Below are 72089 nucleotides of genomic sequence, written 5' to 3'. Positions count from 1 at the left end.
CACTTTATCTTCATTATGAACATGCAGTCCCTGTCCATGTCCATACCCCACAAGGATGGCCTGCAGCCCCTCCACTTCTTCCTCTCCAACAGACCCATCCAGTCCCTCTCTACTAATACCCTCCTCCGCCTTGCCGAATTGGTCTTCACCCTCAAGAACTTTTCCCTTAACTCCTCCCATTTCCCCTAAAATCAAGGGGGTGGCCATTGAGACACAGATGGGCACCAGCTGTACCTGCCTTTTTGTTTGCTGGCACTGTGCTTCAACTCTTCCACTGTTACAGTGATGACTACGTCAGTGCAGCAGCCTACACCCAGGCTGAACTGGAGCAGTTCATCAATTTGGCCCACAACTTTCACCCTGCCCTCAAATTCACTTGGTCCATCGCGAACACCTCCCTCCCTTTTTTTAAACTTCACCATTTCCATTTCTGGCAATAGTCTACAGACGGACGTTCACTACAAACCCACAGACTCCCATAACAACCTGGACGACACTTCCTCCCACCTAATATCCTGCAAGAACTCCGCCCCATTCTCCCAATTCCTCCATCTCCACTGCATCTGCTCAAATGAGGAGACATTCCACTCGCGAGCATCCCAGATGTCCACCTATTTTGAATAACGTGCTTTTCCCTCCTCTGACATCCAGACAGCCCTTTGCCGCACCACCTCCATTCCCCGTTCCACTGCTCTAAACCCTGCCCTTCCCAACACAATAAAGACGGAGACCCCTTGTCCTCACCTACCACCCCACTGGTCTCCACATCCAATGCATCATTCTTAAACACATGCCAACTCCAACTAGATCCCACCACCAAGAACATCTTCCCCTCCCCATCCCTCTCTGCCTTCTGCAAGGACCATTCTCTTTGACAGTCTTTGGTTTGTACCACTCTCCCCAACAACCCCTCTTGAACCCCCACGTACCTACCCCTTCAACTGGAAAAGATGCAAAACCTGCCAGTATGCCACATCCCTCACCTCCATCCAGGGCCTCAAATAGTCCTTCCAGGTGAGACAGAGGTTCTCTTCACTTCCTACCTAGTTTACTGCATCAGGTGCAGTCTTCTCCACATCAGGGAGATTGATTGTAAACTTATGGTTCACCGAGCATCGCAGCTGGGCCCGCAGGAGCCGACCTGACCTCTCAGTTACTGTCCATTTCAATTGCCCTTCCCACTCCCTTTCCGATATGACCACCCTTAGCCTCCTCCACTGCCACAGTGAATCAGACCACAAATTGGAGAATCAACACCTCACCTTCCGTCTGGGCAGCCCACAGCAGGAAGGACTCAACATTGAGTTCTCCAATTTCAAATAACCGTCCTTCCCATCGCCTGACTTCCTTCCCAGCCTCTGCCCCTCCCTTCCACTCCTCCCCGTCACCAACCATTCCTCCCATTGACCAACCAGGTCATACCCTCAACCTGTCATCACCTATCCCCACTTCACCACCCTGCCCCCACTAACCCCTTTTCCTACAGCTCCCCCTACAACCACCCCCAGTCCTGAAGGGTTATACCCAAAACATCAACTTCTCCACCTCCTGATGCTGCCAGGCTTACTGTGTTCTTCCAGCCTCTTGCCAGTCTATTTTGGATTCCAGCATCAACAGCTTTCTTCTCTCTCCCAGTCAACACAACAAAATGAAAAATCTAAAATATGAAACTAACATTCTTTAGGATACCTAGTCCAATAGATAGAGGTTTCATCTTGTAGACACCTTATGAAGTCAAATAGATTTTAAAAATGTATGGGTGTGAATGAAATCATGTGCGTGGGGCTTGCTACCTTTGATCTGAAATGTGTCAACAGAGGATAAGGCTTCCTTGGAGACTTAGGGTTGTGAATGGGAATATGCAAGGGATATGATAGCATTGGAGAGAGTGCAAAGATTTACCTGGATGTTACCTGCTTTGGAGTTTCAGTTACGAAAAGAGATTGTACAAATGGAGGCTTTCCTCAGAGCAGAGCAGATTGACAGGGGACATGATTGAGATGCTTAAAATTATGAGGGGCACAGATAGAAAAGGCAGGAAGAGCTTTTCTGCTCGATTGAGGGATCAATGCCAATGGACATAGATTTAAGATAAGTGGCAGAAAATTTGTAGATGTGAGAAAAGAGAGTGGTGAGAATCTAGAACACTGCTTGTAAAAAGGTGGTAGAGGAGAAACTTTCATAATATTTAAGTGATATGTAGATATGCACTTCCGATTGAAAAGCATACAAAGCTAAGGACCAAGTGCTGGAAAATGGGATTAGAATAGTTTTGGATGATCATGGATGTAATGGGCAAAGAACCTTTTTGTCTGTGTTGATCTTTGACTCTGTACCAGAGTCCTGTTTTTGAGCCAACAGCCTTAATCCTTGTAACTATGGTGCTCCTATGTGTTCTTAAACAGGGAACATCAGGATATTGGCTCAAAGAAATAACGCATTTTGTTGTGTATGGGTCTGGCAATAGTTAAGACTAAGCAGTGCCATAAACACCACCCATCATGACGTTGTCATGATGGATCTTCAGGCAGAACAGCTGAGTATCTTGAAGGTTCTAGGTTTTAGTGAGTTTTGAGAAGATTTGTAGCTCAGGTCGAGGTTCTGCATCTAGGTTTGCTTCCAGCATAATATAGTTGCTTGATAAGTTCTAAGACAGCAGCTCTAATTGAATTCAGAATCACTGGACTGTTCTCTCTTCACATTGCCTCTGGAAAGAGGGGCTTATAAGTTTATTTGGAAAGAACACCCTCTAGAGTCAAAGAGTCTTCAATATTGAACAAAGATGACCTGGATGAGATACCAGAGCCTACCAGCAGCTGTGCAACTAGACTCAGTAAGAGCCAATGCCCTGAAATTGTTGGAGAGACAACAAGAAAGAAGTTGGGCCATGGAGAGAAAGACTAAAAAAAAACTAGAAACATTATCAAAAACAAAATTATTCAGATCCCTTTGAAATTACATGCAATTCATGACTTCCTTGGGTTTCACTGTGTGATGGAAGAGAAAGGGAGGACTGCAAATGCTGGAGATCAGAGCTGAAAATGTGTTGCTGGAAAAGCGCAGCAGGTCAGGCAGCATCCAAGGAACAGGAGAACCGACGTTTCGGGTATAAGCCCTTCTTCAGGAATGAGGAAAGTGGACACACTTTCCTCTTTCCCTGTGTGATGCAATCATAAGGCCCAGTCAGATATAACACATCCCTCTGTTGACAGAGCAAGCAATATGACCTTTACTCCTGGCCTACTGCCGGCAGCAAATCTTAAATAGCAACATCATTTAATAAGACAGAAACCGGAGACTCAAACCCACCAGTTTAGAGGATGAACAAGAGCGTGCATTTGTTTTTCTGGCATCATTGATAACTAATCATCATTTATTGGACATTACTGCAGGACCTACTCAGAGCAGTATCACAAGTCTAATCATCTTTACCTCCATTATCAACAAAAGCTTTCCTTTATTGTAAGGCCTGGAGAGAGACTTTTTGCTTACAATATTCATGTCAATTTATAACTTCCTCAGATAATGAGGGACTCCAAAGCAGGTATAGCAGGATCCAGCCTTGTGTTAACAAATTAAGTGTAACATGTGCGCTATATAAGAGGGAGATAATGATGGTCACCAACAAGAGAAAAACCAATCATGGTTTCACGAATGGAACGACCATTTGAATACCATACAGGCGATATATTGGAAGGCACCAGAAACCCAAATGGGACCAGCCATATCAATACTACGGTTGCAATAAGAGGGCAAACATTGCATAGTCTACAATTAGTGGTTCACCTTATGACTTTTCAAAGCCTCTCTACGAGTTACAAAGCTCATCAGCAGTGCCAGTTCACTATCCTGTAGGAACTGTTGCTCATGGTGAAGGTTTTAGCCAGCATCTTCAAGTACAAGAATCTAGAGGGCCTGATTGATCCAGGGTGGTACAGCAAAGCTCTAACTATAAAAGTCTTTAGCAACTCCATCATGTAAACTGCAAATGTGCAAAATAAATGACATCAATATGATGGACATTGTTACCAAGAATTTGAGATGACCAGATGTTAATTATCAGTCCTTCGAAATCCTGTTCTGCCCACAAATTGCCAAGACAGCATCACAGTAAGTGATGCTTATGGCACTGCTCAGTATTAACCCTTTCAGATCCATATATGACAAAGTTCATTATTTGTTTCTAAACCAATATATTGGAAATCCCTAAGGGCACAGTAGGAGCACCAAGGATTAAGAGCCCTAGCCCCTCCTGGGAACCAAGTTTGACACTAAATGTTGACTACATCCCCAGAACTGAGTTAAGAAAAATTATCACTAAGTGTTTGCTGTAATTAGAAAATAATTGCACAGTAAAATTTATCCTTTTAAGGCTTGAAATGACCAACTGTTGTGTGCCGGAAGACTAAAGCCAAACAAAGAAATTATCAAAGTCTCTACATGTGAAATGACAAATATGGCAGCTCTCAACCAAATGCCAACCACCACAAGGTTACTAATGCAAATTTCATTTTCACTCAAAAATATAATGAGCTAGATTTTGATTTAGCCATGTTTCTACAGTGACACTGTTGCAGTAGAGAGTGTTCAGAGGAAAAATTAAACTACTTAGATTTTCCAAAATAAATTTGCTTTCACTGAAAGGAAAGTATTATTGAGATAAATAAAACAAAAGAACAAGTCCATATTATATAGCACCCTTCACAACTACAAGACACCCCAAAGCACTTTAAAGCCAATTTACAGGCTTATGAAGTGGTGACATTGTTGTAAAGTGAGAAGTGCAGCAGTCAATTTGTGTACATGATCTCACAAACAGCATTGCGAGTAATGATCAATCTAGTTTAGTGATAAATATTATTCTAAACACTGTGAAAACTCCCTTCTTCAAATAGTTACATAGATTTTTTACATCCAGCTGAGAAGGCAGATGCAGCCTCAATTTAATGCCTGAGGCAGCACTTTCAACAGTGAAGCACTGTCTCAGTGTTTGGCTCAATTATGTGCTCAAGTCTCAAGAGTTGTTTTTGAAAACCACAAGTTTCTGACTCAGAAGCAAGCACTACCACCAAGTCAAGGCTGGCACTTCAAGAATGAGTTTGTGTTTTATATTGTCGTGGTCGTATACTTTATTTTTAAAAAATTATTCACGAATGTATTCAGCAGGAGACAGGTTCAATTTTGATGAACATTAAAAGGTTTATTACATATTACTTAGTTCAAACACATCTGAGGTACGTAATGATTTCGCATGAGACATCAGCATCAATGCAAGAACAAGTTCACACAAATTGTTCAGAAAATATTTACAAGGATGTTGCCAGCGTTGGAAGGTTTGAGTTATAGAGCAAGGCTGAAAAGGCTGGGGCTGTTTTCCCTCAAGTGTCAGAGGCCAAGGGGTGACCTTATAGAGTTTTATAAAATCATGGAGGGCCAATGAATAGGGTAAACAGACAAAAGTATTTTCCCTGGGGTGGGGGTCCAGATCAAGAAGGCATAGTTTTACGGTGAGAGGGGAGAGATTTAAAAAAGGGACTTAATGGGCAACTTTTTCACGCAGAGGATGGTTCAAGTATGGAATGAGCTGCCAGGGAAAGTGAAAGCTGGTACAATTCCAACATTCAAAAATGGATGTGTACTTGAATAGGAAGGGTTGAGAGATATATGGGCCAAGTGCTGGCAAATGAGAATAGATTAGGTCAGCATGGATGATTTAGACCAAAAGGTCTGTTTGGATGCTGTACATCTCTGACTCTTCTGAAATATTCTTGCATAGTAACAAACAGAACTAGCTGGTTCTTTCCCGCAACTGTACATTACATCTTGGTGGGTAGAGGTTCTCATTGTCAGTTAACTCTTTTCAAGCACATTGTTTTATACAAGATCTTCCTCTGAGGTAATGAAGAGGATTTGCTTCCATTCCAGTTCAATGGGCTTTGCATTAGCTGGTTAGTTGAAAGCACAATTTGCAGACTCTGGCTCATGTGGGGCAAATTAAGGATTGAATGGATGGGTTTTTTGGTATCTTACTAAGCATCTCAATGTTGCCTTTTCACATTCCCAATGGTTTTTCAATGTGTTAGATGCCTTCCCCAACAAGCCTTCTCCATTTTAAGTGGTCATTAGCTGCATACTCCAGTGCATTAAGCTGCCTGCCTGTCCAAGTCTCAGAAGGATTTAGGAGCTCATGATCATTGCTGCAATCACAACCCTGGTCTTAACTTCAGGTTTAAGAATGTGGTCTTCAAAGACTGAGCTGCCAAATTTTAGGCAATATTGACACTGATCATCAAGTAGAGGCTACCAAAATATGGAAAATTACCCACATTTTCCAGTACGTCTTTGACCTTAATTGAGCAGGGAGAGGTGCAGTGGGAACTAGTTGGAAGAGGACTTCAGTTTTCAAAATATTTAGTGAAAGGCTTATTTTCTATAAATGTTATTACTGAGGTTAGAGTGATTTCTATTTTGAATTGAATGTGGCATAGATTGACAGTTATAGACAACCTCCTGGTCTGTGTGTAACTTACTGGAGGAAAGGTACATTGAAATTGGATTGGATAATGGTAACATCACTAAACTAAGTAATCCAGAGGCCCAGGTAAATACTGTGGCGGCCTGTTCAAATACAACCACATCAGCTGATGGAATTTAAATTAAATAAAACCAAAAATAAGGTTAGTGACAGTGAAAACTATTAATGATTTTTGTAAAACCCCATTTGGCTGACTAATGTCATTCAGGGAAGTAAGTCCATTGCCCTTATTACAGATACGTAGCACTGTGGTTGATGTTTGGTTACCTTCTGCAATGGCTGGCAAGTGACTCCATTCAAGGATGGCCAATAAATACTGGCGTTTGCCAACAATGTTCATAACCCAAGGAATATCAAAGATGCAGTGAAGAGAACGGAGAAGAAACTTTGTGCAATGACACTGCCTCGTTTGGTCCCAGACTTGACTGGATAGAAGTGTGAACAATAAAACCAAAAGATGTCGGAGCAGGAGCACGCCATTCAGCCCGTTGAGTCTGCTCTGCTATTCAATGAGATCATAGCTGATCTGATAATCTTCAGCTCTACTTTCTTGTCTTTTACTCTCATAAGATTGGACTCCCTTACTGATTCAGATTCTACCTGTCTCAGCCATAACTATAATAAACAACCCAGCCTTGACAAACCTCTGTAGTAAAGAATTCCATAGATTCACTATTCAAGAACTTCCTCCTCATGCTCTGTGTTAAACATATGACCCTTTTGCCCGAGACTCTCCCAGAAAGTGAAGCAACAGTTGTACATCTACCATGTAAAGGCTGCAAAAGAATCTTGGTATGTTTCAATAAGTCGCCTCTAATATTCTTCTAAATTCCATTGAGTACAGACTTGCTCCGCATAAGACTATTACTCTACACTGAATACCAGCCTAGTGAACTGCTAATAAGGAAGTTATCAGGCCTGAAACATACTTAAGTTACTTTTGTCCATGGATCAATACTTATGTTATTGAGAGCTACCCCAATCCACATCTCCTCCACCCAACCCAGAAACAGTTAAATGATTTTTGTTGCAAGGTTAAAATATCCATCATTGCATTGGGTACTAGGCTAATGCAGAGGCCAAGTTAAGAGACCAATGCATTGCTATGCGCCTGGAGTAAAGAAACAGGCTTCCTTTCCAAAAGGAGGTTAGTGAACGAGTTCAGTTTTTAAATAACCAACCTGTTTAAGAAACTGTCTGAAGGTTAAGAATGTGTATAGATGATCAAACATTGCATTTGAAAAGTGATTCTTCATATCCTACTGGGATTATAGAAATTTCCTCTTTGGACTACACTTGGAACTGAATAGTGCCAACATTAAACTTCAGTAATTTAGCTGAAGTAGAAGATTAGGCAGAAATTTATAAGAACATTTTTCTCTAGAATCTTTACCATCAAAAGATGGTTTGGATTAGGGTTGCTCAGGAAAGGAATAGATATATGAGGAGTTTTCATAATCCATACTCTTGTCTGTTGGAAAAGGTCAGTAAAAAGGGATATTTTAGGACTGAAAGTTGCAACACTTCCTCTGCAGGTGAGAGGGAAGAAACAGAAAAATGAAACAAAAAACACAATAACAGCGCATGATGCTTATTTTAGATACTAAACTATGGAGATTAGTTTGAACTTAGTCTCAAACATAAACAGAAACCAGTAAAAGTTAGTAGTCAAACTTACATATCTTAAGGTACATGACCAATTCTATGAATAAAACTAACTAGAAATCATAGTTTTGTAAAAGATGTATGAAAATGTTTACAATATTTGAGATTCCCACAGTATGGCTGTTTGCTATTTGCCTTCATGGAGACTGAACACTGCCCTTTCATCATCGTTGGGTTGGATTACCTCTGCTGATGTCATTTATAAATCCAGACCACAGAATCCCAAAATAGAATCACACTTCACTCCAAAACAACTTAGAAGCTTGCAATCAACACACAATATCTAGGGATAGGGTTGAATGCACAATTTCTGAACATATGGTTACCAATGCTTTACTTACATCAATATCACAAACTCTAAAACAGATTTAAATCCAGATAAGAAGCATTTGCCAATTTATTATTAGTGCATTAAAATAGATTAGTTAAATTATGCTCATAAATAAATCTTTAAATGTTATGGATTTGTCATGTAGAAAAAAAGAGCACTTCCCGTGCAACATATACAGAAAGTATGTCTTGTTTTGAATTCACCATGGCACTTCATTATAGAGAATTTCTGTCCACTGTGTTGAAGAGAATTAAAAATATTGAAAAGCTTGTTCTGCAAAAACAAAACATATTTTAGTGTTCCAAATCACTTTACACAATGTGAAAAATTTTTTTCACATTCATGAATAACCTCCTTTGAACAGCAATTTGCCCAGATTTTAAAAAGTCATTAATGGAGGGATTAATATTGACAATCATCCACACAGGATTGAGGGGGCAGAAGAAGAAAGAAGGAACAACTCTTTCTGGGGCTCAGAAAATTAACACTGACCTCAGGCTGCTGAGCAGTAAAACTGCATTTGCTTCAGAAGTAAGCAAATGTAGGCCCCTCCTCTGTGGATAAGATTAGATAAAATAGGGTGGGTGGAGAATGGTGTATGATACTGACACTGACATGGATTACTGAAACAAAAGCAAAATACTGTGGTTGCTGCAATTTTGAAACAAAATAAAGTACTGGAAAAACTATAATAAAATCAAAGAAGGGGCAGCACAGTGGCTAGCATTGCTGCCTCACAACACTAGGGATCTGAGTTTGGTTCCAGCCTCGGGTGACTGTGCAAACTCCACACAGACATTCTCCCAGTGTCTGCGTGGGTTTCCTCTGGGTGGTCCAGCTTTCTCCCACATCCCAAAGATGTACAGGTGAATTGACCATGCTAAATTGCCCACAGTATTAGGTACATTGGTCAAGGGGAAATATAGGGAAATGAGTCAGGGTGGGTTACTCTTCGGAGGGTCGGTGTGGAGTTGTTGGGCTGAAGGGCGTGTTTCCACATTGTAGGGATTCTAATCCAATCTAAAAAATGTGAAATATAAACAAATTGCTGGAGAAACGTAATGGGCCTGGCAGCATCTATGGAGAGAAAATTATTCATGTTTCAAGCCCAGTGACCCTTTTCCAGCAACTTCTGAATTTGTTACTGAAGAAACTCAACATTTCTTATATTAGCATGAATTAGTTAGCACGTTTGTGCTGCGTATTCTGCACGTGGTTTACTGTTACATGGTGAACCAAAACAGTGAATCAACCAACCTTCTTAAAAGCAAGATATGACAACTTTCAATTATTAGCAAATACACTCAAAATAGTGTCACAAAAGTAATCATACTTTAACAAAGTGTTCACTCATTAATGTTTGGCTGAAATTCGCAGAGACTTGTACATGGGCAAGTACAATAGTGCCCTGAAAAGGATGAACAGCTGACTGATCAGATTTGACTACCTGATTCTGCCTGAAATCAGACAGGGCAGAACTTATTGAACTGCCTAAGACAGATGGAACAGTACAAATAAAACATTTGCCATGGTAGCATAGGGCTGCTGTCTCATTAGAGAGAAAGATAACTAGTGGTGGTTTAACTACACTTCAGGTGAGGGGAGAGGTTGAGGAAAAGAGTCCTTCATGGTAATCTCAGCCAGTGCAAAAATTGAACACAAGCTTTTGGCATTATTCTGCCTTGTAGACTAGACATGCAGCCGAAAGAGCTAACCGATCCCTTTCTTTGTAATTAAATTCTATGGATTGCCCATTGTTTCAGGTCAACTACCTTTCATCAGAACTTAGAAAAATTAGAAATGGAATAGAGAAAGCAACTGCATGGTGGGAAGAGAAACATGTAAAGTCTGAAAGGTGGAACTCAGATTAAATTAAAGAATAGAGGCTTGGTTGTGCAAGCCCAAAGGGAGCAGTAAGAGAACAAAAGACTGCCCAAAAAAAAGATATGAATGAGAAAATGGTGAACAGCTGCCATCTGCAAACAAAAATGAGGATTAAAAAAAAAAGAAACCAAAATCTGCAAAGGAAATGGAAACAAAACAGAGGCATAGAACACAAATAGGAAGCAGATGATCATATCGCCCATTGAGTCTATCTTGCCATTCAATCCAAGCATGGCTGATCTTGAGTAAATTGTTTCACATTTACTCCCCATATCATTCACTTCGAGACAACAAAAAAAAAACTGATATCCCAGTCTTGAATGTGTTCAACAATGAAGAATTCATATTCCTCTGGAGACATACATTCCAAATATTCATCATCTTTTGAGTGAAGTAATTTCTCTTAATCATAAATGATCAGACTCTTATCCTGAGACCATGCCTGGGTTTTTGATGGGCAGCAAATCTAAAACCATCTCTACATGTTTATCCTATCAGATCACTTCAGAACCTTGTATGTTTCAATGAGACCACTCCAAACAAAGGCCCAGTTTACTCAGTCTAACATTTTCGATCAAACCTCTCTTTCCTGACTGGTTCAGTTTATATTAAAATAATTAAAATAATTGTCTTTGGTCATTGAAACCTCCCAGGCCTAGGTGTGAATATAAAGAAGATTAAGTTTCCAAGTGTTCACATTTTGATGTGACAAGACCAAAGGACAGACTCTGCAGGACTAATAAGATAAAAGGCAGCAGTGGCCAAATGAGCAGGAAACAGATGTTAAGATAGAACAAGAAGCCAGAGTTAGGGCAGAGAACAATGGTGATGCTCAGATCATAGAAGTGAAAAGCAAAACAAATTAAGCCAGTCAATTTTTAAAATGATATTGAATGTGGTACACACAACTGGAGTTAGGAGGAACTATTTTCTGAATTCGTAATTTGTTAATTCATTGTTATTTGGATCAAGAATTTATTGTGAAAGGTTGATCTCTGAAATCCATGAATTGACAGCTTCTTTGAACTGCATTCATCAAATTATAAGCACATTCTGAAATGTGAAATTTAGAAGCCAGATATTAGAGCATTTGCAAATTATTTACTTTAATACTTCAGCATGTCTGACAAAAAAAACTAGACAGGACAGGTCTTGAGTCCAACCCCAGGTGATGAAAATTGGAATTGCTCATAAGTTAAAATGATATGCATATAATATGACCACTAGCTGGTGCTATTGCCCTTAATGTCAGTCTCCAGAGTTGTACAAATGCTTGACAGGCACACAATGGTCTTAAAATCACCACATGGGTTTGAGCTTAAGACCCAGACAAAATCTTTGAACTCAAAAAAGGAATTAATGAAACCAAGCATATAATTCCTAAAGCCAACGTATGCACATCAAAGGTATTCTTATGATTTACACCCCTCTTAAAAATGTAGGATGGTTTAAGTGACAAACAAAAGCGCTGGGAAGTTGATATAATTCATTTCCCTGTGACTCAATGGAATATCCAAATAGCATTTCAGTTAAGCTAGCATCAGTGCAGCTTGTCTAATGGAAACTAACAGATCTCTAGCTTAATGAATGCACTGGACTCCAGCAGAAACTAGGAACCAACAGAAACTTCAGAAATAAGGAGTTTGGAGGATGAATAGCAGCACAATTTGAAATGGGGATTAACCAAATCTTAATCTACTATGACTTCAGAACTTAGTCCAACATTAGAGACCTTCTTCCAACATGAAAGGCACAAAATCTTAACATAAATCCATATTTTAATGAATTTCCAAAATTAGCATTCTTTTCACATTCAATACACAGCAAGATTTAACAAAAAAATCTCAGGCTTAAATTGAACCATTATAAAGTGAAAAGTCAATTCGGTTCACTTTAAATGCACCAAAATATATTTTACAGTAATGTAGCAAGACTGTAGTAGTATATACAACGTCTTAACCTCCCAAGTCCGATTCTTAATCCAAGAGGAAATATCTCCTCCTTAATGGAGGTAATTTAGGTCCTAATTGAAGTGATTGTGTAGTCTCATGTTAATAAAATTCCCATGGGATATGGAAACAGACTTGCAACTTATAATTATCAGTTTAAACCAAACCAAACAAATAAATAATAGGCTATCCTGTATTCAATTCTGTGCTCCACAGGGACATTAACTAGGCTCTAAAAATGGGGTGAACAGTTCCTCTGGCAGTTCAGCCATCAGGCAGTCAAGACCATCTGCAAAAGAAAGTAGAGAGATTACAAATATTTTAATTACAATTTAAAAACCCTTTCACAGGAATGAAGTTACAATTCATACATTCTTGCAACTGATATCACACAATATACATTTTTCCAATGGCATTATAAGCAAGGAAAAGTGAAATTAAAGGCGAAATACGGGGATGCAAACAAGAGTCAAGTAATTTATTACTACATTATGTTCAAACGTTACTTTCACTGGTACAACCTATGGCCTTTGGTGTAAGAATGATTTGTATTGAAGTGACAAGTGGGTAAGGAGGGGGCATTAAACACAAACAGGATGCCAAATCTCTCTAGTACAGTAACGAGAGGCTGCAATTAGAAATAAACAGATTGCTAATTATCTGCTTGGCAGCATAACAAAAGTCTATGAGGGAAAGCCTTGACACTCAGCTCTTATGGACTCTGAGTAATTCAAGGAAGTTACTATCTGAAGTAGGTGAATGTACAACTGAATTAGCAGCTATGTTACATTAGCATAAAGTACTTGCAACGAGGATATCAAAAACTTTCTGCACTGGAGACCAAATGACTCTGATGCTCATTTTTCCCACTAGAGTTTATTGCTGTTTGTCATAAAAGTTTGAGTCAAAGTGAAAAATGGTCAAACTGTTGCATCTAACAGCAACTTTCACCAACTAGCACTTCTATATATCAAAATAGCTTGATGTGAAATAACATCAAGCTATTTATTTCATGGACTCATATCAAGCAATAGCGGTGTGTTAATCAAAACCTAAGGAAATATTGAGTGATGACTGAAGCTTGGCCCATGAAGTGGTGGTGGTGATGCGGGGGGAAGGATGGTGTTAAACATTTAGAGTAAATCACTACATTATTCTTTACCCAACTGGACCAATTCACAATTCTCTGCTTTGAACAGTGTCTGCACATATTTGTGTACTAATTACCTCCTATATTGTTTCTCAGTTTGCTACATCCCCTAATTTGGGACATTTAAATGACATTAACACATCTTGTAACAGTTATCTAAATTACTTATACAAAAATGTTATACAGAAGTTACGCTGGTGCATATTACCCACATGCCTAGCTGAATAAAATTAATTACTTTACTTTTGCTTTTCATCTTTTAGGTATCTGCCTGTTGATTAAGGCAGCCACAAACTTTCATTTAAAATAAAATCATTCAGAGGACATCGACATTGATTATGGGTCAGCACTTGTTGCCCATCCCTAGTTCCCCACGAGAAGGTAATAGTGAGTTGCCTTCTTGAATCACTGAAGTCTATTTGTTGTAGGTCGACCCACAAGACCATTATTGGGATGAATTTCCAGGATATGGATCCAGTGAAAGTGAGTGAACAGAAAGGACGGTGATTGGCTGAGAGGAAAACTTGCAGGTGGTTCAGTTCCCACGTACCTGCTGCCCAGTTTTGAACACATCTAATATGGTACAGAATTGAATATTGTGCTCAGAAATGATTCAGCTCAAAATGGTAGGAGAGTTATGCATTTATTCTTTTCAATTTAACAAAAGCAAAATGGACTGAAGTGAAATCTACATCGTCTCACTGCGACATCCGGTTCCAGTAAAAACACTATTGCACAAAGATGCAAAACTCTGCACCAACCTGTAATTTAAAATGAGACAAAGGCAGGTTGGCTGTCAAAAGACAATGGGATTCTTTCAAGGGGAGTTTAAGAAAGAGAGATAATGAACTGTTATGGGGGGACACAGGGACAATTAGAAAATCTCTCCATATCCCATATGGCATACACAGCTGGTAAAAGATTTTAAGCAAGTTAGAATCAAATGGCGAGCAGCAATTGATTTCCAAAGCCACTATTTTCGATGCCAAAATGTTTTGAATTTCATGACTTGGGGAAGAAAATCACAGCACCCAAATAACAGCATAGGTTTTATACTTAATCTTTTATAAAATACAAGGTTAAATGCACATAGAGAACTGAAATCCTCAGCATGGTGGTATCAACACAAGATATCTTTTCCAACAGATCTACTTGCCACTGTCAGCAGGGGATGCTCTTCCTCCATTACAGTGAATACATAGGGAAAAGAAAGCACGTAAGTAATGCTTAGATGCTTTTGCTATGATTTACAAACAATGAATTAGTGACATTATTGCACTGCCTTCTATTTAGAAATAAAATACAATCAGGATAGCAATATGCATTCTTTCACACAGCTAATTTTTAAAATATTTTAGACCAATCACCACATATATTGCGATCCCTTTGCATGTAGGAAGATCAACATGCACAGAGATACAATATAAATGTAACAAGAGTTAATCCAGATAATTAAATGATCATTGATGGTCACCCTCTGCATATTCACTGTATGTAGACTTGTATATTTTAAAAAGCAAACACAAACCAAATGCAACAAATTGTGCTAATGCTTTTGTGGGCAGTGCAGATTCAGGTAACGTCAGGGTGCAGTAATGGCTCTTATTAAGGCTGTGGATGCAGCACGACAACCATTAAACATATTCCGGCCTACTTATAAACTAGATCCTCTTTTATGATGGCTGCGTAATGGACTGTGTATGGAATAAGGAGAAAGCAATTCCATGTTGTGAAGAAAGGGTAAACTCTTCATTCAGCAAGAAGCTATTAATAAAATTGTAGCAGAATCTCAGTAAGGAAATAGTTGAATATCTTAATTTTTAATGAGAGTGCTTTAAGCAATTGTCAGAGCATTGCAGCAAAGAGTTAGTAAATTAATATAAAAATAGTGACGAATGTTCATGTCGTTAAAACAAATAAATGATCAGCAATTATTTGAAATGTATTTTTCCACTTCGACATTACCAACCAGTCTGAACTATTTATCTGCTGAAATTACTTTGGTTTTACTTTGTAAAAGTTGTTACAGTTACTCTAGATTAAGTTCCACTGTGAAGTTTGTGCTCATAAAAAATAAAGTACTTCATTTCAGATCGCATGCTTCTCTACATTTATCATGCTTTGAAAGATGGATTTTCAGAAAGATTCCTACCACCCAATGCATATAGTAATCTATATCTGGACTTCTATTAGTTTTGCCATTTTCAGAATGTCTTTGCTGAAGACATTTATCCACTTTCTTTTGAAGACCTTCACCTAAACATTTGCAAGTGTTAGAAACAAATTTTTATAAATTGTTTGATTGGTATAACAGCGTAAGCATATTAAGAATGGATGAATAGGGGACAGACAGTACCATTAGGTATACTGTATACTCAGGATCTTATTAATTTGCATCTTCAGATACAATATTTTAAGGACATTCAGGTTATTTGTTTGTCATTTTGAAACCAACAAAAAGATGTGTAGCATGTGTAGTGAAAGTCACCCCCTCACTCTTATACCAAAAACTAAAATAATTGGGGAATGGAAAAAACTTGTATATTATATGGACAGCAGTAAAAGAAAAGTATATTGAATCCGCATCTGGCAGGTTTTATATAGTGATTTATATAGTTAGCAAGGCACACCGAAAACACAAAGTATAAAATTTAGAAATTAGATGTTTTGTATTTTACATAAACAAGTTAGCACAATATCCACAATGCATAAAACTACATTTTTAAATAATTTATCAATTTGGAAATCATCTGTTTGTCCATAGTAATACTATGCTGACAGATTGAAAACCATATTCAATTCACTGAAAAGACAGTAAGATGATGGAATATAAACACACAAGGCTCAATTTCTTTTAAAAAGTCCACAAAAATTAAAGATTGTGAGAAATCAATGCAAATGGTTTGGACCATAAATGAATAGAAATATGCCATTTGGCTGCCCAAGCCTGTTCTGCCATTCAATAGCATCATAGTTGATCTGACATCCCTCACGTCTACTTTCCTGCAACTTCTCCATTGGTTCTGGATCAAGTACTCTGCACCTACAGCATTCTGTGGCAGAGTTCCAAAGATACTCAACCTTCAGAGGAGAAATTAAATTGGAGTCCCTTTATTCTGAGACAACGCCTGCTGGTCCTATACCCTCCCCTCAGTGTTTACCTTGTCAAACCCATTAGAGTCCTATATGTTTCAATGAGATCACCTGAAATCTAAAAATCCAATAACTTGAATCTCAGTGATTTCTTTCCTTAAATAAGGAAGAATAAATAAAACTGCTCAGTCCTCCAGATGTGGTCTCACCAGCATCTGTACAGTTGCAGTACACTTTTCCTGTTACACTCCAATCCCCTTGAAATAAGGGCTATCATTCCATTGCCTTTCTGATTACATGCTGTACCTGTGTGCTAAGCTTTCTGTGTTTCAAGCACAAGGATATCAAAGTCCCTTTGTGTTACAGACTATTTGTTCGCAATTTTCAAATCAACAACATGCATGTATAGCAGAAATCATGGTGAAAGTCACCTTGTTATTCTTATACAAAGACGACTGGGGAACTGAAGAAACTTGTATACTATATAGGAACAGAAAAAGAAAGATATTTTGGATCCTTAAAATGTATTATGCATATTTCCATTTAAACGATGCTTTGCTCTTTTCTTCTCCCTTCCAAAGTGAAAAAAAAATTCACATTATCCCCAGCCTTTTTTTTTGTCCACTTACTTATTCTATCAATATAGAACATAGAAAAGCACAGCACCAAACAGGCCCACAATGTTGTGCCGAGGATTATTCCTAATCTAAAATAAAATAACCTAACCTACACACCCCTCAATTCACTGCTGTCCATGTGCATGTCCAGCAGTCACTTAAATGTCCCTAATGATTCTGCTTAAGTTACCTCTGATGTCTCCTCTGTACCTTCCTCCTAATATCTTAAAACAAAGACCCCTCATGCCAGTCAGTCCTGCCTGGAGGAAGTCTCTGGCTATTGACTCTATTCATGCCTCTCATTACCTTGCATACCTCAATTAGGTCATCTCTCTTCCTCCTCTCCAGAGAGAAATGCGTGTTCTTAGTCAACCTCTCTTCGTAAGACAAGCTCTCCCAGTCCAGGCAGCATCCTGGTAAACCGTCTTTGCACCCTCTCCAAAGCCTCTGTATCTTTCAGATAATAGGGCGACCAGAACTGGACACAATATTCCAAGTGAGGTCTCACCTGAGTCTTGTAGAGCTGAAGCAAAATCTTACGGCTCTTAAACTCTATCCCACTGTTAAATGAAAGCCAAAACGCCATGCTTTCTCAACAACCTATCCACTTGGGTGGCAACTTTGAGGGAACTATGCACTTCAACACCAAGACCCCTCTTTTTCCACACTGCCAAGAATCCTGTCTTCAATTCGATATTCAGCATTCAAGTTCGACCTTCCAAAATGCAACACTTCGCATTTACCCAGGTTGAATTCCATCTGCCGTTTCTCAGCCCATCTCTGCATCCTGTCTATGTCACGCTACAGCCTGTAATAGCCCTCAAAACTATCAACGGCACCTCCAACCTTTGTGTCATCCACAAATTTGCAAACCCACCCCTCAACCTCATTCAAGTCATTTATAAAAATTAGAAAGAGCAGAGGCCCAAGAACAGACCCCTGTGGGACACCACTCGCCTCTGACCTCCAGGCAGAATACTTTCTACCTACAACCACTCTTTGTCTTCTGTCAGCCAACCAATTCTGAATCCAGAAGGCCAAATCTCCCTGTATCCCATACCTCCTGACTTTATGATCGATCTTTCCGTGGGGAACCTTATCAAACGCCTTGCTGAAGTCCATATATACCACATCCACTGCTGGACTTTTGTCGATCTGTCTCATCACTTCCTTAAAGAATTCAATAAGATTTGTGAAGCATGACCTGCCCTTCACAAAGCCACACTGACTGCCGTTAATCATGCGATGCTTTTCCAAATAGTCAAAAATCCTATCCTTCAGAATTCTTTCCAAAACCTTGCTGACCACAGACATAAGATTGACTGGTCTGCAATTGCCAGGGATTTCCCTATTCCCCTTCTTGAAAAGAGGAACAACATTCGCCTCCCTCCAATCCTCCGGTACGACTCCCGTAGAGAGTGAGGAAGCAAAGATCTTCGCAGCAGCTTAGCAACCTCCTTTCTCACTTCCTGGAGCAACCAAGGATAAATCTGGTCTGGCCCTGGGGACTTATTGATCGACTTCATCAATCTTGATCTGTTTAAGCCTGTTTCCCAGCTCCTCAAAGTCCTCATTCACAACAAGGTCCCTTTCATTAGTGAAAACTGAAGCAAAAAAACTCATTTAGGGTTTCTCCATCTGCTCAGATTCCACGTACAAGTTCCCTACACTACCCCTGACCAGCTCTACCTTCTCCCTGATCATTCTCTTATTCCTCACATGAGTAAAATGTCTTTGGATTCTCCCTAATCCTGCCTGCCAAGCCTTTCTCATGCCCCTCCTGGCTCTCCTCAGTCCATTTCTGAGCTCCTTTCTAGTAAGCATATAATCTTCTAAAGCTGTGCTAGATGCTCACTTCCTCCACCTTACATCAGCTACGTTCTTCCTTTTGACGAGAAGCTCCTCTGTTTTCAAAGGCTCCTTAATCTTACCCCTTTCTTGCCTGTTTCAGAAGAACAACTGCTCCTGAAACACAGTCTCCACATGTCTGTCGTGCCCTTTCTGTGGAACAATTGCTCCCAATCTGTACATCCCAAATCCTGTCTGATAGTGTCATAATTTCCTTTCCCTCAATTAAATATCTTCCCTTGGTAACTGCTCCTTTCCCTCTCCAATGCTATGGTAAATGTGAGGCAGTGGTGGTCAGTGTCAAAGTGTTCCCCTGGCTCATTGCTCAGCACCAAATCCAAAATGGCCTCTCCCCTTGTCAGCCTGTCTACATACTAAGTAAGGAAACCCTCTTCTAGCCTAGGAGTTCTTCAATCTCCCTACTGCTATTAGGGAATCTGTAGAAAACTCCCAATGAGAAAGCTGCTCCCTTGCTGTTCCTAACTTCCACCCATACTGACTCAGTAGACAAACCTTCCTCAACAACCTTCGTTTATGTAACTGTGATGTACTCTCTGATTAGCAATGCTACACCCCCTCCTCTTTTTCCATCCTCCCTGTTCTTTTTAAACATTCTAAACCCTGGAACATCTAGCAACTATTCCTGCCCCTGTGAAACTCACGTCTCCATTATGGCCACAACATCATAGAGCATGGATCAGTACTTGGGACGAAGTTCATCACTCTTATTTCTGACACTCCTTGCGTTAAAGCTGACACACTAACTGATCCCTTTATTTCATCACGTGAAAAGCCTTCCCGATAGATTCACTACATCCTGTCACTGCCCCATCTATAATGACTCCCCCCTCCCTCCACAGATATGTAGGTCTGGTTCCCAATGCTTGCTAAACTAGTTTAAACTCTGCAAACTTTCGCATATTGCCATACCACCTATTTTTGTGTCTTCTGCAATTTTGGCTACAGTACATTCACTTCCTTCCTCCAAATCATGAATACTTATTGGAAACAGTTGTGGTTCTAGCAGTAATCCCTTCAGAACCTATTAGAACAGGTCACCATCCTGATAAAGAACCCCTTATTCCCGCTCACAGTTTCCTGCCCATTACCTGATTTTCTATCCATGTCAGCATTCTACCTTCAGCACCACAGGCTCTAATGTTAACACTTAACCTTTTGTGACAGACCTTGTCAAAAGTCTTCAGGAAGTCCAAAGACTCCAATGGTTGAGTTTTCTCAGAAAACTAAATTAGTCAGACACAATTTCGCTTTCACAAAGTCACACAGCTAAATGTTCCACTATTACTCCCCTAATAAGGGACTCCAATATTTTTTCCAATAGTAGATGTTAGGCTAAGCAGTCAATATTTACCCACGTTTTGTCTCTCTACAATTTTGAATAGGGGTGTCACATCGGAAGATTTCCCATCTTCTGCTACTGCTCCAGAATACATGTTGTTTTGGAACATTGCAACCAATGCATCCACAGATCTTTCCCAGGTTGCAAGTCATCATGGCCAGGGAACCTATCAGCCTTCAGCTCCAATAGTTTGTCTAATACTGCTTCTTTAACGCTAACGATGGTACTTAATTTCCCCTCGCCATATTCTGTAATATTAACAGGATGTTTGAACTATAAAGATTGATGCAAAATATCTGCTTAACTCATCTGCTATTTCCTTGGTCTGCATAACCATCTCCCTGATACATTTTAGAATCAGAATAAAATTTTATTGTCACAACTACTCTAGTACAGGATAAAGGGATACAGTGAAAGGTGTACAATGTCACTATTGTTGGTACTGTCTGAGGTACAATGGTACCTAGGTACAAAATCTTAGGTATAAAGTAGAAAAATAATAGTTAAAAGTTCAACATTAAAATCCTTCTTAATATAAAGGAGAAAAATAAAGAAATAATTTTCTGAAGGTCTCATGTTCACTCAGACCTTCTTTTGCCTTTGTATTTATTTAAAGAAACACACTGTCAGTTCTTATATTCGTCACCATAGAGTCATAGAGGGGTATAGCATGGAAACAGACCTCTCAGTCCAACTTGGCCATACCAACCAGATATCCCAACCCAATCTAGTCCCATTTGCCAGCATTTGGCCCATATCCCTCTTAAACCCTTCCTATTTTTATACCTATCCAGATGCCTCTTAAAATGTTGCAATTGTACCAGCCTCCACCACTTCCTCTGGCAGCTCATTCCATACACGCACCACCCTGTGTGTGAAAAGGTTGCCCCCCACAAGTCCCTTTTATGTCTCTCCCCTCTTAACTTAAACCTAGTTCTGGATGCCCCCCACCCCAGAGAAGAAACCTTGTCTATTTATCCTATCCATGTACCTCATGATTTTATAAACCTCTATGAGGTCACCCTCAGCCTTAAACACTCAAGGGAAAACAGCCCCAGCCTATTCAGCCTCTCCCTATAGCTCAAATCCTCCAGCCCTGGCACCATCATGATAAATCTTTTCTGATCCCTTTCAAGTTTCACTACATCATTCCGATAGGAGGGAGACCAGAATTACACACAATATTCCAACAGTGGCCTAAGGAACGTCCTGTACAGTCGCAACATGACCTCCCAACTCCTATATTCAATGCTCTGACCAATAAAGGAAAGCACACCAAAGGCCTTCTTCACTATCTTATCTACCTGTGATTCCACTTTCAAGGAACTATGAACCTGCACTCAAAGGTCTCTTTGCTCAGCAACATTCCAGAGGACCTTACCATTAAGTGTATACGAGCTGCTAAGATTTGCTCTCCAGTCTAAAAAAAACTCTCTACCACCACCCTCTTTATTCTACCTTCAAGCCAGTTCTGTATCCACATGGCTAGTTCTCCCTATATTCCATGAAATCTAATCTCACTGTCTAATCAGTCTCCCATGGGGAATCTTGTTGAACGCCTTACTGAAGTCCATATAGATCATGTCCATCGCTCTGCCCTCATCAATCCTCTTACTTTTTCAAACGATTTAATCAAGTTCATGAGACATGATTTCCCATGCACAAAGCCATGTTGACGATCCCTAATCAGTCCTTGCCTTTCCAAATACGTGTAAATACTGTCCCTCAGGATTCCTTTCAACAAATTGCCCACCACCGACATCAGGTTCACCAGTCGATAGTTCCCTGGCTTGCCCTTACCACCCTTCTTAAACAGTGGCATCACATTAGCCAACCCCCAGTCTTCTAGCACCTCACCTGTGACTATCAATGACACAAGCACCTCACCAAGGGGCCCAGCAATCACTTCCCTAGTTTCTCACAGAGGTCTGGGGTACACCTGATCAGCTCCTGGGGATTTATTCACCTTTATGCTTCCTAGACATCCAGCACTTCCTCCTCTGCAGTATGGACATTTTTCAAGATGTCCCCATCTATTTCCCCACATTCTATATCTTCCATGTCCTTCTCCACAGTAAGCACTGATGCAAAATACTCGTTTAGTATCTCCCCTATCTCCTGTGGCTCCACACAAAGGCTGCCTTGCTGATCTTTGAGGGGACCTATTCTCTCGCTAATTACTCTTTTGTCCCTCAATGTGTTTATAAAGATCCTTTGGATTCTCCTTAACTCTATTTGCCAAAGCCATCTCATGTCCCCATTTTGTCCTCCTGATTTCCCTCTCAAATATACTCCAACTGCCTTTATACTCTAAGGATTCACTTGGTCTCTGCTGTCTATAGCTGACATATGCTTCCGTCTTTTTCTTGACCAAACCCTCAATTTCTCTAGTCATCCAACATTCCCTGCACCTACCAGCCTTTCCCCTCTCACTCACAGGAATATACTGTCTCTGGACTCTCGTTATCTCATTTCTGAGGTCTTCCCATTTTCCAGCCGGCCCTTTACTTGCAAATATCTGCACACAATCAGCTTTTGAAAGTTCTTGCCTAATACCATCAAAATTCTCCATCCTCCAATTTAAACCTGGTCTATCGTTTTCCATCAATATTTTAAAACATATAGAATTATGGTCGCTGGTCCCAAGTTGCTCCCCCATTGACACCTCAGTCACTTGCCCTGACTCATTGCCCAAGAGTAGGTCAAAATTTGCAGCTTCTCTAGTAGGTGCATCCATGTACTGAATCAGAAAATTTTCTTGTACACACTTTACAACTTCCTCTCCATCTAAACCCTTAACACGATAACAGTCCCAGTCTATGCTTGAAAAGTTACATCCCCAATCATAACCACCCTATTATTCTTACAGATAAATGACATCTCCTCACAAATTTGTTTCTCAATTTCTCACTGACTATTACAGAGGTCTATCATACAATCCCAATAAATGTGACCATCCCTTTCTTATTTTTCAGTTCCACCAAAATAACTTCCCTGGATGTATTTCTGGGAATATCCTCCCTCAGTACAGATGTAATGCTATCCCTGATCAAAAAAGCCACTCCCCCTCCTTTCTTGTCCCCTTTTCTGTTCTTCCTGTAGCATTTGTATCCTGGAACATTAAGCTGCCAGTACTGTCCATCCGAGCCATGTTTCTGTAATTGCTACGATATCCCAGTCCCATATTCCTAAACATGCCGAGTCTATCTGCCCTCCCTGTTAGGCCTCTTGCATTGAAATAAATGCAGTTTAATTTAACAGTCCTACCTTGTTCTCTTTATCCCTGCCTGCCCTGACTGTTTGACTTGCTTGTGTTCTCAACTGTACCAGTCTCAGATTGATCTCTTTTCTTGGTCTCTCCCTGGAACCTACAACACCCTCCTCCTCCAAACCCCTTACTAGTTTAAATTCTCCTGAGCGGTTCAAGCAAACCTCCCTGCCAATATATTTGTCCCCTTCCAATTCAGGTGCAATCCATCCTTCTTGTACAGGTCACTTCTACTCTAGAAGAGATTCCAATGATCCAAAAAAAATGTGAATTCTTCTCCCACAGACCAGCTCCTCAGCCACACATTCATATGCACTATCCTCCTATTTCTAGCCTCACTATCTCGTAGCACCAGGAGTAATCCAGATATTACTACCCTTGAGGACTTCCTTTTTAAATTCCTGTCTAACTTTCTACATTCTCCCTTCAGAATCTCATTGTTTTCCCTTCCTATGTCATTGGTACCAATGTGTACAATGACCTCCTGCTGATCCCTCTTCCCCTTGAGAACGTTCTGCACCCTTCGAGACATCCTTGACCCTGGCACCAGGAAGGCAACACCCCATTCTGATTTTTTGTTGCTGGCTGCAGAAACTTCTGTCTGTGCCCGATGCGATAGTCCTCTAATATAGGGATGATTTGGAGATGGTGTTGGACTGGGGTGTACAAAAATTAAAAATCACACCAGGTTATAATCCAACAGATTAAATTGGAAGCACTACCTTTTGGAGCCCTGCCCCTTCATCAGGTGGTTGTCTCCCTGATACAGGGAGACAGTGAGGTCTGCAGATGCAGGAGATCAGAGTTGAGAGTGTGTTGCTGGAAAAGCACAGCAGGTCAGGCAACTCCGATGAAGGGTTCCTGCCCGAAATGTCGATTTTCCTGCCCCTCAGATGCTGCCTGACCTGCTATACTTTTCCAGCAAGACAGTCCCCTAACACAATCGATTGCTTGGAACCTGATCTACGCCTCATTCCATTAGCAGAAACTTGGCTGTTCGTGTTACACTCCCCTGAAAGTCCATCACCCCCTACATTTTTCAAAACCGCATACTTATTTGAAATGGGGATAGCTACAGAAGACCTCTGTACTACCCGCCTACCTCTCTTGGAGTTAACCCATTAATGTGACTGTATCTGCAGCTTTTCTCTCTTCATATAACTGCCATCCATCACACCCCAGCTCTTGTCAATTCCTCATTGCCTCTAACTGTAACTCCAACTGATCCATTCGATCTGACAGGATTCGTAACCAATGACATTTATTGCAGATATAATCCTCACTAACCCTTACACGCTCCTGAAACTTCCACATCCGACAAGAGCATATCACTCAATCAAGGCTATTTTGCTCCTTCCAATCAACAGACCTAGAAAATAGCACAGTCTTATCGCTCCAAAAAAACACTGCTCCAGGCTAACTTAAAACTTACGGCATATATTTTTATAATTTTAAAATTTAATCAAGAGACAGATTCTAATAAAAACATAAAATCAAGAACGAACCCACTCTACTCACTACTGTAGATTTACAGCAAGGCTATACTTAAAACTATTTACTGATCTGTTTCTATGCTGTGACTTCTCCCAAACAGGTTACTCCAAGATCATTGGCGAATTTCACGGTTGGTTAAGTTTTCGTAGACACACTCCAATGTCCAACTATACATGAATTCAAACAGCAAAGGGAGTAACTGTGCAGATTCACTACTATATCAGTTGGCAGGCTGGGTTTCTTTCTCTCGCTCTCTTCCTTACAGGCCAAGTGGACGCTGCCTTTGTCTGTCTTTCTCCCTTTTAAAAGTGCTGATGTTTTGACTTTTCTTCCCCTCAAAGTTCCAAAGCAATTGCAACAGCATATAAAACAGTAATTGCTGCTCCTGGAATTCGAGGAAATCACCTCCAACACCTAAAGTACCTCCAACACCCAAAATACCTTAAAAAAAAAAAAGGAGCAGTCTGTTACAGCCAGAAATCTTTCCCATCCTCCATCCTGGATTTTACCAGTTTGGCCTTGTAGTTTATTTTCGGTCTTCACTAGCTTTTTAGTCCTCCTTTGCTGGATTATAATTTATCCCAGTCTTCAGGGCTATCTGTGACTTTGGCTCCTACATGCTTTGCCTTTCAACTTTATACTCTCCTTAACCTCTTTGGTTAGCTATAGTTAGTTTATCCCTCTCAAGATCTTTCCTCCTTACTGGGATGCCTGATAACTATCCACCCAGTTCACTTTATTTTCATGCCATTGCAATTCCTTCTAATGTTAAATACAATTGTTTCTGACTTAATTTTCTCACACTCAAACTGAATATTAAATTCATGTTATGTTCACTACTTCTTGGGGGATATTGTATTCTGTGGTAATTTTAAAAACTCGTCTTATTAACTAGATCCAAGACCACCTGCTCCCTCGTTTGCTCTATGACGTATGGCTTTCAAAAACTGATCCTAATCCGTTCAATGAATTCATTGTCATAGCTACCCTTTCCAATCTGATTAACCCAATTAATCAACAGGTAGAATAAAGTCACCTATTATTGCTCTATTCTTGTTATATGCACCTATTATTTGTTAATTGCCTTTCCTACAGATTGGCTGTTATTAATATCTGCTTTCCCTTGCAGTCTTTTTACCTCTGCCCAAATGGGCTCAACATTATCTGAGTCTATATCATCTCTCACAAATACCATTATTATCTGTCTTCTTAAAAATGCTAACCCACCACCTTTTCCATTCCTCTCATCTCCCCAAAAGGTCAAATATGCGTCAATGTTAAGTTCCCAATTTTGATCTCCTTAATGCTATGTTTCTGTAATTGCAATCAGATCACAATTACTCACCTTTGTGCCAGTTTGTCTACCTTATTCGAAAAGCTTTTGCATTAAGATACAAAGCCATTATATGTTTGTTCAATTAACCAATTTCTCAACACTTTTATGGTTCGTTGGTATATGACATTATTACCTGAAAATAAGAAGTGGCGATCATTCCCAACACTAACCTGCAATCCTACCTTCTCCTTTACTTTTAATTTTTAAAATTTTCTGTGCAACTGAATCCACTTATTAGTTTAAAGTCCTATCTACAACCCATGTTATTTTGTTCGCCAGGACTCTAGTCACAGCCTGATTCAGGTAATCTTACAGATTAATCTTACAGATTTTAGGAGGTTTGTTTAAAGATTATCACAGGACAATACATAATTCTGAAACTTACCCTGAACTAAGAGCAAATATAAATATTATCTATATGCAAATAATTTTAAAACATACTTGTCGTGCACAATTTCCCTTAATATCCCACCTACCTTCTTCCCAGTTTTCTGCACAATATTCTTGTAATGCGGTGCCTTTATATTCAGATAAAGCCAAGCTTTTATCCCTTGTACGAGAAGATGGCGTCTGAGAAGCCCATGATGTGGAGTCTGTACAGGAACTTCTATCCATCATTAAAGATTCAAATCTCGGTTTACAGGGATACCCGGCCGCTAAGTCAAAGGTGGAATGTTGAAATGCAATGTGGTTCTGAAAACAAGGAAAATATGTTAAATCAAACAACACATATCACTCAAAAATTCATTTGGAAAAAAAACTCCATTCACTGAGCACCAGATTTATGAAGCAGAAATAATGTTTGAGACAAAATAACTCGAGGAGAAAGTGAGGACTGCAGATGCTGGAGATCAGAGCTGAAAATGTGTTGCTGGAAAAGTGCAGCAGGTCAGACAGCATCCAAGGAACAGGAGAATCGACGTTTCGGGCATCAGGAACGTCGATTCTCCTGTTCCTTGGATGCTGCCTGACCTGCTGCGCTTTTCCAGCAACACATTTTCAGACAAAATAACTCAGACAATTTGAGACTGTAACTTACACAGCAGGAAAAGGAAATAAGTAGATATATCATGTTGGATTTTCAAATGTATTCATCAGTGTGCCACAAAAGACACTGTCACAAAATTAGAGCTCATGGACTTTTTTGAAGCCGGGGGGGAGGGGGTGCAAATAAACATGAATTGAGGATTAATGAGCAAAACAGTTGCTTTTGGGTTGGCCATTACCCTTGGTAATCTGTCTGGTCCAATCTATATGTACATTAAAATAACCCATAATTATTGTTGCACCTTTCTCACTATCTACATTATACTTAGTTCGGGAGCCTATAAACAACTCCCATAAGTGACTTCTTATTTTTGCTATTTCTCATCTGTACGTGCGATTTGCTATGTTCTTTTGAGAACCAAGGTCATTTCTATAGCTAATACTTCTCATAAATAGTTGATTCAATTGCATAAAGTTCATAATATTCTTGCCTCAGGACTCTGATCCAGCTGGTTACGAATGCATTCACTGGCACCTTGTGGGTATATTCTTATCACATTGCTTCGTGTTATATTCAAATAATGATTTCTAAGTGATGGAGAAAATACACCAACCTAAAAGCAGAAGTAAAAACATACGTTAGCGCTGAGGAAATACTGATTCCACCTCTAAAGATCAGAAATTACACTGAGAGACAGATCAACCCCATTGAAAAGTCAAACCAATCAAAAACGTTGATTCGCATCATTCAAGAAGTGGAGGAGGCTGGTACAATTGCAACATTTAAAAGGCATTTGGATGGGTATATGAATAGGAAGGGTTTGGAGGGATATGGGCCGGGTGCTGGCAGGTGGGACTAGATTGGGTTGGGATATCTGGTGGGCATGGACGGGTTGGACTGAAGGGTCTGCTTCCATAGAGTCTCTATGACTCTATGCATCATTGTAACACACTCATATGATAACCTAAAGCATCTAATAATTCTCAAGGTTGTGTGGGCAATATTATATGGGCATGTATTACACTTCAACAGCTAACATTAGCATCTATGTAGGTGGCAGCCTAGAGCGATTGCACAAGTAACATTAAATGCTTTTTGGTTATTGGAAAGACAAAAATATAATGTAGCACTTTTATAGTTAACTGTTTTCTTTTACTAATCCATACCAATTTAAGAACTCTTTCTACCAACCGGTTTTTGGAGTCATGGGAACAACCAAACCACCCACTGAAGCAAAATAATCCTAAAGCAAACACAGAATGGCAGACAAACTTAGCAGATCTGGCAGAGAGAAACAGAGTTAATGTTTCAAGTCTGGTATGACACTTCTTCAAAACTCAGGTTTAATTCTGACGAGTCTTACCACTCTTAAAACATTAATTCTCTTTCTCCAGAGATGTTGCTGCATCTGCTCAGTTTATCCAATATTCTGTGTTTGTTTCAGACTTCCACCAACCACAGTATTTTGCTCTTAAATCATCTTAAAGTTGTATTTCAGTTCATTATCCAGTATTGGAAGGGCCACCATATGGACAAAGGGAAATTGAAGGGAATGAAGTTTCCTTAAATAATTAGCTAAATGGTAATTTTTATTTCCCTCATGTTAATCATTCTCTTCCTATGATATTCACAACATACCTGGTATTATCTCCAGCACCCACCCGACACATCCCAAAATCATTCTACAATTGGTGTAAATACAGAAATAATTTCATTAAACATTAGAGTATAGAGCTAACAACCTGTTTCAAGAGAAGCACTGTTCCAACCTTAAGATTATTCAGTTCTTCAACTAGAAGCTGTCTGTGAATGGTGCCTTGCATTTCTCCTATGCAAGTAAACAAAAAGAATTAGGTTTCAAGGAAACTAAACTGCAACAGCCATCAGTACTACACTGCCACTTGAGACTTAAGAACCTCCATCATTTATAATGCTTTATCTGTACAATGTCTCTTCATAGCCTTTACTCTGGTTCATTCCTGGTGGCAAGGTGTTGTTAGGAAGAAAGCAAACTGATAGTTTCCCCAAGTACAACTCAGACAAAATATAATAATAAAATGGTGGTTATCAATTGAAGGGAAGAAAATGCCAGTTGAAAGAGTGGAAAAATAATTTGACATGTCCATTGCAAGCTGGATTCTATTAATGTGAGTATGGACCAGATTTACATCCATGGCAGGAAAACGATGTTGGTGCTCAAATTAAAATGAAAAACTCAGGACCAGCTCAGACATGAACTTTGTTTGTCAGCTACAAACATGGAGTTTGTAGCTGACCTTCCAATGGTCACAAGGTTCATGAGCCCAGATCGTACTTGAGGACAGAAATATGTTTATACTAACAGTCATGTTTTGTTAAAGGAAATCTGCAAAGACTTTCAACAAAGTATGCATGCGAGAAATGCTCAAGGATAGTTAGTATATCTTGATTAAGTCAAGAAAGAAACTGATGGGGGGAAGCAGGGCATCGGTACTGATTGCATTATGTGAAATCTGATCGTTACTGTTATACTTTATTTTCCCTTGCTGCGAATTGAGGCTGTTCAACAATTCACATCAAGCTCATTTCACGTCACGTAAATTGGAGTGGATCCAAATTACAAAAGGAGCAGTGTTGTTTTATATCTTTGGATGATGCTGTTGCACAAGCAGATCTATGACAGCAAGAGTCAACTCTCATAGAAATGCATAGAGTGCTGACAGGAAGGGTGACTGATACCACTGAACCCAAAAATATTCGAAAAGCAATAACTAGTTAAATTAGGAGTTGTGCCACAGAACTGGTATCTATCAGGTAATGTGGAGATCATTGTGGGCAGGTCTATATGTTGGATGATGCTAAGATTATTATGTCATCTAGCCTGCTTACATTGATTCGAGTGTGTGGTACTGGAAAAGCACTGCAGGTCAGGCAGCATCCAAAGAGCAGGAGAATCAACCTTTCGGGCATAAGCCCTTCATCAGGAATCCTGCTTTCTCCTGCCTATATTGTTGCCAATCTAAAAGACATTAATTTAGGCAATTTGGGATTGACTTCATGGCTGAGAAATTATCCTGTAAGTACTTCATTATTCAGACAGGTAGCTTTCAGATTTGACCCTTGATTAGTGCAGCTATTCTGTTTGTTGGGCAGTGGCAAGAACATTACAGCGAGTCTTGATGCTTATTCTAAGAAGATGGAATTACTGAAGTTTCTTGATTACCACCCAATGGTTTTTGGTGGAAAACAGACTTCTGTCAGCTAGGATGATTCCTTCTATCAAATAGTGTGCAGACTCTATATGCCAGAGGTTGTAATTACTGCCAATTGACAGAAGTATGACAGGCCGCCAATAGCTTTAGCTCAGAAATAAGTCACTCAACCTCAGGACGAGGAAAGACTCAAACAAAATGATGCTTGTAAAAATAAGTACCAGTCAAGATCAAAATCTCCAAGGGAAAATGAGAAGAGAATTAATAAGTAATGCATGTTTGAATCAAAGTAAAAGCAATTAGCAACAGAGAGAACACTCCCAACTAAACCATATAATCTATGTCAGTAAGACAGTACATACCCTATGGTGCCCATTAGTTACTGAAGACAACAGCATATTGGACATTGAAGGATTCTGGATAATCCAAGAGGAGGATGGGAAAAACATTGTGGCTTTAAAGCTACATTTTTCTGTTAGGTATTTTCAGCATTGGAGCTGATTTTCTTGAATTCTAGAAGCAGTAATTACTGTTGCATTGTTTTGAAACTTTGGGGAAAAAAATATCAAAACAAATAAGGAAGACAGGTTGCACTTGAATTGGAAGAGATCAGTCAGAGACTGGTGCAGTTGGGAAAAGGAGAAGTCAAACAATCAGGGCAGGAGGGCAAAAAGGGGACTAGAGATAACCTTGACAAAAAAGGTTAAGGAGAATCCAAAGGAATCCTACAAATATATTAAGTCCAAGAGTAACTAGCGAGAGAATAGGTTCCCTTAAATGATCAGCATGGCCACCTATGGGAGGAGGCAGTACTAAATGAGTATTTTGCATCCATGTTTGCTGTAGAGAAGGATATGGAAGGTAGAGAATGCCAGGAGTAAACAGCAACATCTTGAAAAATGTCCACAGTGCAGAGGTGGCGGTGCTGGACATCTTAAAATGCATAAAGTTGGATTAATCCCCAGGACCTGGTCAGGTGTACCTTAGAACTCTGTGGAGTTCCCTTATTGAGATATATGTATCAATAGCCACAGGTGAGATGCCAGAAGACTATAGGTTGGCTAACATGGTGCCACTATTTAAGAAAGGTGGTAAGGAAAAGCCAGGGAACTGAAGACCAGTGAGCCTGACATCAGTGGTGGGCAAGCTGTTGGAGGGAATCCAGAGGGACAGGATTTACATGTATTTGAAAAGGCAGAGACTGATTAGGGATAGTCAACATGGCTGTGTGTGTGGGAATTGGTGGGGTGGTGGAGGATTGCTTTTCAGACTGGAGGCCTGTGACCAGCTGCAAGCCACAAGGATCGGTGCTGGGTCCACTGCTTTACATCATTTATATAAATTGTTTGGATGCGAACATAGAAGGTAAGTTTGCAGATAACACTAATATTGGAGGTGTACTGGATAGCGAAGGAGGTTATCTCAGGTGAGTGCAACGGGATCTTGATCAGATTGCCAATGGGACGAGGAGTGGCAGGTGGAGCTCAATTTAGAGAAATGTGAGGTGCTGCATTTTCAAAATACAAACCAGGGCAGGACTTATACACTTCATGGTAAGGTCCTAGAGAGTGAAGGTGGTGGTTGGTATGCTTGCCTTTATTGGTCAGTACATTGAGTTTAGAAGTTGGGAGTTCATGCTGCAGCTGTAGAGGACATTGGTTAGGCCACTTTTGGAATATTGTGTGGAATTCTGGTCTCCTTCCTATCGAAAGGATGTTGTGAAAGTTGAAAGGGTTCAGAAAAGACTTACAAGGATGTTGCCAGGATGTTTGAGCTATCGGGAAAGGCTGAATAGCCTGGAGCTACTTTCCTTGGAACTTCAGAGGCTGAGTGACCTTAGAGAGAGATTTATAAAATCATGAGGGGCGTGAATAGGTTCAATAGCCAAAGTCTTTTCCCCAGGTTGGGGGAGTCTAAATCTAGAAAGCATAGGTTTAAGGTGAGAAGGGAAAAGATTTAAAAAGGGTGCTAAGGGGGAGGTTTTTCACGCAGAGGGTGATGCATGTATGGAATGAGCTGCCAGAGGAAGTGGAGGGTGGTAAAATTACAACATTTAAAAGGCATCTGGATGGGTATATATAAAGTAAAGGTTTAGAGGGATATAGGCCAAATGCTGGCAAATGGGACTAGATTAACTTAGGATATCTGGTCAGCATGAACGAGTTGGACCGAATAGTTTGCTTCCATGCTGTACATCCAAGACTCTATGATTCTAATAATTTGAAGGTAAAGTCGGCAAGAGATGATTGTAAAATGAAGTTCCTAATCCATACAGCTAATCTCATTGAAATAACTTGAGAACAACTTTATCTAAACCGGTGCTCAGATTGATCCAGACCTGCTATCCAGACAGATAGCACACCTGTGAAAACTCATAAGGAAAGCTCTACCTGATGGATCTTTAAAAACAGCACTGGCATCTGTATTTGTGCGTGTCAGTGACTTTACAAGAACTGCCATTTTTGGGACCTTGCCTTTGGGGAGCTGTTTTAAGGCTGCCTGTAGAAACAATGAAGTGTTGGTTAAAATATTAGAAACAAAAAAAATTTATATAAGAATAAATTCAATAAAACAAAAGCAAATTCTATAAAACTAACAAGTGCACTCAGAACGTTGTCTGCTCCATTTAATTTTAAAGAAAAATAACTTTTATCACGAGCCTTCTGATAACATCAAGATGACTCAAAGTACTTTGCAACAAATGAAGTATATTTCTAATCACAGCCACTTGTGTAATATAGGAATCATAGCAGCTAATTTGCATACAGCAAGCTAAGTCAAACAGCCATAGATAATGACTGAATAATCTGTTTTCATGATATTAGTCATACATGGATCAGAGTGTGTAAAGACAGGAAAGATTTCTTCCCTGAAGGATACTTGAAAACCATTACAGTTGTTAATTAAAGTGACCTTGAATAAAAACTAATTCCTGTCTAGCACTAGAAGCACAGGTCAGCAGCAATGTTCCTCTAATTTTCTTACTGGTTGTCCGAATGTCCAAGGCCCACCTGCAGTAACAACATCCAGAACCAGAAGTCAAATGCAGAATATCAGAGTGGTGTACAGCTGATAGAGACCATTGGCTCGGAATTGATGCAATATACTCCACTCACCTAGATGAGTGCAGTTGTTACGACATGGGGTATAATTTAAACTAATTGGCTGCATCAAATTAGTTTTTGTCTCCAGGCAACCAGCTACTCTAGCTGCTGGACCAAGGAATTAAGGGATATGGGGAGAGTGCAGGTAAGTGGCATTAAAATGCCATGACTGAATGGCGGAGAGGACTTGATGGGCCGAATGGGCTTATGTCCACACCTATTTCTTATGGATTTATTGTATCTTGTTCAGAACACTTGGTGCCAACAGCACCAAGCTTTCAACTCTTAAAAGGTACAGTGCACTTCTTCAACCTCATAACATAGTTTCAAAGTGCAAAAAGCTCACTATCAGACAATAAAACTGCCTGCTTGACAAGCATCCCATCTACCACATTAAATGTTAATCCCCTTTGTTACCAATGCAGTGCAGCGGTGTGTACACTGATACATATGATACACTACAGCAACACATCAAGCCTTCTCTAACAGTATTTTCCAAACCCACAGCTTCCACTACTTAGAACAAGGGCATTAGATGCATGAAAACATGACCACGTGCAAGTTCCTCCACAGGGCCCACACTACCTTGATTTGGAACTATATTGCCATTCCTTCACTGTCATGGTGTCAAATTCCTATAGTTCCCCAACAAAGTTCCAGATGTGGACTGGAATCGTTTGAGGCAGCAACTCTTCACCACCTTTTGTAAACAATTAGAAATCTGTAATAAATGTGGGCCTTGCTCGGAACACCTCATGAACAAACCACAAAGAAAGAATTCAAATTCATAAACTGTCACATTGGGATCTGAATTTGTCTGTATAATTAGGGTTTCTTTCAAGATTTTTGTATAGCAGAGTCACTATGTAATTGCATTCCACCCATGTGAATATTATAGATAATAAGCTGTAAACCAAAAGGCTAGACATGATATCACGACTATAAGTATTTTTGTAAGTCATACCTTTCGTAGGACCATGACAATGCTGTAACTTCGAAGGAAACAGTCAGCATCTTCCTCATCCAATCTCAACTCTGCTTTCATGGTTGCCCATGGACCTCTACCAAAGTCATCTTCAACAGATTGTTGAGAACCAGGGACCTCCTTAATTTGAGATTGAAAAATTATTCACAGTGAAACAATGTAGATAAATATTGAGAAGCATTTTTCACATTCATCAATCCACAGGACTGAAAAATCCAAATAGTTTTCCAATTCCCATTTGGACTTCTGGCAATCCTGCTCTGCGCTTTCTTTGTAGTCCTTTGTTGGCTCATCAATCTTTAATATTACAGCAAAAATTCACACACAACTTGTAGAATATCCTTAAGGGAAAAATGCAGTTAAGAGAAAGGAGGATGAATGAAAATAAATCAATATAGAATGCAGTTTCTCATCCAACCATCAATAGAATATGGTTTTTCATGAAAAAACAACAAAATATTAAGAATGACTTGCAGTAAAAGAGTCACTTTTTCTGGGAAAAAATTTCAAGAATTATAGAAGTCAATATTCACAATTAATCATCCATTTTTGTTAATCTTTTATTCGAGTTTGCTACCACTTAAACCAAGATACAACTTGGTATCACCTCTGACTGTATCCTGTCTAGAGCCTTAAGTATTTTCCATTTATTGTTTCATTGATGGAACAAACCTAACCATTTTTGCTGTTGGCTGCAATCTTTGCCGACACCAAGTTGGACTTTTGCTCATTGCAAAGACAATCTGCAGCCACCTATTGAACATGCCTAAAGTATTGTAAATGTTTTTTCTAAATCCTGATTGATGAGCTGATTGCAGTGTTAAGTCAGTTACCAGATGCTTGGCTAGTAATTACCACTGCAGCCTGCAAGCAGAAGATTTCAAAATGAAGGATCTATCATCTTCACAATTTCACTGAGGTGGCATACTGCTGTACAAGGATGCAGTGGGGTGAAAAGACACTGATAAAGCCGGTCTTCAGTTGCATGGTTATTGTTTTGACTGAGCAGAGGAGAGTCAGAAACTGGAATTGATGTGGGCACACAACTTTGAAAACAACAAAATAAGGTAAAGTTGGAAGTTAATTGGCTGGTGAGAATTGTAGCTTTCGTTTCCCTCGCTGCAAAGATAAGCAGTCTAAAGAGCAAGACTTTGAAATTAAGGGTTAAGTAAAACATTGAGATAGCTTCCTATAATTAAGTAATTTCAACAGATGGCAAGCCTCTGATTTTAAGAAAGGGCAGCAATATTTATTATCTAATAGACTAGAGGGCAGCTCTGATCAGGAGTGTACATGTCTGCATGCATTGCATGCCCTGTGACTATAGTCAGTTGCAACCTCTCGAGCTCTATCTTATGGAACTCAGGCAGCCTCTGGAAGAACTGAGGTGCATCTCGGAGGGTGACAGTTTTGTGGATAACATATTCATGGCTGCGGCCACCTACACGTTAAACATTTGCGGGGTGGGGTGGGAGATGTGGTGTCAAGCTTCACTCAGGTAGCATGCTGGAAATTAATTCTCACAAGGATGTTGTAAAACTTTAAAGGGTTCAGAAAAGATTTACAAAGATGTTGCCATGGTTGGAGGGTTTGAGCTATAGGGAGAGGTTGAATAGGCTTTGGCTGTTTTCCCTGGACCTTCAGAAGCTGAGGGGTGACCTTACAGAGATTTATAAAATCTGAGGGGTATGGATCAGGTAAATAGACAAGGTCTTTTCCTGAAGTTAGGGGAGTCCAGAACTACAGGGCATGGGTTTAAGGTGAGAGGGGAAAAATTTACAAGGGACTTGTGAGGCAATTTTTTCACACAAAGGGTGGTGCGTGCACGGAATGAGTTACCAGAGGAAGTGGTGGAGGCTGGCACAATTACAACTTTTAAAAGACATCTGGATGGGTCTAAGAATAGGAAGAGTTTAGAGGGATATGGGCCAAATGCTGGCAAATGAGACGATATTATTTTAGGATATCTGTTCGGCATGGGTATGTTGGACCAAAGGTCCATGCTGTACCTCTCTATGACTAAGTTGTCACAAAAGCTGAAAATTTAAAAAAGAACACAGAATTCCCCAATTTACCTGTCTTTTATATCCAGGATGCCAGAAAGCAAAGACCAGGTTTCTGGCCTTTCTGCTTAACAACAAGAAAATTACTATCTATAACAAGTAATTAGCCATTTGTCATAAACCATGATCACATAACTCTTAATTAAAACTGGAGTCTCCTTATTAACTCGCTTTTACACAAAAAAAAAGGGTTGTGGACAGAGAGATAAAAGGAGGTAAAGTATTCAGTGGTTTCTTTGCACAAGGTTTGCTGAGATGATTCTTGTCAGAATGCTCCCCTCCCAGTCATCCTTCTCAGGATGTTTCCACTGGTTTGCAAGAGCCTATGTGGCTGACAAACTTAGAAAATCTCTTATTAATTAAAAACTACAGCTTACAGCAGTCACTGAAATAACTACGAATTAGTTTTCTTCAGGCTTAAAGTGATTTACTCTAGTGAACAGAAAGAAAGCTCCTAAATTGATGGTGGTCCAAAAATATAATTTTGTTTACAGCCCCAAAAGGTGCTCAGTAATTCGAGAACCAGTCACAAAGTTGTTGGCAGGCAGTTGAATTTTCATTGGTTTGCAGGCTCATGACCAATCCATTGATTGTTGCCAAAGCTCCATTTGTACACAACATTTGGGTTCAGAGCATCAATAACCACTGCTGTAACCCACAGCTGTGCAATCAGTGCTCATAATGAGTATCAAGTTACTTTACTTCAAATAATACAGCATTCCTTACAATCGCTGGTTTTGAAAACAGTTCTTTTCTCACTTCAGTCTATGACTGAAAACAAAAGAAACAAAAAAAGGCATAGTCTTTACAAGAGGAATGGGTGACATATCAGTAGTTAGGAAAAAGAAAACCAGGCATATAATGCAGGAGTCCCCAGAGATACATAACATCTATTTCCTGCCGCTGCACTGACCTCTGAAGTTAGTGCATATTAGCAGTTTCCAGAAACAAAAAGTCACTTCATCTGTAGACTGATAGGTGCTTGGACCATTCAAGGAACATGCTGGGAGGCAATGCTGTCTCGCTTTCCAACTACTGCTGAGTTCAACACAACAATGAAAGCAATGGCTAAACTGAGAAGTGCAGTCAAAGCCAAATCCATAGCTCTACAATTGGTTCATCTTTTCTGAGGAGTGAGACACATCCAGAGCGAGACAGAAGAGGTCTGAAATTGGCAAGCAGAGCATTCAAAGTAGCAATGTGGAGACTACTCTTGGTACAAGTCAATATAAAAATGGTAAGTCAAAACAAGTGAATATGGGACTGTAAAGATTGTGCCGGACAGAGGTCTTTAGATTCTTGTGACATTGGGAACATAGCTTGGACAGATGGAACGTCCTCAGATACTGAAGCAGCCAATGTCCAAATGCAGCAAGATTTGGACAATATTCAGGTTTGGGATGACAAGTGACAAATAACACGTGTGCACATATTGACAAGTGCCAGGAAATGAATAACTCCAGTCAGACAGAAGCTTACCATCACCGCATGACATTTAATTGGATTGCAAAATCATTGATTTCCCACCCGGACTAACAACATCCTACTATTGACCAAAAACAGAACTGAACTAGTCATACAGGTATAGTGGCTACAAGAACAGGTCAGAGGTTAGGAATTCTACAACAAGCAACTCAGATCCCAACTCCCCAAAGCCTGTCCATAATCTACAAGGCTGAAGTCAGGAGTGTGATGGAATACTCCCACTTGCCTGAAGGGGTGCATCACCAATACTCCACATGATTTGCACCCCGATTTACTCCCTTCATCACTAATGCATTGTGGAAATAGTGTGTACCATATTGAAAATGTACTGCAGTAACGGACTAAGCCTCTTTTGACAGCACCTTCCAGAAGTACAACTTTTGCTCCTTAGGAACACACATGCAGCATGGTCATGCTACCATCTACAAATTCTACTCGAAGCTTAGATACTATCATGAATTCAAATAGCAATTGCTGTTCCTTTACTGTCACTGGGTCAAAATCCTGCAAGTCCCTTCATAACAGCACTGTGGGTGTAGCTTTAACACATGGACTGCAGCACTTCAAGACAGTGGTTTACCACCACCCTTTGAGGAACACCTTAGGGATATGCAATATGCTTTCATCTTATCTTTCACAGAATGTACATGAAAATATGCCAGGCAACAAGCTACATTATAATATTTCTAGAAACTGTGCAGGTCTCTGCAGGCTTACCTGAGGCCTTAGCTTTGGCACTGCACCATGAGTTGGCGTCTGTGGATCTGAAATTAAGACATCATCTAGGTTTTTCCCAAGATGCTGGAAGACAAGCACGGTGAGCAGTCAATTATCAGACAACATGCTTTAAAGAGTTAGTTACAAATTCAGCATCAGTTTCAATTACACTAGTCCATGCTACATAAACTAAAAATTACATTTGGAATTAAAGTCCTTTTATTGTTACAGAATACATGCCTATGTATTGGTACGGTTCCTCATTACTAGTAGACATTTTAAGGATACATATTCAAATATCTAGCTACAAGCCTTGGAATTACATTGTTAATAATGTTCAACATTGTTAATTATTTTATTTACTAGATTAGATTACTTACAGTGTGGAAACAGGCCCTTCAGCCCAACAAGTCCACACTGACCCACCAAAGTGCAACCCACCCAGACCCATTCCCCTACATTTACCCCTACACCTAACACTACGGGCAATTTAGCATGGCCAATTCACATAATCTGCACATTTTTGGGATTGTGGGAGGAGACCAGAGGAAACCCATGCTAACACAGGGAGAATGTGCAAACTCCGCACAGAGAGTCGCCTGAGGTGGGAATTGAACCCGGGTCTCTGGCGCTGAGAGGTAGCAGTGCTATCCACTGTGCCACCCAGTAAAGTACACAATTACTATGAACACAAAGGAAACGAAAAGCTGGACTTGAAGGCATGGAAGTAGAAGTAGGCTAGTCAGTCCATCAGGTCTCATCTACAATTTAGCTAATAATCCTCACCTCCACTTTCCTGCTTTATCCCCATAATCCTCGATTCCCTGACTAGTTAAAACTTTGCCTATTTCAGCCTTGCATACACTTACCATCCCAACCTCAATAGCCTTCTGTGGCTAAAGAGGTAAAAACAATGACTGCAGAAAGAACTTAACTGATACACTACTTTTAGAAGAATTTTCTCCACCTCTTGCCCAAATCTGCATGGGACAATAACCTCTTCACATTTACCATAATAAGCCTGTTAATAATAAGACCACAAAAAATAGAAATAGGAATAGACCATTGGGCCCTTGAGCCTGCCCCTCCATTCAATAGAATCATGATTGACCTGACACTCATTAGTAACTTAAAAACCCAGATGCAGTCCATCATATCCAGAAGACTTAAGAGCCTTTAGAAAACCCATTAGTTTCATGAGAACTATTTCTCTAGTGATAATTAGTGTACTTATTTCCTACCACTCTCCATTATACAGTAATTTAGAATGCTATTGGTGAATTTACTGTGAAAACTGATGAAAAATATTTATTTATCTTCTCTGCCATTTCTTTGTTCACCATTATTTTCAAAGCCTTGTGCTCTAAAAGACCTGTGTTTACTTGGGCTGCTCCCTTTGTTTTTATATATTTAAAAGAAGCTCTTAGAGTCAGAGAGATATACAGCACAGAAATAGACCCTTCAGTCCAACTTATCCATGACGACCAGATATCCTAACCTAATCTAGGTCCCATTTGCCAGCACTTGGCCTATATCCCTTTAAACCTTTCCTATTCATATACCCATGCAAATGTCTTTCAAATGTTGTAATTGTACCAGCCTCTCTCACTTCCTGTGGCATCTCATTCCATACACTCATCACCCTCTGCGTGAAAAGGTTGCCCCTTAGGTCCCTTTTAAATCTAGCTCCTCTCACCTTAAAGCTATGCATTCTAGTTTTGGACTCCCCACCTCAGGGAAAATACCTTGTCTATTTATGCTATCCATGATTATATAAACGCCTATCAGGTCACCCCCTCAGCCTCCAACACTCCAGGGAAAACAGCCCCAGCCTGTTCAGCCTCTCCCTATAGCTCAAATCCTCCAATTCTGGCACGATCCTTCTAAATCTTTTCTGAACCCTTTCAAGTTTCACAACATCCTTCAGATAGGAAGGAGACCAGAACTGCATGCAATATTCCAACAGTGGCCTAACCAATGTCCTGTACAGCTGCAACATGACCTCCCAACTCCTATACTCAATGCTCTGACCGATACAGGAAAGCATACAAAATTCCTTCTTCGCTACCCTATCTACCTGCAACTCTACTTTCACGGAACTATGAACCTGCTCTCCAAGGTCTCTTTGTTCAGCAACACTCCCAAGGACCTTACCATTAAGTGTACATTGTCTGTTTTTATATTACTTGCTAGTTTAGCGCCACAGTTTATCATCTATTTTTAGTGTCTTTTGATCATTTTTCATTAGTTTAAAAGAAACTCTCCCAATCCTCTGGTTTACCACTAAACTTTTCTATATTTTATGTTTTCTTTCCTTTAAGTTTGATATAATCCTTACTTGGATATAAACTTACTTTGATATAAACTTACTTGGTTAGCCATGTTTTTGCCCTTCCTAGAATCCTTCTTCCTTACCAGGATATACCTTTGCTCGGAGTCATGCCTTTCATTGATCCTAAACCAGTTTTTATATTATACTTCTTTTCCAGACCACTCCAGCCAACAGTGCCTTCATTCCTTTGTAAGATTAGTATAGATGTTTGACCCTCAAACTGACTTCTAAATTCCCCTGGCCTCATCACACAATACCAGATTGAAAACAGCCTGAGCTATGGTTGCATTTGCAACATATTGCCCTAGGAATCTGTCCAAATACACAGTGAACATTTGTGGATACCTTTACTAATTTAAATGTACCCAATCTCCACAAAGATTAAAGTCAACTACGATTATTGCAAACAAACCCCTACTAGTCCAGATAGTCCTAAAGAACAGTATATGGATTACTCTAACGAGTATAATCTTCCCCTTATTACTTCTTACCTCCACCCATATGGATTGTGCATTATCCAATTAGATTAAATTACTTACAGTGTGGAAATAGGCCCTTTAGACAAACAAGTCCATGCCAACCCGCCGAAGTGCAACCCACCCGGACCCATTCCCCTACATTTAACCCTTTCACCTAACACTAGGGGCAATTTAGCATGGCCAATTCATCTAACCTGCACATTTTTGGGCTGTGGAAGGAAACCAGGGCACCCAGAGGAAACCCACGCAGACACGGAGAGAATGTGCAAACTCCACACAGTCAGTCGCCTGAGGCGGGAATTGAACCCGGGTCTCTGGCGCTGAGGCAGCAGTGCTAACAATCACAGGTGATTTCCTCTCTCATATGTTATAGTTAGTCAATAATATCTTAATATAAAGTTTATCACAAACATGGCCATAGAATATCAGTATTATCAATCATATAACTAAAATAATTTAAGGAAATTCAAGTGCCCGTATTAAGCTCATATCACCTTACACTTGGTCAGTCAAATATTCCTCCCTCCATAGACTTTGAAAAAAACACCCTCTTTCAAAAATCCATCAGCGATGAAATAAATAGATCATATGAGCTCCGCCAGTTCATCCATTTGCAAATTAAGACATCAAGCATTTAACAAGAAATCTCCCAATCAATAAATGTCCCACTGTACAAAGCAGCTGTTGTTACCTCACTATTATTTAGCACCAAGACCTGGACTATGCCTCAGCAACTCAACTGCATTATGTAAATTATACCAGCAATGCTGCTGCTGAATCCTCAGTGTAATGAGAGGACGTCTGAACAAATATCATCATCTTTCTTGAAGGCATTTCCACAAACATTTTGGCAAGATCGGAAAATCAACCACAGTGCACTGGCACAGTCTCAGTGGCTGAACAGTACCCATGGCAGGCATTCCAGGGGAGTAGAGAGAAAATGCTATAACACCCTGAAGCTCTCTTTGAAGCAGACAGAGCAGCTGCAGAAAAGGAAAGAAATTCTGAATCCCACTATTTCATAGGGTATCCTGACCCAAATGTCCATAGATCGACACATCGGCTATTCAGTCCAGTGAAGACAATCAGAAACCTGCAACCCTGAACAGATATCACCTTCAAATTGGGGGACAGCTGACAATGATGTCAAGCAATACTGGATAGCAAAGTACACCCAATAGTTTTACAAGTAGCAATCAGCTTACTTGGTGATTTTTAATTTTCTAGTTAAGTACCAAATGGGGAGAAGCAGGACATGGAAATACAAGTAGTCATTTCACTTACTTTTTGTGTGTTTGACTGAATAAATGAATGACTGAGAAAGTTTCATATTAAGGTAAATTACACAATACCCAAATGTTCAAAAGGTTGCCCTATCAAACTTAGGAGCTTTGAGATACAGGACGACCAATGCAATGCCGACAGATGATTTAATACCGAAAATAATCCGAAAGTATATTGGTACTAACACTAAATACACCCAATTACAAATTTATTTCTGTAGTTGTTTCACACAGCAGAATTGAATAGGGAAAATTTACATAGAATTAGTAATGCATCACCACAAAAGTAAACTTGTCAGATGAATGACACTTCTGAAATAATTAATGAAGTTCAATGAAAAGACAAATGATTTCCATCTTGAATCTCTACAAATAATCTTCGACCTGGATAGGCAAAGCAAAGCAGAGGTCAAATTAAAGCGAAGTACATTAGGTACAGTAATGATCTTAATTTATGAAAAATTTGTGTATAATTTACCAATGTCAGGAAAAGGAAAATGCAAAGATTATTGATAGAAGCTTCTGGAAGTGAAGAAAGGCAAGCAATTATATTGCGAGAGACACTGGCCCCCTCACATACTGACACCTCTCACACTCTCCTGCCTTTTCAATTTGTCATCAACTATTTATCCTCCAAACTTTAAAATCTGTTTCTGCTTCCAACAATTTCAGGCAGAATACTCAATGATGTGTTAAAAAAAAAGCCTTGCATAATGCTCCCACTATTCTTTGGACAATTGAGAATATGTTCTCCAGCTATCCATTTACTGCTCACTAACTACCTACCTCAGAACAAGGCTAGCAAATATTATATTCAGTTTTTTGTTTGACTTAAGCCCTCCATCCAGAGTACGTTCAGTGCCCTTACTACCCTCCATACTTCTTCCAAGGCCCTCAAACCTGCTTAGCCTTTCAACTACATCGTGGATGATTTTCTACTTCAATGCCATTTCCTCACACTATCCCCATCTCCCTCGGTGACTTTAGTACCTTGAAATCTACCAGTCTGCCTTGGTCATATTCAATGACTGGACCTCCTGAGCCCTCTAGTAAATAAAAGTAAAGGTAAAGTCACCATTGTCCTCCCAGGATATCAGCTGCTGGCTCTGATGAGGTAATATTAGTTTTTGGAGAGGTGGGGGGTGAGTTAAGGAGAGAGACAGACACAGACAGACAGAGAGACACAGAGAGAGAGAGAGAGAGAGAGAGAGAGAGAGAGAGAGAGAGGAGAGGGAGAGGGAGAGGGAGAGAGAGAGAGAGAGAGCGCCTCTTTGGGATAGGGTGTTCCAGAAAGCACCGATTTATCATTTGAAGGGGATGACAACCAGCAGTTTCTTTGTCCATTTTGGATCTTACGAGACCCAGAATCAGAGTCAATGTTGAGGACTCTTAAGGTCATTCCCCAACACCTGCCCTATCAATGGAACAGGACCTGCACAGGGTTAGAATGTTACTTTTCTCAGGCATCTTTGTATTTTGTGGGTCTGGTGTCATAGGCTCGATCAGATAAGGGCAAAAGATTTCCTTCCTTGAAAGACATTTGTGAATCAGTTGGATTTTTAATTACAGTTTCGTAAATGTCCTCCATTATCAAGAGTAACTTTTTATTTCAGATTTAGTTAATTGAAAAAAATTCTGCCAGTTGAAGTAATGGCTCCAAAACTCTCAGTCAGGCCTGTGGATTACGACACATTAACAATGATTGCACCCCAATTGTCCCTTAAGTAACTATTGGAAAGGAAAAACCAAGGACATTTCATTGCTTTCTTCTTCTACTTCCTGGCAGTATTCACAATTACAGTACTGCACAACAATTTTGATTTGGGGACTAACTAGACATAACAAATCAAAATAACTGGTTCATTCTTAATGTAACATCTCCCATCATACCTGTTGAGGAAGAATTCCAGCAGGTCCAGGAAAGCGTCGCTTCAGTCGGGGCCTGTCTAACCTCACAGCTTCTGGTGTTCGATTAGCTGCCGATACCAACTGAATCAAGTGATTGGTAACAGGGGTTCCCACACAACCTGAATTTGTTGCCGGTGAATATTGAGCTCCAATAGCAGCTGATGGGCTTTCAAAACCACATATTAATGTTCGAGGATCACTAGTGGACATAGTTGCTCTTTTGACGTCTCCATTGGAATGTTTAGGGATTGAAGAGTTCTGTAGAGGGAGCCTTGGTCTCAATAACATTGGATTTAGACAGTTTTTAGTACCAGTAGAACTTACTTGCTGAGGTGGAGATGGAGTCTGCAGGTTTGAAGACACAAGTTTACATGAGCCAATAGCACTCCCTCGTATGATTGTTCCTAAATGATTTTGCGGCACTGGAGTTAATTCATTTGCTGATCTAATATTGTCAGATGGAATAGAACTACAAAATTCAGTTCTTGGCACAACATTCGACAGCGTAGCAGAATGACCGTGACTTTCAATTATCTCAGAGGAATTTCTGTCTCCTTGCTTTCTGATGCCAACAGAATTGGAGATGCTCACAGCAGTTGGACACTGGTTAAATTCAAATGATGGATGAAACTTTGAAGTTTTGCGTGCAGTCTCAGAATAATTTTTCTGAATCATTGCTTGACTATTTTTGCAAGAAACAGTCACTTTAGAACTTTCAGTCTTGCCAGTGTCTGTTTTCTCGTGTTGTGGCAATTTCGCTGGTAGCACAGCAAGATCATTTCTTTGACATTTTGGAGAAGGAATAATTCTAGGAGTTACAACTGTCTTCTCTAAAAACATTGGACTATTGGTCTTCCTCAATGTTGTATTTGGCACATTACCGTCCTCCTCCAACTCCTCACAGTCAGACCAAAATAAATCATCAATTTCTTCAACTGAGCCAACTTCAGTGGTGTTCTGCTTTAAGTCAGGGGTTGATTTTTGTTTGTTATTCCAGTTGTTTGATTCAGAAGAATCTATTGATGCTGCCATTGCACTTTTTGTAGGGTAATCATTGGTCACATATTTTGAAGTACAACCATACTCCAACTGGCAATACCTCTGACCCAAGGTGCCATGTGGCAAGCTCTTAGGTTCATAAGATGAGTTAGTAGGTGTCCTGAGAATTGAAGCAATGGGTCTTAACTTAACACATGGATTTGCTCCAGACGAACTGGTAGTTGTCTTTTCAACATCCAGCGCAGCTGATAGTAAATCCTGTCCACAATGGATTAAAAAAAACACAATTAGCTATGGACGTTGACACAAAATTTAAGAATTTGATTCTGATTTTAAAATAATTACCTTAGTTTATCTCAAATAATTTAAATTGCAAGACAATTATGTAAAAATTTACTTTACCAACCTTAAATAAAAAAACTTACTAATTCAGAATGATTTAGCACCTGGACCAATGAAAATTTCAACATCATTTGAGGATTTTAATTAAAACAAAACTGATCGTTGATGCTGACTCCGCTACACTGAAAATAAAAATCCAACTAACAAAGTAAAACAGAGCTCAATGGAAAATAAATCTTTTGCAATACCCTATCAGAGTACCTTTGAAATTAATCAGAAAATATGGTTAGATTTTCCAATCAGAAGGTTTTCCAGTCAAGAGTTAATAGCAAATTTAATTAATTTCAAAACATTAAAAAAGGTGTATATCACAATTAAAAATAACTTAAAAATTTCAGGTATGTTCAAGCTTCTTGGTGCAGCAAGGTCAGGTTAGTCAGCCTGCCTTCAAACCTGCTGTGCCATTCAATAAGATCATGGCCAATCTGACTTGAATTTCCATTTTGCATTCTTCTATAGCCCAAAGATTTATTATTATTAAGGGAATAAAGAATTTATCTACCTCTGCTTTTAAAATATGTAAAGATTTTTCATCTACTGCCTTTTTAAGGGAATTCCAAAGACTCTCAGGAAGAAAAATGTTTCCTTATAGTTAAAAATAAGGGGACACCCATTTAAAACAATGACCACTAATTTTAGATTCTACCACAAGTGCTAACATCCCTTCAACATCTACTTGGTCAGGTTTCCTCAAGATCTTATTTGTTTCAAATTAAGTTGCCTCTGACAACTAAACTGCAGAACTGACAGGCCTAGCCTGTCTAGCTTTTCCTCATTCCAGGTATCAGTCTAGTCAGCTTTCTGTAAGCTGCTTCCAACCCATTAATATATCTTTCCCTAAACATGGTGACCAGTAATCTACACAGTATCAAGATACGGTCTCACCAACGTCCTGTATATGAGGCATAATCTCATGATTCTTGCATTCAATTCTCTTCACATAAACCATAACATCCTATTAGCTGTCCTGATTAGTTCTTGTACCTGCATACTAACCATCATGCACTAGGACACTCAGATCTCTCTCTACATCAGAGTTCTGCAACCTCTCTCCATTTGGATAATAGACATATTCATTAGCGAGTTTTGAGAAGACTTGTAGCTCATGTTGAGGTTCTGGATGTAGGCTTGCTCGCTGAGCTGGATGGTTCGTTTTCAGACGTTTTGTCACCATACTAGGTAACATCTTCAGTGAGCCTCCAAAGCATTGCTGATGATTCTTGCTTTCTATTTATGTATGTGTGTTTCTTTGGGTTTGGTGATGTTATTTCCTATGGTGATATCATTTTCGGTTCTTTCTCTCAGGGGGTGGTAAATCAGGTCCAATCAATGTGCATTTGTTGATATTGTTCTAGGTGGAATGCCACGCTTCTAGGAATTCTCATGTGTCTCTGTTTGGCTTGTCCTAGGATGGATGTGTTGTCCCAGTCGAAGTGGTATCCTTCCTCATCCGTATGCTAGGATACTAGTGAGAGAGAGTCATGTCATTTTGTGGCTAATTGATGTTCATGTATCGGGGGCTAGTTTTCTGCCTGTTTGTCTAATGTCGTGTTTGTTACAGTCCTTGCACAGTTTTTTGTAAAGGGCATTAGTTTAGCTTGTTGTCTTTCAAGTTCATTAGCTGCTGTTTTATTGTGTTGGTGGGTTTGTGTTGCTAAGGAGTCTGAGTAGTCTGGCAGTGATTTCAGAGATGTCTTTGATGTAGGGGAGAGTGACTAGGTTTTCTGGACGCATTTTGTCTGCTTGTTGGGTTTGTTGCTGAGAAATCTGTGGACAGTGTTCATTGGGTACCCGTTCTTTTTGAATACACATACGTGATTTTCCTTTGCTCTGTGTAGCGGCTCGTTGGAAGAATGCTCTGATGCAGCTTTGTTTGTGGATGTTTGGGTGATTGCTTCTGTAGTTCAATATTTGGTCTGTATGTGTTGTTTTCCTGTAGACGCTGGTATGAAGTTCGCTCTAATGTGACATCTAGGAATGGCAGTTCGTTGTTGTTTTCCTCCTCTTTAAATGAATTTTATGCCAGTAAGGGTATTATTGATGGTCTTGAATGTTTCCTCTAATTTGTTTCGTTTAGTGAAGACAAAGGTGTCATCCACGTAGTGGACCCAAAGTTTAGGTTGGATCTTTAGCAGAGCTATTTGTTTGAGTCTCTGCATTACTGTCTCTGCTAAGAACTCTGATATTGGAAATCCCATGCGTGTTCCGTTGATTCGTCTGTTTCATTCCAACCGGAACTCTATCAACAAACACATTGACTTGGACCCGATTTACCAAGTCTGAGAAAAATAAGAGGAAATGACATCACCACAGGTAACAACATCACCAACCCAAAGAAACCCAAACATATAAATAGAAAACCGGAATCATCAGCAGTGCTTCGTCCAGAGGCTCACTGAAGATGTTACCTAGTACGGTGACGAAATGTCTGAAAATGAAACTTCCAGCTCAACGAGCAAACCCACATCCAGACATATTCATTCTTTCTGCCAAAAATGGACAATTTCATACTTTGCTGCATTTGTAACCCATTTGCCAGAGCTTTGCCCATGAACTTAAATTTATTTATATCCTTTTGTAGGCTCCTTCTGTCCTCTTCACAATATACTTTCCTATTTTTGTCTTCAGCAAACTTAGCTACTATACTTTCGATCCCTTCATCCAACATGATTTATATAAACTGTAAAGAGTTGAGGACCCAGCACCTTCCTCTGTGGCACACTACTCATGGCATCCTACAAGCCTGAAAAAGATCACTTATTCCTCATCTTTACTTTCTATTAACCCAGCTAAACTTGTATCCATTCCAATATCTTATTCCTTATACAATGATCTTTTGCTTGTATCAGATGTACCAACCACCTGATGAAGGAGTAGTGCTCCGAATGCTAGTGCTTCCAAATAAAACCTGTTGGACTATAACCTGGTGTTGTGTGATTTTTAATTTTGTACACTTCAGTCTAATACTGACATCTCCAAATCATTACTTATTTGTAGCACATCAAATGTCTTCTGAAAACTGATAGACAACACATGTACTAGATAAAGGGGAACCAGTGTAAGTTACTTCTACAAAGAATTCCAAAAAAATTATATTCTCTCTGGTAAAGCTCAATGCAAAATATCTGTACAATTCATCTTCCATCTTTTTATCCTCCATTACAAATTCCCCAGCTAATAAGGCCGATACTTACTTTGACTCTAAAGAAACTTTTCCTATTTATTTTTATATTTGTGGCTAACTTTCACCTATACTCATTTTTCGTGCCTGATTAATATTTTAGTACTTCTTTGCAGTTTTTTTAATGTTCTGTCCGAACAGAATAGTACAGCCCTTCGGCCCTATTGTTGGGGCGACCTTTTACCCGACTAAGGTCAAACTAACCGACATACCCTTATTTGACTATCATCCATGCCTATCCAAGAGTTGCTTAAATGTCCCTCCTAGCAAAGCATTCCACACACACCACTGTGTAAAGAACCTAACTCTTGACATCTTCCCAAACTTTCCTCCAATCACCTTAAAATGATGCCCCCTCGTGATAGCCAATTCCACCCAGGGATAAAGTCTTTATCCATACTTCTTATCTTGTACATCTCTATCAAATCACCTCTCAACCTTCTTTGCTCAAATGAAAAAGCCCTAGCTCACTCAACCTTTCTTCACAAGACATGCCCTCCGGTCCAAGCAGCATCCTGGTAAATCTCCTCTGCATCCTCTCTAAAGCTTCCACATCCTTCCTATAATGAGGCAACCAGAACTGAACATAATATTCCATGTATGGTCTAACCAGGGCTTTCTAGAGCTGCAGGGAGAAAGTGAGGACTGCAGATACTGGAGATCAAAGCCAAAAAGAAGTGTGCTTTTCCAGCACCACATGAGGTCAGGCAGCATCCGAGAAGCAGGAGAATTGACGTTTCAGGCATAAGCCCTGCCTCAGGAATGTGTGCAGCGCATGCATGTGGGGGTGGGGGACAGGCAGCTGGGAAGGAGATAGGTAGTTGGAGGTTGGGGGGGGGGTGGGGGAGAAAGAGAGAGGTGGGGAAAGAGGTGATGGTGATAGGTCAGGGCAGAGGATGGAGCAGTTAGGCAGTAAGGAAGATGGACAGATAGCACAGTTTAAGAAGCAGTGCCAAGTTGGAGGGTTGGATCTGGGATGAGGTGGGGATAGGGGAGTTGATGAAACTGGTGAAATCGGCATTGATGCCGCATGTTTGGAGGGTCCCAGGGGGAAGATGAGGCGTTCTTCCTCCGGTGGTTGGTGGCTTGGATTTGGTGGCGGAGACTGCCCAGGACCTGCATGTCCTTGGCAGAGTGGGAGGGTGAATTGAAGAAGTGGTTGGCCACAGGGTGATGAAGTTGTTTGGTGTGTGCGTGTCCCATCGATGTTCCCTGAAACGTTCCAAGAGTTGGCGTCCTGCCTCCCTGATATTACTCCAGTGGACAGTGAGGATGCAAAGATCATTGCCAAAGGTGCAGCAATCTCTTTCTGTAGCAACCTTGAGTATATCCTGTCTGAACCAGGGGACTTATCTATCCTCTTGTTGTTTTTAAATCACGCTGTCCTCTCAAACGACAAGGTCTCTCTCACTAGTGAATACTGAAGCAAAGCATTCATTAAGAGCCACTCTTAACTACTCCGACTCCAGGTACAAGTTTCTTCTACTATCCCTGATCGGCCCTATCCTCACTCGGGCCACCCTCATACTCCTCACACAAGTGTAGAACACCTCGGGGTTTTCCTTAATCATACCCACCGAGGCTTTTTCATGATTCCCTTTAGATCACCTAAGTCCATTCTTCAGTTCCTTCTTGGCCACCTTGTAACCCTACAGAGCCCTGTCTGATTCTGGTTTCCTCAACCTTACATAAGCTTCTTTCTTCCTCTTGACTAGATATTCCACATCTTGTCACCAAGGTTCCTTCACCATACCATCCCTTCCTTGCCTCAGTGGGACAAACCTATCCAGCACTATTAGCAATTGCTCCCTAAATTACTTCTACATTTCTGTCGTGCATTTCCCTAAAAACATCTGTTCCCAATTTAGGCACCCCATTTCCTGTCCAACAACATTGTATTTCTCCTTCCCCCAATTAAACACTTTGCCATCCATCTGGTCCGATCCCTCTCCATGTCTAACATCAGAGTTGTGATCTCTATCACCGAAATGCTCTCCCACCTGACCTAGTTTCTTGTCTCATTGGAACAAACCTATCCAGCCAATTATATGTTTTTTCTTTGAGTTTGAAGCTATTTTAGAATTTTCAATTGAATCACAGATGGTAGATTTTTTATTTGTTGTAATTTACCTATTCTACATTTTCTGAAATACCCCCTCATATGTTTGCCACTATGTCACTATTGACCTATGCCTTAAATTTCCAATTCACTTCCGTTAACTTCATAGCCTTCAGTTGCCTTTGTTTAAATTTAAAATATAGTCTCGAACCCATACTTCTCCCACCAAAATGTATACAAAATTCAAATATGTTATGGTCTGTTTCTTGGACTGCTCTCACGAGATTAGTAATTAATCCTTTCTCATTGGTCAAAATCTGGTCTTCTATAGTTTGCACTCTGATTAGCGCCATAACATGTTGGTCTAAGAAAATGCCCTGAAAACATTCAGTGATTCCTCCTCTAAACTACTTTCCCCGCCAGTTGATTTTTCTAGTCTATGTAATTTAAAATCTGCCGTTATTAACCTATAGCAATACTTTTGATGATGCGCGTATTTGCATAGCAACTCCGTACAAATTTAGAGACTCAGTGTTCAAAGTGTGTGTGACCTTTTTCTTACTAATATATACTCCCTTATGTTTATCTGTATCGATGTTGATTTGCCACACTCACATTTCGCAAGTTCATTGAATTCCTTCCAAACTTTTGTGGAAGTCTTCCTTTCTATTAAAAGGGACAATAAATTTGATTTGCAATTTCTGATTCCAACTTTCCAATTAGTGAGCAACGGCCTTAGCATTAATCCTTGTTGTCACCACTTCTATCCTTTGCATACCTAGGTAACTATCTGTAATCCCAACCTTTTTCTGCTTTTTACAAATTCCCTGTTCATTTTGCGAATTGCCCCTCACCCCAATCATGTCCTGATCTTCAGTCAAGAGTTCTACTCTGCAGTACTTGGTAAAAACACACAAGTTTCTTCAAGGAACCAAACTTCAGAATACAGCAGCAGAAATCCACTGTTTCACAGACGCCATATCAATAGGCATGACTTGCATGTGCTGGGCATTGCAAACACTGGAAGCAGCTGTTCACCAACATGAAGATTCAGATGCTTTTACATTGTGTTTTATACAAAATACAGATCAGTATAAAACAAATGAGAAGTAGAAATACAATCAATGAACATGTATGAGGGGAAAACACACTAATACTGAAATAGAATTATTAAATAAGTGCGGTACAATGAAAATATTTTAACAAGATAGAAATAACTTTAAGACATGTCCAACTAATGTCTAGGTTTTCTTATGATTACTCTGAATTACTGCTAGTATCACAACAACATTGTGAAAATCCAAATATGACTGCTGTCGGATTTGACCAGTCACCATTGTCAATGACTGAAATAAATGAATGCATGCCAACCAAAGGATCAAATGGAACAGTCACCACTTCCAAATTGCAAATAGTCAGTCTCCCTTTTCTCATGCCGAAATCTTTTTGACATCAACTTAGTCAGAAGACAGTTTCTCCAAACAGAGAAATCAATAGCTAAATGTGCAAGTTGATTCAATTTTAGAAATATTCATTTGTTATCAATAGGAAAAACATTCTTTCTTTCTTTTGAAATGGAAACCATATCCAAATTTTGGTTCATAAAAATCAGGTAGTGCAGTCACCAGTAGGATCCATTTTGACAGCCTACTGGTGCAAGAGAACTGCAAAATGCCCAAATGTTCGGACCTTGCACTTTAAGTGTCCAATAGATCAATATATAAAACCAAGATCAGCACACTGTATAGCATGGCATTACAGCATGGTTAAATAGGTAGTACATTTTAAAATAAGTATTGTGCACTCAGTATCTCAAATTAAGTCAGTTTTGATGTTTAAAAACATTTCAGTGCACACAGCTGGTTGAATAAGTTATTTGGAAAATAGCAAGATATGACATTTTCCTTTAAAACATTGAAAATATTCAATGTTTTTTAAAAATTAATCTATGGGATGAGGATATTGCTGGCTAGGTCCACAGGACAGTTAAGAGTCAATCACATTGCTGTGGGTCTGGAGTCATATGTAGATCAGACTAGGTAAGGATGGCAGTTTCCCTCTCGAAAGGGCATTAATGAACAAGATGTGTTTTTCTGACAATCAACAATGAATTCATGGTCACGAATACTCTTAATTGCTGATTTAGTTTTTTTTAAAAACTGAATTTACAACCCACCATCTGCCATGCAGGATTCAAACCCCCGAAACATTACCTGCATTTCTGGATTAATAGCTCAGTGACAGTACCACTAAGCCATTGCCTGCTCTAATGTCAATTATGTAGAAAATTACTTACATCATCATCATCAAACTCTTCATCAACAGAAAATAGCTTCTGGAAACTGCAAGCCTTGGAGTGAAAAAAAAGGAAAATTCAAAGTTTTACTAATGCAACTTAGAAATACATTGTAGTCACAAAATAATCTGCGTTAAAGCTTCTTTATTTTCTCATTCATCTTGTGCAATCCCTGAAAATTTTATACTTTCAGAAGAAATGACTTTTAAGTTTAAGACCTTCTGAATGAATTTACAATAAAGGTGTTTTAAGGGAATTCTTAGTCTTATTGGTAGGTCTCATGATCACAAACATCAAGAACTAAGATGGGCACTTGCAGTTGACAATTTCAGTTAAATAAGTTCATTACTTCCAAAATTTTCATAATCAAAATATAATACAGTGCTTTTAACTTGAAACTAAATTGACATTTAGTTTACCATATTCACATACCACTGAAGGTTACATCACATCATATGAATTAAGTCGAGACAGGGCAAAAAAACACAATTTGTTATCTTGGTTTACATGGTACTCCACGTGAAAGATATTGACAGACCAATGGCATCAATTAACATTGATTAAGAAGTATTGATCAGTAGAAATTTAAAACTTGAGTTGGAAATTGGAGTTTTTGAACTAACAATTCTATGTAGATCAGAGGTTTATTCTGAATCTTTCTTCAGATTCACCACGAGAATTTTAAGAAAGAAGAATTAAATTTACTGGGTGATCAAGGGAAGGAATAAGTCGTCACCTAAATAGGGAAATCACGACTAGCAATACACCAAGAGTTTGCGCTAATTGATGAATCATAACAATTCTATTACACCTGGGACCTTGGTTTGGTACATATGGAATGGAACAAAGTTGCTGTGGAATATAAAACTGACAGCAGACACGTACCTGAACATTTTTTCTCACCTATCTTTTCAGAAGATTTCATGTCTCAAAAGATCAAATAAACTGTGGACAAACCAATGTCACCAAACATCTTGTATGTGCCAATTAAAGCAAGAGATATTAATCTTGGGGAATAGCACATTCGCCATATCAGGTAGCTCCAGATCAAATACAGTAGTTACATACAAAGTAAGAAGTTTCTCCACTCTACCCTACTTTTTTTTTTAAAATATAAAGAGCTCTTTAAAACATTCTTGCCATCTTGAGATTTTTCTGGGTGAAAGTATTTAGGAGTACATTTTTGAAGCAACTAACATCACACAGCACCAAGGCCAAAGATTTCCTTCCTCTGGGCAAGACTTGAAACTAGGTCTCAGAAGTAAAGTAATGGTCCAATTCAAGTCGTAATTAGATCCCTCCACCATTCTTCTGAACAGTCATTCTGGTCTCAAAACATCAACTCTTTCTCAATCCAGAGCTGATGTCAGACTGGCTGAATTTCCTCAGCATTTTCTGTACTTGTTCCCTCCTTCTGTTTGTTTGAATGCTAATTCTTTAATTTAGATACTGAGGCAAGAAACTGATTATTTCAATATTACCTAACTCCATTTGAAACCAACCCCAAGTGTTACAGGAACATTGGACCAAATTAATAAAAATTCCCCTGACTTCAGTACAGAGATGCCTGCGCTTCCCTGTTTCCAGGAATTGTATGTCCTCTTTGACTTTAACTGTATGTTCTGATCATACTCTGACTCATTTTGACAACTTCTACAATTGAAAAACACTCCTTTACATTTATTCAAGGTAATGGTGGCAGATCTCAGGAAATAAATCACTTTACTACCCTTCTAGTCCATTTTAGTAAACCATCCTGATGTGGCAAGGGTATTGGCAGTTTTAAAATTCTTTTACTTTATTCACTTTTACAAAACCTCGAATCTTTAGTCAATTTCCAGGAACACACATCATTGAAATACTATTCTTCAATTCTTCACTAGTCTGCATCAATGTTTAATGTTCTAGATTGTATTCATCAATATTTCAATAAAACTTGGGGCCATTATAAAAAATGAATTAATATCTTTCAAGAACATGTGGGAAAGTAAATCTAACAATTGGTCTACTTTAACTGAATCCTGAAATCAGTACATTTGTTTGTACAATCATCTAAACTGTAGAGAAATACATTATTAGAGATTACATAATAAGACATTAATATGTTAATATTAACTGCTCCCTTGAGTAGGCAAAAATCACACAATAAAGTTACAACATTTAAAAGGGTCTGGATGGGTAGATGAATATGAAGGATTTATAGGGACATGAGCCAAATGCTGGCAAAATAGGATTTGGTCAGATTGGGATGGCTGGTTGGCGTGGACAAGTTGTACCAAAGTGTGTTTCTGTGCTGTATGACTTTCACTGTAAAAACTGAACTCAGATGGGATTGAGGCTCCATATCGTAGAAGAAATTAGAAAAAGGTAAACCATAACACATTCAAAATTTGATAGCAATAAGCATTATATAACTTCAAACAAAAGAAAACATTTTGATTTTAATTTGACATTGCACTTCAAACTGTGAGAATCTATTAGCTAATTTTGCATTCAAGCCTTTCTTTGAACACTGAAGACATCAATGAGCTAGGGGTGCTCCTTTTGGTTTAATATAAATTATTAAAAGCTAGTAAGCTCTGATTTGCATTGCAATGTTGGTTTAACTAAACAATATGCAATATTTAGCACTAAAAATCTGAATACAATGCAATATCTGGCATTAAAATTCCAATATGCATTTATATTTTGATAAAATAATAGAACCCACCTACAAATAATTCCCTGTCACTAATTAATTCTTGTGCAAATTAAAAATACACTCACAACTACTAAGTAGGTCATTAATGCTTATCTTAGACACATTCATCACAAAGGTAATTAGGCATAAAATTATTTCAAACTTTTCCTCCTTTAAAGCAACCAGGCTTAGTTCAAAATCATAAAAACAAACAAATCTCATCCCCAAGACAGAAACTGGAAAAAGTGCAGGATGGAATTATTTGGGGTGCATCATCCACATGAAATGAACCCCACTTTAATGGGCGTACTTTGGGCAGAATGGACTACTAAGCATTGAGGTCCGATGGGATTGTTCAGCACCAAAGCAATCTTTATGCTGTATCTCATAGTAGGACCCAGTGCCAACTTTAGCAAAAGCATCAGGTGAAACAACAGGTCTAGTACTGGGTTAAGAATGCAAGTTAAAACATTTCCTTGCAGGTTAGGAGGCTCAAGGCATTCTGTCAAGTTCCAAAATCAAACCTCTTATGGCAAAATCTTCCTCCCTTGGCTTTGGCACTGTCTGGTTGCAAAACCTACTCCACCCCAAACAACTCATTGTTAAGAAAAATTCCCACAGATAATTGTCCTGCCTCTCTGCCCTACTTCTACCCTCTGGCCTCAAGTTTCGCCAACATCAGGTGAGAGTTGGGCCTGACTTTGATAAAGCCTGAGTGTTAAAACAGTCGACATCAGGAAGAAGCAGCCTTCCCACATGCTCAGCTGGCTCTATATTGACCTCCTGAGGATACATTATTAGAAACTATATGGCTATCTAACCTAACCCAAAATGTACCGTGTAAAACATATCTGAACTAAAGCAGATTGATTATTTTGAATTGAGATGTAAACTTATAGATGCCATGGCCCTACATTACCACAACTAACAAATAGGGAGGGTCCTGTATTATAATTTGTCTATCAAAAGGTTTCAGCTCATCTCTTAAGATCATCAAGTAAGACAACCCTCCAGAAACCATTTGTCTCTTGAATTCTAAGCATTTGTGCAGTCCAGTTTTGTTGCCTCACCATTGGTAACTGTAACCTCAACTGTCAAGATGCCACGCCTTTCTGCCTTCTTCTCAAGTCACTCCTTAAAACCTCTCCTTTAAAACCAAGCTTTTCGTCACTTCCAATGTTTAAATTAACTAAGATCAATTTTTGTCTCATTACACTCCTGTGAAGCACTTTTGAACTTTTTTTTGCTACATTTCAGGTGCTTTAGAAAAAACACAAACTACTGTTTTTCAGTTCTTGATGGAGGAGCTCCCAATTCCAGAATTGGGGAACAAGGTAACACAATACCTCAAAATGAAGTATCGTATGCATTGTACTTATTTAATCAACATTTCAAAATTGATACCCTGATCATGAGATAAACTGCTTCAAAGCATACTTTTCACATGAATCCCACAGGGGGGCTGTCCTTGACTTTAGGAAATTATGTTCCCTTTTGATCTGGCTTACTTAATGACATCAAATATATGAATACAATTGAGTATACAGGCCTCACTACTTCTAGTTAACTGTGCTGGGCTAAGAATAGGAACTGCAATACAGTCAGTCAGTTCTTCTTTAAAGTGATGGTTGTATTATAGAAAAATTGCACTTCAGAAACTTACTTAAAATGTTGGCACTGTAATCACATTACAAGTTCACACTGTAGAAACACAGTCTCCCAAATTTGTCAATTGCATTACTGAGAATTTGTGTCGACGATATGCATGCTGCAACAGAACAACCTGTACATTTAACCATGAAATAAGTACAGTGGATGGCCATAGTAGTGGTAATATCAAGGTATGCTTAGTCATGTCAGGTATTTGATGTCAATGAAAGGTTCATAAGGAGAAATCTGGGTGAACTCTCAATCAATAGTGAAGCCTTTAAATATGAATAAAGGAACAAGAAAAGGCAAGTTAGGCCTTTGAGATCATAACTGAGTTGTCACCTATAAAATTAAAAATGACTGATTTAGCAGGATTGGTTATTTGTGGAAAGAACTCCAAAACTTTAACCTCTTTTTGAATGAAGTAATGTTCCCTCATTTAATTCCCAAATGGTCCAGTCCTCATGTTTAGATTGTACTTAGAGAAGAAATAAATAGTTTTTCTTTACTTACTCCAGCTTTCTCCTTAAAATCTTGAAAGCTTCATTAGTTTCCTAAATGCCATCACATTTAAGCCCAGCTTACGTAATCATTTAAGCTTTGGAGTTCAGCTATTATTCCAGTAAATTTACATTGCACTCCCTGCAAGGCCACCATATTCTTCCTACAGTGTGGCAACCATTAGTTTTAAGTTTACTTACTGCCGGTTGGAAGGAATTAAGAAACACTGTACGTACTCTTTAACGATCTTCAATAAGGACTGATTGACAGATTCAAGGTTTCTGGAAAGTTGCCTTGATCAATAACAAAGTTGTTATTAATAACAGTGGATCTGAATTGGCGTTAGCAGTTTCCTAGGGATCCATGCCCTACGGTACTGCATAGGTGTTTTGTTCAGGCAGTAAATTAGCAATTCTACCACAGGAGACTAGTTTTGAGACCAGGTCGGAAACAAATTTAAAGCAAATAGCAATTGGCGTTTTTATGTCATACATCCACCCCAGAATTAATGAATATTCACGAGATACCTGACAAGCACAATTGTGCCTACCATGGCTTAGTGGGTCACTACTTCTTCCCAAAATTCCAGGTTCAAATCTAACTGCAGGATCTGCACACAAATAATCAAGTGTAGTACTGAGGGAGTGGTGCACTGACAAAAGGTGCAATCTTTTGGCTGTTAAACCAAGGCTACACCTGCCTGTTTGATGGATATAAAAGATCTGATGGTCGTGTTTTAAAGAGTATGGGAGTTATACCCAGCACCCTTACTCTCTGATTTCTTATAAGATGCAAGAGTAGAAGCAACCTATTTGGCTTGAGTCTACCCCACCAGTCAATAAGATCATGGCTGATTTGATAATCTAGACTCATGGAGTTGAGCATTATCTTATTAATTAAAAAAATGGTCAAGCCTCAAGAGCTCTCTGCCATATAAAAAAAATCCACAGATTCACTACACCGAGCAAAACATTCCTCAACTCCATCCTAACTGTGTAACATCTTAATCTCTGATCATATCCTCCGCTTCTAAACTCTCCCATGAGAGGAAACATCTAGCCTGCCAAGTCCCCTAAGAATGTCCTGTGTTTCAATAAGGTTAGTGAGTTTTAAAAAGATTTGTAGTTCAGGTTGAAGTTTTGGATTGAGTTTGCTCGCTGAGCTGGAAGGTTTGGTTTCAGGCATTTCATTACCATACTAAGTAACATCAGTGAGCCTCCGGTGAAGCACTTGCGTATGTCCCACTTTCTATTGCTGTGTTTAGTTTTCTTTGGGTTGGTGATGCCATTTCCAGTTCTTTTTCTCAGAGGATGGTAGATGGGGCCCAAATCAATGTGTTTGTTATAGAGTTCTAGTTGGAATGCCATGCTTCTAGGAATTCTCATGCATGTCGGTTTGGCTTGTCCCAGAATGGATGTGTTGTCCTTCCTCATCTTTATGTAAAGATACTAGTGATAGTGGATCATGTCTTTTTGTGGCCAGTTGATGTTTATGAATACTGCTGGCTAGTTTGCTGCCAGTTTGTCCAATGCAGTGTTTATTACAGTCCTTGCAAGGTATTTTGTAGATGACGTTTGTTTTGCATATTGTCTGTATAGGGTATTTTAAGCTCATTAGCTGCTGTTTAAGTGCATTGGTTGGTTTGTGCGCTACCATGATTCCAAGAGGTCTGAGTAGTCTGGCAGTCATTTCAGAGACGTCTGATGTAGGGTAAAGTGGTTAGGGTTTCTGGACTCGTTTTGTCTGTTTGTTTGGGTTTGTTGCTGAGAAATTGGCAGACTGCATTTATTGGGTACCTGTTCTTCTTGAATACACTGTATAGGTAGTTTTCCTTTGCTCTTTGTAGTTCGTCTGTGCTGCAGTGTATGGTGGCTTGATGAAATAATGTTCTAATGCAACTTCATTAGTGGATGTTTGTTTCTGTAGTTAAGTATTTGGTTTTGTTTAGTGATCACAAAGGTGTCATCCACAAAGCAGACCCAAAGTTTGGGTTGGATGGTAGGGAGAGTTGTTTATTAGAGTCTCTGCATTACTACTTCTGCTAGGAACCCTGATATTGGTGATCCCATGGTTGTTCCGTTGATTTGCTTGTACATCTTGTTATTGGAATTGAAGTGGGTAGTGAGGCATAGGTTCTTTGGTTCTTCTAATAGTGTAGCCACAAAACGACATGACCCACTATCACAATGATCCTTACATACAGACAAGGAAGGACACCACTTTGACTGGGACAATACATCCATCCAAGGACAAGGCAAATAGAGACATGTGTGAGAATTCCAAGAAGCATGGCATTCCAAATGGAACTCAATCAACAAACACATTGATTCGGACTCCATTTACCATCCTCTGGGAAAAAGAACCAGAAACAACAAAACCAATCCAAAGAAAACTAAACACATAAATAGAACACAAACACCAGTGCTTCACTGGAGGCTCACTGATGATGTTACCTAGTTTGGTGATGAAACATCTGGAATTTCCAGCTCAGCAAGCAAACTCACTTCCAATCAGGTTGTTTATCATTCTTTTAAACTTCAATGAGTACAGGCCCAACCTACGCACCCTCTCCTCGAAGAAAATCCCTCCATACCCAAAATCAACCAAATGAAATTTATCTGAACTGCCTCTAATGCAAGTATCTCTCACCTTAGATCAACAGCACCAAAACTGGTTACAGCTGTACTGGCATCCTGACTAATATTTATTCCCCAGTCAAAAATATTAACTGGTCATAAATAATAAAAGGATGAGCACTTTACTGGGATTGTACTATAAACCCCCCCAATACTCAGTGAGAAAAATCGAGAAACAAGTTTGTAAGGACGTCTCAGATATCTGTAAGAATAATAGGATGATTATAGGAGAGGATTTTAACATCCCAAACTGAGTTTTGGTGGTTTAGATGGAGAGGAATAGTATGTATGTAAAAGAAAATTTTCTGATTCAGTATGTGGATGCACCTACTAGAGAAGGTGCAAAACCTGACTTGCTGTTGGGAAATAAGGCAGGGCAAGTGACTGAGGTGTCAGAAGGGGAGCACTATGGGGCCTGTGACCACAATTCTATGAGTTTTAACTTTTTAGGTTCAGTCTGTCCAAGTTCTAAATTGGAGGAAGGCCAATTTTGACGGTATTAGGCAAGAAGTTTCAAAAGTTGATTGGAGGCGAATGTTCGCAGTAAAGGGATGGCTGGAAAATAGAAAGCCTTCAAACATGAGATAACAAGAGACTAGAGACAGTATGTTCTTGTTAGGGTGAAAGACAAGGCTGTGTAGGTGTAGGGAATGCTGGACGCCGAGAGAAATTGAGGCTTTGGTCAAGAAAAAGGAAGCACATGTCAGGTAGAAACAGCAGAAATCAAATGAATCCTGACAATCGTATAAAGGAAATAGGAGTATACTTTAGAGGGAAATCAGGAGGGCAAAAAGGGGACATGAGATAGTTTTGGCAAATAGGGTTAAGGAGAATCCAAAGGGAGTTTATACATACATTAAGGACAAAAGGGTAACCAGGGAGAGAATATGGGCCCTCAAAGATCAACAAGGCAGCCTATCTGTGGAACAGCAGGAAATGGCAGTGTTACTAAGCGAGTATTTTGCATCAGTGTTAACTGTGCAGAAGGACATGGAAGATGCAGACTGTAGTGAAATAGATAGTGACATCTTGAAACATGTCCACATTACAAAAGGTGGTGATGCTGGATACCTGAAAATGCGTAAAGGTGGATGAATCCCCAGGACCTGATCAGGTGTACCCTAGAACTCTGTGGGAAGCTCTGGAAGAGATTGCTGGGCCCCTTGCTGAGATATTTGGATCATCTACAATTGCAGGTGAGGTGCTGGAAGACTGGAAGTTAGCTAACATGGTGCCACTATTCAAGAAAGGTGGTAAGGAAAAGCTAGGTAACTATAGACCAGTGAGCCTGACACTGGTGGTGGGCAGGATTTACATATTTTTGGAAAGGCAAGGACTGATTAGGGATAGTCAACATGGCTTTGTGCATGGGAAATCATGTCTCACTAACTTCATTGAGGTTTTTGAAAAAAAAAACAAAGTGGATTTATGAAGAACGAGCAGTGGATGTGATCTTTAAGGACTTCAGTAAGGCATTCAACAAGGTTCCTCATGGTAGACTGTTTAGATCACATGGAATACAGAAGTGGCTTGAAGATAGAAGACACAGCGTGATAGTGGATGGCTTTTCAGATTGAAGGCACCTGACCAGTGGTGTGCCAGAAGGATCAGTGCCAGGTCTACTGCTTTTCATTTATATAAATGATTTGGATGTGAATGTAGGAGGTATAGTAAGTTTGCAGATGACACCAAAATTAGAGGTGTAGTGGACAGCAAAGAAGGTTACCTCAGAGTGCAATGGGATTTTGATCAGATAGGCCAACGAACCGAGGAATGGCAGGTGCAGTTAAATTTAAATAAATGTGAATTGCTGCATTTTGGAAAGGCAAATCAGGGCAGGACTTGTATCACTTAATGGCAAGGTTTTGGGGAGTGTTGCTGAAAAAGACCTTGGAGTAGAAGTTCATAGCTCCTTGAAGGTGGAATAGCAGGTAGATAGGATAGTGAAGGCGGTGTTTGGTATGGTTTCCTTTATTGATCAGAGCATTAAGATTCAGAGTTGGGAGGTCATGTTGCGACTGTACAGGACATTGGTTCATCCACTTTTGGGAAGATTGTGTGCAATTCTGGTCTCCCTCCTATTGGAAGGATGTTGTAAAACTTTAAAGGATTCAGAAAAGATTTACAAAAACATTGCCAAAGTTGGAGGGTTTGAGCTATTGGGAGAGGTTGAATAGGGTGGGACTGTTTTCCCTGGAGCATCGGAGGCTGAGACCTTCTCGAGGTTTATAAAATCATGACAGGCATGGATAGGGTGATTAGCCAAAGGTCTTTTCCCCAGGGTGGGGGAGTTCAAAATTAGAGGGCATAGGTTTAAGGTGAGAGGAGAAAGATTTGAAAGGGACTCCAGGGGCAACTTTTTCATGCAGAGGGTAGTGCATATACAGAATGTGCTGACAGAGGAAGTGATAGAGTCTGGTACAATTAAAACATTTAAAAGGCATCTGGATAGGTACATGAATGGGAAGGGTTTAAAGGGATATGGGACAAGTGCTGGCAAATTAGACTAGATTGATTTAGGAAATCTGGTCGACATGGACGAGTTGGACTAAAGGATCTGTTTCAGTGCCGTCTATCTCCACAATTCTATTATAACACTGCAATTTAAGGGGACTTATTGTGTGCATATGGGTTGTTATTTGCTACAATACAGCAATGACGATTTACAGACTACACTTGATTGGCTTTAAAGCACTTCAAGACGTCTGAAAAAACACTATGTAAATGCAAACCTTTCGTCAGTAACTTGTCAAATACAACAACAAAAAAAAGTGGTATGTTTCAGTACGAATGCACACTCCGCACCTTTGTGTAAAGTTACAAAGCCTCCCTCATGCTCCAATCCGTGCCCCACCCCCTCTCTCTGGGGTTTCACTGGTTAAAAATCACACACGGTTACCGCTGTCAACTCAACACTCCCACCCCATGTTTACAAACCGCACGGTTACTAACCATTCCAGAGTGGACTCTCTTTTTCTCTCCGTCTCTGCCGCAGCCTGAAGCCGCTAAACTCAAAACAAAGTCCGCTTACTCAAAAATTACCGCCGCCCTGATGACGTCTCTTTCCTCCCACAATCCACCGCAGGCCAGGCTCTCCATAGCAACCGGCTCTCGCCCCGCCCTTGACAACCAGCTCTGCCAACCCACTGCAGCCAAATGCACTAAGGCCTTGTTATTCTCAGTAAATCCCAACGAATGTTCCATTGCGATGAGGATATAACTTTTCGTTCATTTTTGAGTATTTCCAAAACAAATCGGGAACTACAGCTCGGATACAATATTTTAACTCATAATTTAATCCAAGCAGTCATATTCTCTGCTTGGGTGCTGATATTCCATTTGTTTATGAATTTCTAAAGAAACTTTCATAATTATCTTGGAGTTGGGAAGAGTAACATCAAAAAGACCACTGAGGTGCTCTTTTACATTTGATTAGCAGACTTGATGGAACTGGTGGAGGCTGGTTCAATAATTCCAAAACCCAACGTTTCTGTAGTTCCTTTGTTTTATTTGTTTTATAAGAGACTCAAATAGTATAATTTACTTTATTCTTATTTTTGACTTTAAAAATACTCTTTAAGAATTCTTTATGTGTTCAATATTAGGACCCAAAGTGAAAAAGAACTGAGCAGATAGGACATATTTATGACAGGCCAGGCCAGCATGGATTTGTGCTGATATAAATTCCAGGCAAAAAGGCAGAATATTCATGGAGAAAGGGCATGATGCTAACACAGCAGAGAACATCATACATGGGTACAAAAATTCTGCTCTGCCTGGAGAAAGCAGTGAAATAAGCCCAATCGTTTTGTACGCAATAGTTTAGCCAGAAGGAAGCTACAAGAGAGATATCAGCCAAAGATTTGTAACAAATCACTCCACACCATTCAACCTGTTGATTCAGTCAGGTTGATAAGTGTTTAGTGACAGTTGGAATGATGACTGCAGAAAGAGAAAATCAAAAGTGTCAGAGATCCACTGGTGCTTCATGCAGTGTCATGACCTTCACGTGTCCACCTGTGATCCAAAACAAAGATCTCCAAAGTAAGGTTGAGGTTATAAAATGGCATCAGTCATTCACAATTTTCTCTTGAGTTTCCAAAGAAATGACAAGAATGAGGATCTGGAGTTCCAAATCATAAATAACAAGCAAGCGCCACTCATCTCAGCCAGAGTAAATAGAGTTTAGACTGGTAAGCTTCCACTGGAATCAGCAACTGTTTACAATATATATTAATGACTTGAATGTACTGTAACTAAGTTTGCAGATGACACAAAATTGGGTGGAAAGGCAACTTACAAGAGATACAAACAGTTTTCAGAGAGAATCAGAATCTGAACCCAAACTGTTGACTCTGATTTCTTTCCACAGATGCTGACAGATCTGCTGAGCCTTTGCAGCAATTTCTGTTTTAGTTTATAAAGAGATATTGACAGGTCAAGTAAGTGAGCAGATAACTGGCAAATGTAATCCAATAGTGGAAAACGTGAAGCTACTCATTTTGGAAGTGAGGACAAATAAACAGAATATATAAATGGAGAAAAACTGCAGAAAGCTACAATGGAGGGATTTGGGGTACTTGTGCATGAAACACTGAAAGCTCGTGCACAGATACAGCCCATAATCAGGAAGGCTAATGGAAATTTGACCCTTATTTCAAAGCGTTTGAAATATTCAAGTCAGCAAGTGTCAGTGAAACTGTACAAAGTGCTGGTGAGACTACATCTGGAATACTGTGAGCAGTTTGGTCCCTTTATTTAAGAAAATACATTAATTTATTGGCATCTGTTCAGAGGAGGTTCATGAGGATAATTCCTTGTATTGAGTGATTGTTTTATGAGCAGAGGATGAACAATTTGGGACTCTACTCATTGGAAATTAGAAAAATAAGAGATAATCTTATTGAATAGGATTCTTAAGGGCTTGATAGGATAAATGTTGAGAGGGTGTTTCTGCTCAAAGCACCAGAGTGCATAGTGTCAGAATTGAGGGATGTTTAAGACTGAGAAGAGGAGGAATTCCTTGTCCCAGAAGGTTGTGAGTCATTCTAACTCCTTGCCAGAGAGTGCTATAGGGGCAGAATCCTTGTGTATATTTCATGCTGAGATAGGTTCTAGATCAGAAGGAGAAGTCAAGTGTATCAGGGAAAGGGCAGGAAAGTAGACGTGAGGAGTGTCAGACCAACCATTATCCTATCGAATGGTGGAGTAGGCTTGTTTAATTCTTATTGCCTTTTGGTTTTAAGTCTTGATTTTAAAATTCTCTTTTTCTTCAAATCCCTTCATGATCTCATCCATCCCAAATCTATGTAATCATCTCCAACCCCAGGATTTATGTGCTCTGTAAATCCTGACTTCTTTTGCATTCCCAATTGTAATTGCTCCACTATTTGTGCTCATGCCTTTAGTTACTGAGGCCCTAAATTCTAGAATTCCCTCCCTACACCTTCTTTGTTTCTTTAGATTAGATTAGATTAGATTAGATTAGATTAGATTAGTGTGGAAACAGGCCCTTTGGCCCAACAAGTCCACACCGACCCTCCGAAGAGGGACCCACCCAGATCCATTCCCCTACATTCACCCCTGACTAATGCATCTTACACTGCGGGCAATTTAGCATGGCCAATTCACCTAACTTGCACATCTTTGGACTGTGGGAGGAAACCGGAGCACCTGGAGGAAACCCACGCAGACATGTGGAGAATGTGCAAACTTCACACAGACAGTCGCCCAAGGCTGGAATCGAACCTGGGTGCCTGGTGCTGTGAGGCAGCAGTGCTAACCACTGAGTCACCGTGCCACCCCACTTCCTTGCTTCCCTCTTAAAGCAGCCTTTAAAACATACTTCTTTGACCAAGCTTTTGGTCATCTGACCCAATATCTCTTCATAGCTAGGTATCATATTTTGTTTTATGTTTCTGTGAAATGCCTTGGGATATTTTATTATTTAAAGAAACAATTCACATTCAAGTTGTTTTAGCTGAATATAGTACATTAACAGAGAGGTAATTTTAAGTCTCTGTAGAACCTTGGTTAGACCACATTTGGAGTACCATGTGCAATTTTGCATTTCTATTACAAAATACAAATAAAAGCACAGAGAATAAAATCAGAAAAGATACACACTGAAATTATCAAATTGAGAGGATGGCTTATTACAAAAGGTTGAGAAAGTTGGGGCACATTTCTCTGGAAACACAAACTAAGAGCAAACCTTTTTGATAGAGTGGCTGTTATACTTCTACATATAAGAGTCATAGAAATGGAAATAGGTCCTTTGGTCCAGTTTGTCCATGCCTACCAGATATCCTAAATTAACATGTTCCTATTTGCCAGCATTTGGCCCATATCCCTCTAAACCCTTGCTATTCATATAACTATCCAGATGACTTTTAATAGTTGTAATTGTAAGTGCCCAGAATAAGGCGGTATAAAAGCAAGAACATTAAATATAAAATGTAGAAGAAATATTTTTACAAAGAACGCGAGGTGGAACCCACTGAGTGGAGCTGACACCTCTTTTTGGATTTATTCTGGAAGATTTTATTACATTTTACCTCCAAACACCCCATCCTGTGCTCATGTCATTCGGTACATGATATAGATATCCATCCCTAAGGCATCACCTTCCCATACTAATTGGAAATTGAACAGATAGTTATCTTATTCATAATTCAACCATCTTTTTCTACTAATTCCTATATTTGTTTAAATAATTGCAAATGGAAGTATTGAGAGAAATTGAAATAAAAATACACAATTTTTAATGTCCCTATGGTTTATTTCCACATTGTTATGGCTGGGAAGGAGGCATGAATTGGCTCCCATCTTTTCAACCCTTTTGGTTGGATGCAACAAAGATTTTTATTCTTATAAGTGTGAGGCTATTACTCTCTCTAATAGGTTTGAGACTAGACAATGTCTACTATATCAGTAACGAGCCAACTGCATGGCTTTATTAAATGAAAGAAAGAACAATTGCATTATCTGCTCATCTTGAGCAAGTATAATAATGATGCAATGTCATACAATATTACGCACAGAAACAAAGTCAGAAAGCAATAGAGTGCAGCACGAAAGGAGGATGAAAGGAATGTACAGGTTAAGGTTCTAGGGTGTCCTTCAGGTATAAAGATTTTAACCTGTGACAACGGGTAATTTGATTGCTGTCTTGTATCCTCAGTGTCCGGATAGTTTTCCAACTTGTATTGTCACTCAGTCCTTTGTCTTTTGAGAAGCAGAGAGAGAGAGAGAGCTCTACCAAAAGCAGCTCCCCAAAATTCAAGTTGGTATGTATAATACAGTGTTTGAGTTAACTATGTCAGTGTGTGATAATTCCAGAGATTATATTTCATCTCCAGTAGATGAAAGTTAGACAAATCATTCTCTCTTTTCCACTGTCAACATTCCACAGGGACAGTTCATTCCATGCAACCCGGTCCAAGCCTCCATCACTTCTAACATTTCCTCACTCCACCATGGCATCTTTCCATGCAATCGCAGAAGGCGAAACACTTGCCCATTCACCTTATTCACCTTCACTGTTCAAGGCCCCAAGCACATCTTCCATGTGAAGCATCATTTTCCTTGTATTTTAAGGTTTGGGAGAAGATTTATAACTCGGGTGCTCGTTGTTGTGGTTCTGTTCGCCGAGCTGGGAATTTGTCTTGCAAACGTTTCGTCCCCTGTCTAAGTGACATCCTCAGTGCTTGGGAGCCTCCTGTGAAGTGCTTCTATGCTGTTTCCTCCGGCATTTATAGTGGCCTGTCTCTGCCGCTTCCAGTTGTCAGTTCGAGCTGTCCGCTGTAGTGGCCGGTATATTGGGTCCAGGTCGATGTGTTTGTTGATAGAGTCTGTGGATGAGTGCCATGCCTCTAGGAATTCCCTGGCTGTTCTCTGTTTGGCTTGCCCTATAATGGTAGTGTTGTCCCAGTCGAATTCATATTGCTTGTCGTCTGTGTGTGTGTCTACTAAGGATAGCTGGTCGTGTCGTTTCGTGGCTAGTTGGTGTTCGTGTATACGGATAGTTAACTGTCTTCCTGTTTGTCCGATGTAGTGTTTTGTGCAGTCCTTGCATGGGATTTTGTACACTACATTAATTTTGCTCATGTTGGGTATCGGGTCCTTTGTCTGGTGAGTTGTTGTCTGAGCGTGGCTGTTGGTTTGTGTGCTGTTATGAGTCCTAGTGGTCGCAGTCGTCTGGCTGTCAGTTCAGAAGTGCTCCTGATGTATGGTAGTGTGGCTAGTCCTTTGGGTTGCGGCATGTCCTCGTTCCGTTGTCTCTCCCTTAGGCATCTGTTGATGAAATTGCGAGGGTATCTGTTTTTGGCGAATACTTTGTATAGGTGTTCCTCTTCCTCTTTTTGTAGTTCTGGTGTGCTGCAGTGTGTTGTGGCCCTTTTGAATAGTGACCTGATGCAACTTCGTTTGTGTGTGTTGGGGTGGTTGCTTTCATAGTTTAGGACTTGGTCTGTGTGTGTGGCTTTCCTGTAAACCTTTGTGGTGAATTCTCCGCTCGGTGTTCTCTGTACCATCACGTCTAGGAATGGGAGTTGGTTGTCCTTTTCTTCCTCTCTAGTGAATCGGATTCCTGTGAGTGTGGCGCTGATGATCTGGTGTGTGTTCTCTATTTCTGTGTTTTTAATTATTACAAAGGTGTCACCCATGTATCTGACCCAGAGTTTGGGTTGAAGTTGTGGTAAGACTGTTTGTTCTAACCTTTGCATTACTACTTCTGCTATGAGTCCAGAGATCGGTGAGCCCATGGGTGTTCCGTTGATTTGTTCGTATACAACAACTCACCAGAACAAAGGACCCGATACCCAACATGAGCAAAACTAATGTAGTGTACAAAATCCCATGCAAGAACATAGAACATTACAGCGCAGAACAGACCCTTCGGCCTTCAATGTTGCGCCGACCTGTGAACTATTCTCAGTTCACTCCCCTACACTATCCCAAAATCATCCATGTGCTTATCTAAGGATTGTTTAAATCTCCCTAATGTGGCTGAGTTAACTACATTAGCAGGTAGGGCAATCCATGCCCTTTACCACTCTCTGTGTAAAGAACCTGCCTCTGACATCTGTCTGAAATCTATCATCCCTCAATTTGTAGTTATGCCCCCTCGTACACGCTGACGTCATCATCCTAGGAAAAAGACTTTCACTGTCTATCCTGTCTAATCCTCTGATCATCTTGCATGTCTCTATCAAATCCCCTCTTAGCCTTCTTCTTGCCAATGAGAACAGGTTCAAATCTCTCAGCCTTTCCTCATTAGACCTTTCCTCCAAACCAGGCAACATCCTGATAAATCTCCTCTGTACCTTTTCCAATGCTTCAATATCCTTCCTGAAATATGGGGACCAGAACTGTACAGAATATTCCAAGTGAGGCCGCACCAGCATTTTGTATAGTTGCAGCATGATATTGCAGCTCCGGAACTCAAACCCTCTACGAATGAAACCTAACACACTGTATGCCTTCTTAACAGCACTATCCACCTGGATGGCAACTTTCAGGGATCTATGTACATGGACTCCAAGATCCCTCTGCACATCCACACTACCAAGAATCTTTCCATTGACCCAGTACTCTGCCTTCCTGTTATTCTTCCCAAAGTGCATCACCTCACATTTAGCTGCATTGAACTCCATTTGCCACCTCTCAGCCCAACTCTGCAGTTTATTCAGGTCCCGCTGCAACCTGTAACATTTTTCCACACTGTCCACTACTCCACCGACTTTAGTGTTGTCTGCAAATTTACTAATCCATCCACCTATGCCTGCGTCTAAGTCATTTATAAAAATGACAAACAGCAGTGGTCCCAAAACAGATCCTTGTGGCACACCAGTCAGAATACGGACTCCAGCCTGAATATTTTCTATAAATCACCACTCGCTGCCTTCTTTCAGAAAGCCAGTTTCTAATCCAAACTGCTAAATCACCCTCAATTCCATGCCTCTGCATTTTCTCCAACAGCCTACCATGTGGAACCTTATCAAAGGATTTACTGAAATCCAGGTATACCACATCAACTGCCCTACCCTCATCTACATGCTTGGTCACCTTCTCAAAAAACCCAATGAGGATTGTGAGACACAACCTGCCCTTGACTATTTGAAATCGAATTGTCGCTTGCTAGATGATTATAAATCTTATCTCTTGTAATCATTTCCAAAACCTTTCCTACAATAGAAGTAAGGCTCACTGGTCTATAATTACCTGGGTCATCTCTACTGCCCTTCTTGAACAAGGGCACAACATTTGCAATCCTCCAGTCCTCTGATACCAAACCTGTAGACAGTGACAACTCAAATATCAAAGCCAAAGGCTCTGCTATCGCCTCCCTAGCTTCCCAGACAATACTCGGATAAATCCCATCCAGCCCAGGGGACTTATCTACTTTCACTCCTTCTCGAATTGATAACACCTGTTCGTAACTAACCTCAATCCTTTCTAGTCTAAAATCTCGTATCTCATTCTTCTTCTCTACAATGTTCTCTATTTCCTGAGCGAAAACTGATGAGAAATATTCGTTTAGCACCTCTCCGATCTCCACAAGGTCCACACTCAACTTCCCACTTCTGTCTTTGACTGGCTCTATTCCTACCCTAATCA

General features: G+C 39.8%; 1 protein-coding gene across 4 annotated transcripts; it reads right to left on the bottom strand.

Moving 5' to 3' along the window:
* Positions 1 to 12175: 12175 nt before the first annotated feature.
* On the bottom strand, positions 12176 to 64536 carry hrob (homologous recombination factor with OB-fold). 4 transcript variants are annotated; one of them, XM_072561696.1, is made up of 11 exons: positions 64422 to 64527; positions 54003 to 54056; positions 47463 to 48745; positions 45048 to 46322; positions 39064 to 39147; positions 34778 to 34918; positions 33100 to 33208; positions 29261 to 29346; positions 28009 to 28131; positions 27007 to 27223; positions 12176 to 12653 (listed from the first exon to the last, which is right to left on the bottom strand). In XM_072561696.1, the coding sequence occupies exons 3-11, from the start codon at positions 47466 to 47468 to the stop codon at positions 12586 to 12588; spliced, it is 2109 nt and encodes a 702-aa protein (XP_072417797.1). In that variant the 5' UTR covers positions 47469 to 48745; positions 54003 to 54056; positions 64422 to 64527; the 3' UTR covers positions 12176 to 12585. The 4 variants fall into 4 exon arrangements, with proteins under 4 accessions (XP_072417797.1, XP_072417795.1, XP_072417796.1 ...); XM_072561694.1 differs by lacking the exon at positions 47463 to 48745 and having other exon boundaries at positions 64422 to 64536; XM_072561695.1 differs by lacking the exon at positions 47463 to 48745 and having other exon boundaries at positions 29288 to 29346; positions 64422 to 64536.
* Positions 64537 to 72089: the final 7553 nt, after the last annotated feature.

Source organism: Chiloscyllium punctatum, chromosome 42 (assembly GCF_047496795.1).
Source record: "Chiloscyllium punctatum isolate Juve2018m chromosome 42, sChiPun1.3, whole genome shotgun sequence".
Lineage (NCBI taxonomy): Eukaryota > Metazoa > Chordata > Chondrichthyes > Orectolobiformes > Hemiscylliidae > Chiloscyllium > Chiloscyllium punctatum.
This window is presented reverse-complemented; position numbering and strand designations above follow the sequence as displayed.

Coding starts and splice junctions, on each gene's coding strand:
- hrob (XM_072561694.1), bottom strand. Junction 46,323..54,002: donor AAGAGTTTGATGATGATGAT/GTAAGTAATTTT, acceptor CATTGTGGACAG/GATTTACTATCAGCTGCGCT. Junction 12,654..27,006: donor TGCAGAAAACTGGGAAGAAG/GTAGGTGGGATA, acceptor TTTCTTTTGCAG/ATGGTCTTGACTGCCTGATG.